General features: G+C 43.5%; 5 protein-coding genes across 5 annotated transcripts in view; 3 read left to right on the top strand and 2 right to left on the bottom strand.

The window, feature by feature from the left end:
* Positions 1–2,205, top strand: part of LOC311139711 (fibroblast growth factor 4B-like) — a gene marked incomplete at both ends in the record, with an annotated part of 4,000 nt that extends 1,795 nt beyond the window's left edge. Inside the window, one exon of the mRNA XM_084174633.1 lies at positions 2,026–2,205. Coding sequence (XP_084030759.1) covers positions 2,026–2,205 — 180 coding nt within the window. The remainder of the gene's footprint in view (positions 1–2,025) is intronic.
* A 6,241-nt stretch (positions 2,206–8,446) lies between these two features.
* LOC311139667 (fibroblast growth factor 23-like) lies at positions 8,447–9,612 on the top strand (the record flags this gene model as incomplete). Its single annotated transcript, XM_084174589.1, has 3 exons — positions 8,447–8,681; positions 8,788–8,891; positions 9,166–9,612. 3 exons carry the CDS (start codon positions 8,447–8,449, stop codon positions 9,610–9,612), a joined length of 786 nt encoding a protein of 261 aa, XP_084030715.1.
* Positions 9,613–18,143: 8,531 nt separating this feature from the next.
* On the top strand, positions 18,144–19,338 carry LOC311139669 (fibroblast growth factor 23-like; the record flags this gene model as incomplete). Its single annotated transcript, XM_084174590.1, has 3 exons — positions 18,144–18,378; positions 18,484–18,587; positions 18,892–19,338. The coding sequence occupies 3 exons, from the start codon at positions 18,144–18,146 to the stop codon at positions 19,336–19,338; spliced, it is 786 nt and encodes a 261-aa protein (XP_084030716.1).
* Positions 19,339–21,511: 2,173 nt separating this feature from the next.
* On the bottom strand, positions 21,512–26,993 carry LOC311139455 (fructose-2,6-bisphosphatase TIGAR B-like). The gene is made up of 6 exons (XM_084174332.1): positions 26,885–26,993; positions 26,386–26,423; positions 24,362–24,483; positions 23,699–23,776; positions 23,439–23,549; positions 21,512–23,211 (listed from the first exon to the last, which is right to left on the bottom strand). Exons 1-6 carry the CDS (start codon positions 26,914–26,916, stop codon positions 22,771–22,773), a joined length of 822 nt encoding a protein of 273 aa, XP_084030458.1. The 5' UTR covers positions 26,917–26,993; the 3' UTR covers positions 21,512–22,770.
* Positions 26,994–28,884: 1,891 nt separating this feature from the next.
* On the bottom strand, positions 28,885–51,130 carry LOC311139584 (G1/S-specific cyclin-D2-like). Its single transcript, XM_084174492.1, has 5 exons — positions 50,646–51,130; positions 49,445–49,660; positions 46,193–46,352; positions 44,248–44,396; positions 28,885–32,455 (listed from the first exon to the last, which is right to left on the bottom strand). The coding sequence occupies exons 1-5, from the start codon at positions 50,835–50,837 to the stop codon at positions 32,267–32,269; spliced, it is 906 nt and encodes a 301-aa protein (XP_084030618.1). The 5' UTR covers positions 50,838–51,130; the 3' UTR covers positions 28,885–32,266.
* Positions 51,131–72,089: the final 20,959 nt, after the last annotated feature.

Below are 72,089 nucleotides of genomic sequence, written 5' to 3'. Positions count from 1 at the left end.
TGCGTATGGTAAAGACTGCGCAATAGAAGATACAGGAGAGCAACATTATTGCCATGGATGAGACAGCAGTGTGGTTTGACATGGTCGCCTCAATTACAGTGGATACAGAGAGTGAGAGAATTATGCTGAAGCTGAAATCGCGGTGTGTGTGATAGGCAGCGTAGTCATTTCAAGTCTGATCTGCGATGGATGTGTTTTAATGTTTATGTCTGGTCACAATAAACAGTGTGGTAGTCTTTTCAACATTTCATTGAGCAATAGATGCCTGGCTCAAATAGAAGCATGTCTCTAGTAAGCGCCAGTTGTGTTCAGTGATTGAAGCAAATAAACTGCCCTGGCTATTAATTTAAGTTTTACAGTATGTAGAAACTGCATCTCCAATAGAAATCCCCTATCGCGCTTGTAGGTGATGTCATGGCAACGTTGGCTAGCTAAACCCATGCGCAGAAACACATAATCGGGTCTAAATGGTCGTTTGGTTCCGAACTGCGCATGTGCAGGCCATCAAATCAAAGGCATTCCTTTGATATAAAGTTGTTTTTGCCAAAAATGAAAACATGTAAGTGTCAATCTAGGTTGTGCCTTTAGATTTCGAGAAAATTAACAACATTGACTTCTCAAACCCCAAATCTCGATATGTTCTGCGGAGTCTGCTTCACAAGGGTTCCCGGAAGTCTCGCGATGTTGGGCCTCTAGGTTTAGAAACTGACTGAACTGAGTAGTATTTAGCTGCAGTAACATCCAAATCTATTGCTGTGGAGGAAATCTACAACTTGCTGAAATGTATTTAATGTGTTCAGCTTGACAAGACATTGTAAATCAGCAGGCAATGATTAATCATGACGTTGAGGAGGAAGGCATATCTGAACTCTTTTTAACCACATTTAGTCCAGTTGTATGTTTCCTCTGTATTTGGATTACTCTTGAAATAGGTTATTGTCTGTATGTTTCTGTTAGTTTGGCAGAAAACATAATACTTGAATCATGAAAAATGATATAAAATATTATTACTATAGAACTTGGCAATTATTGAATATGAATGACTGTTTTACAACAGAAATCTAGAGCATGTGGTGTTTGAAGTTTAAAGTGGTCATTTAAAGCCTGCATGCAGTCTTTTTAATTACACTTTTAAATCATCACTGTATGTCTAATAAATTACTGTGTGTGCTTAGTTCATGAAAATAACTCCACATGTATTTTTTATAATTTATTTCACTGAACCTCCTTTTGCCATTGAAATGTTGTCTGATCATGTAGGCGTGTTGATACAAATTTAAATATATTTACATACACCACCCTGATTGGCGGATAGGATCGTCTAGACTCTAGAGCAGGACTGCCCAACCCTGTTCCTGGAGAGCTACCGCCCTGTAGGTTTTTGCTCCAACCCTAATCTAGCACACCTGATTCTAATAATTAGCAGGTTGATAAGATGAATCAGGTTAGTAACACCTGGGGTTGGAGCGAAAACCTACAGGAGGGTAGCTCTCTAGGAACAGGGTTGGGCAACCCTGCTCTAGAGCCTACCCCACTTACCCCTTCCCAGTAGGAGGACACATATGCAAATAAAAGATGACCGGTCATTGGTCAGAACAACTAGATCAGATTATGATGTCATACTGTGGGCCAAAAACTCCATCTCACCTTAACAGGCTGACATTCCAGGCGTTTTATTCCAAAAGCTTTTACGCTAAAAGGGCATTATCATCATTTTCACAATTTCAGAGTGTTATTTCAAACTCATAGTTTGGAAACATCATAAAAAAACTGGAAATTAGGTTTTTGACTGCACTGCCCCTTTAATAATGAGCAAAATATCATCCATCTCAAATGTTCCCCAACAGCATTTGTCTACTGCACTGTGTCATGTGGTCTGGTGCAGCAAGAGGAAGTATGCCATCCATCTAAGCTTTTGCCAAAGGAAAGGTCATCTTAAAAGCACACTTGTAGTGTGATGTTCATCCTGTGGTCCTCCTCACGTGACCTTTTTGTTGACCCTGTCTCTCCATTTGCCATTTTTAGAAATTCTTCCGGGATGAGTGCAAGTTCAAGGAGACCTTGCTGCCAAACAACTACAATGCCTACGAGTCTTCGGTTTACAAGGGCTCCTACATTGCCCTCAGCAAACATGGCCGCGCAAAGAGAGGCAACAAGGCCACCACCGCCATGACTGTCACACACTTCCTCCCCCGATTATTATGATCAAAACTGGCAATAACTCACGAATTTGCACATGTGGATGTTCTCCCAGGTAATATAGAATTATACAATATACATATAAACCATTACAAAAGGACTGCAAAAACTACACAAGTATTTATTATCTTTATATATGTATATTTGGATAGCTACCTTTGTATTAGAACTGTATATGCCATTATTTGCTGCTTATCACTTTTATCATTATCGATTGAGGAGTGTAAGGCTTTGCCAGTCTTCACTTTACTTTGGTGCGTGCCGTAACTGAAGTATGCTTCACCCTGGCCCAGTATCTGTGCGTTAGAGATGTTGACGATGAGGATGACGTGTCTACCTTCTAATTCCCAGGAAGATCCAATTCAAACTCCCATTAGACAGATCTGCAAGCGTTATAATGTCAAAATACTTTAGTTACTCACCAAATATGGAGTTTTGCTGAGCAACTATCTTCATTTAATCCCATTACGGCCGGTATGTACTTCCAAAAAAGGTCTAAATAAACATTTATAAGCAACCGAAAAAATGCCTATTCAGCACCTCCAATGTATTGAGATGTTGTAGACTTCCGACGTGTGCGTGGCAGTAATGAGTGATGGATGAGTGATTGGAGGTGCTGAATAGCCATTTTTCCTGTTGCTTGTCAATTTTTATTTACACCTTTTTTGGAAGAACATACCGGCTGTAGCCGGAGTAAATTAAGATAGTTGCTCAGCCAAACTCCATATTTGGTGAGTAACGAACGTATTTTGACATTATAACACTTGCATAGCTGTCTAATGGGAGTTTGTATTGGAGCTTCCTGGGCCTTAAAGACATCTCTAACTCACATATACTGGGGCAGCTTCACCCAGTCTTTGGGGTGGATGACTAATATCCTTAGCTTTTAGGAGTGAAATGGATACTTTTTATTACCTCAAAGAACCACTTGACTGGATAAAGGGATGCATGGAGTTACTGTATGCTCAAAGTAATACCTATTTTGTTTATCCTTTCTCTGAGACCTTTGAGCACTTGCTGGTTCACTCCCCTGTGTTCAAGATTGCTATTTTCTAGCAAAAAGGGGATCGAGAACGAGACTACTTAAATGCACTTCCCTTGCTGCACGATGTGAAGGTGCCTTGGTGTTCCCACTTGTGGCCCCCTTAAACTTGCATGTAAGAGACACCCGCTGTAGTCAGAAATAGGGCTGACACTCAAAAGAGGGCCTCAGGGGGGCAGGACTATCTCTGGTTTATTTTCTTTTCCTGTAATTAGATCGATTAAGTAATATACACTCTAGTACACAGAGAGAAGGCTAGAGGAGAACTCAGCCATGAGTGTGGGGTGGTAGAGAAAGTGAGAAACTCAGATGCCCACCCACAGTAGAAGTTTAACCACCATGTGGGACTCTTGTCTCTCCACAAGGTCATTTAAACATGGTGGGGCAGTTATGTGTTACAGACTGGATTCAAACCTCCTTTGGCTCAGAGCTCATTTGCATCCTGTCTTGAAATGAACTGAAAAGGGGACTAGCATTAAAACATGTATCTGCTCACAAACTGGGACTGCTGATATACCTGAAAGCTTTAGCGTTTGGCTTTAGGTAAGTGTGTGAAATGTAAAATTGCAAGCTTTTGTGCATCGCCATGGATAAAGATGTGTATTAAGCCAATGAAAAATGATGTAAATATTGACAAATGTGAAACATAGAAAAAAGAACCAGGAGCTTTATGTAGCTTCAATCTCAATCGCCCGGAAGTGGCTTAGTTCAGGTTGCACAATGACCATCAATGATGGTGCCTGATGACTTTTTGTTGTTGTTGAGAATCGTTCCCATACATTATTATTTATTTAGTTGTTTGGTAATGTGTTTGGTGAATTCCCATAGAGAGAGACCCTGCTGTGGGAAATCCTCTGAGATCAGTGTACTCTGCAGCAGCACTGCAGTGGCAGAAAGTTATTGGAAGCTGTAGTTGGATGGTTTTAAATATAATTACGGGAGGCTCAGTTCCTAGAGTCAATGTGTGACACTGGACTGAAGGACAGTGCAGTGCCTCGTAGTTGATAGTGTTCTTTCCTCTGCTGCTGGTTACTTGAAAACTGAGGCTTCTCACTCTGCCCACCCCAAGTCACCCTCTGGGAATGTTCTCTTTGGTGGAGCCGAGGAGGAGCAGGACTATTTTAACCTAGGAAAGACTTATGGGATGCTGCCTGCCTGCTGTCTCTGTTTGTTGTATCCCCCGCAAGAATGTGTCTCGGCCAGAATGACTGGCTGCTCCCCACATACTCCCCTTTAACCAGTACCACCCCGGTCGTCAGATACCCCTGTGAAAACCCATGGAGCTGGAGGGACCTTGGGATTCCAGCAGTAACCCAGGAGTTTTTAGTTCACGGTCAGAGTCATGGACCAGTGTTGACCCTGACTCTGTGTCCAGGGTGGTCTGCTATTTGGGTCACCCAACCCCCCCCCCCCCCCCCACTCTCATCAAATCTATGTTTGTCTCTATTTGATTCATTTTCAATGAATTTCATGAAAAGCTAGTTGATCGGTGTTAAAGGGACATACAGGGCTGTACTGGGTTTATTATTTATTTATGGAATCCCTTATGCACTGTTTGAATGGTCTCCATAGAAAGACCATCATTGGCCTCCAAGACTTCCATCTTGTTCTTAATTGCTCTTATGCGTGGCTTTAAAGCTACAGTCTGTGATTGGTGCATCAATTGTTGGACTTTACATGTAATGATCGCCTATATAGCCATTCATTCTTAAAGAATATACTTTAAAATGCCTCATGACCTTAGTTAAGCTGTCTTACCCCATCAGAACCCAAGATATAAGCTTGGTTTACTCCACTGTTTTGTGAACAATGTAACTGTAAACAAACACTGTGGGTTTAAAATAGGTTAAAACTATATTAACTATTGGCTAGGCAGCGTTTTGTTTTTCAAATCATAGACTGTAGCTTTCAAAAATATATACTACTGTCGTTGTCACTTTTCATATCTGATTGCCTGGCTGAGAATGCATGTGTCTGAGATCTACAGTTGTTTGAGTTACGTCTTTAATTTATCTTGCCGAAGTTCAAACACTTGCTTTGATACGCCTGCCCTGCATTCATGTGAAATGCGGATTTCATTTTTGCTCCTCTCACACCCCTTCCCTCACACACTTGTGCGTAGCCTACATCCAAATACTTCCGGGGAGGGGACCTCTGCAGTCCTTGAGGCAAAGAGCAATGTCACTGCAAGCCTCTCTCCTCCCAGTTCTCTGTGTCTCTACAGCAGGCCTTTTGGGCCACTGTGACGTCAACCAACCAACTGCTCTTCAGGAATCACCTGGCTCTGCCTGAGAACCAAGGCTCTCATGTCAAAATACTGTGGACACGAGCTTCCAACCTTATCTAAAACAACCCTTCCCTTACACTTTTGCAACCTTAACAGAGAGGTCTAAAGATTTTAGTGGCACATTGGAGTACTGCAGGGGAGTTTCATATTGCAGTGTAACTGTTAAACAGATTTCCGAAGTTTACAAGCGTCAGTTGAGGTTATATTCAGGATTGATGGACGTTTTCTCTAAAGGGCAGCAGCTACCTACCTGTACACCTACTAGTGATGTGCAACAGGAATTTACTTTTTTAGGATGGATTATTATTGGCCATACAATGAATCTGTCACACGGTGTAGTGGCCTGGATCAAATCTCCCTTTCCTAACTTGTTGTAATGAGAATCTATGTAGTGGAAGTAAATGATATTGTTTGGCTATTGGTTAAATAGTGGTTTCAGAGATCAGACTAAAGCCTTGTTGCCGTTGTGACTGCATGTGGTATTACATGAAAACATTATGGGATAGTTATTGACATTGGTAAAAGTAAATACAAAAAAATAATCTGATACATTGTTCTGATAAAAGTGAGGCAAATATGTATTTAATAAGTTCAATGTGAGTTCATTTGAACAGCTAAATCCTCATGTCAACATACCAGGATGTGAAGTGGAACTGACCTGTGTGTGTGTGTGTGTGTGTGTGTGTGATTGCGTGTGTGTGTGTGTAAGAGTCTTGCACGCCCTCCCTCAAAGTCAACAAGATGTCAAAGGTGCACCTTATCAGAGATCTTGAAAATATTGAAAGTAGTGCTGCTTGTGGAAAGTTAAAGTTTGCTATCTTAAAGTAGCCTATAAAATGCTGTCTTTCCTATGTCTGAGCATGGTAACGGGTTAGTGAGGCAATTAAAAGCTGTAAGCCTAAAGGTTCATATTCTGTTCCCTATCAGACTTGACCAAAACATACGACCGCAATAAATTCTAGTTCTTTTTTTAATGATTTGGGAATTGTGTCAATTAACTTCAGCAGAGAACACATCCTGTTATCATGCTCTGATAACTCTTAAAGCTGTCTGAAGCCCACCAAGCTTGATTGGGAGTGTGTCTGCATGTGTTTCCCTTGTGTGTTTCGGCAAAATGTTCTCTCTCTTGGTTTTGTACCCCTGCACTAAGGGGAGTGAGCTTCCACCTATGCCCCTCCTCTCTGTTAACATATACCTCACCTTCTGCCTTAGTTTTAATTTGTTATGACGATTGTAAAATAGTAGACTTCTGCAATCATTTATTTCTGAAAAACTGATGAGGCTACATAAGAATACTGATATATTGAAAATGTTTTTCCTTTTATTTTTGTACGTATGTGCTGTGCACAGCATTCTACTGTATTCCTGAGATACCAATAAACGTTTGTTTTATACATGTTGTTTTCTTGGTTTCTTATTGAGCTCTGGGCTCTATGGGTTTGTTAAAGGTGACAGAGAAGAATGTACACGTCACCTAGGACGAGATCAACTTGATCTCATCCTAGCATCTCACTCACAAAGATGAGTGACTTACCAAACATATAGTGTGTGATGCACACTGACCAGTGCACCATGCCCTCTATAGCCTATTGCAATACTTCAAGTGATATACTATTTGAAGGATCTGGGGCACTGCTCCGCAAAAGGTGACCCCTGAACCCCCTTATAGAATGTTAACACTTATGTTGAAGGACCAACAACAAAGGCAAATCTGCAGTAGTTTACGCATGGAAAAGTGTCTAACATGAAATCATAAGGTCTGAAGATTAGATTAGATCAACTTTATTGTCCCACCAGTGGGAAATGCATTTAGTCAGGTGCATAAAAAGACAAAGTACTTACAACATATAAACAGAATAACACACAATAAAATTCATTTGAAAGTGCAATAGGCTACCTATTTGAAATAAGATAGTTATGACTTCTCATTTTATTTTTATTTGGTCCCACACTAGAAACCCCTGTGCCATCCATATTGTGGCATAAATTACCTTGTGGTTCCCTCTGCTGGTCAAACTCTGTAATGGTGGAACTGTTTGTGATGGACAGCTGGCACCAATGACCATACTTTATGTAAGGGGTCCATTCATCATCACATATGCACAGTGTAATGTTAATTTGCAGCTTAATTAGTATTATTCAGGCATGGATTTATGTTTTTATAATGAAATAGAAAATACTAGAGAGAAATACAACACTAAATAAGATCAGTGTTTTTAAATGGTCAAATATGTATCTAAGTCTAAGATGTTGTCTTATCATTAATTCGAACAGTTTGTAACATAATGTTCAATTACTATCATAAAATTACGTTTTCAAAACATTGGAAAGGTGTTGGGAATAGATTGTATCGATTAGGGACAGGAAACCATGGGAATTGGTTGTATAGATTTTCTATAACCTTAGAAAATGGGTAAAACTCGATTCAATAAAGGGCGTATCCTTGACTCAGTGTTTTCAACGTGAAATGATTAATATTTTTCTATATCTATTATAGGTAATAATAATATGCTTACTGGACAGAGGGGTATATTGCACACACTGAGATGACAGAGGGTATGTGAGTCCAAGGATCATGATTATGAACGTTTTGATGTGTGAAAAAAAATACGTCACTTTTGTACAGACATTGTTCAAAGAGACTACTACGTTATTTGGTGACCAATACCTTTAGACAAACAGTCAGGTGGAGATGCACCCGCTTCCTTCCGCGGAGAGAAAGACCCACATCTGCGTTGGAGGCGAGCGCTGCGTAGGCTAAAGGATGTGAGCAGGAGTGGCACTTCGGTCCCTTTAAATAGAGCCGTTCTCAAACTTTGGACCATCAGATCAGCTGAAGTTTGCAAACAGTTTGCTGCAGAACTCACAGCTACATCCGAAATCTCTGGGATACATTTTCGGTGTTCTTTGGGGAAAAGATGGAAATAACCAAGAAATCTAGGATGAGGGACGCCGTCCTTGTGCTCCTACTGGCTGTTCTTCAGGGATTTCGACTTGTGGATGCTCTTCCAAACCCATCACCTCTCCTGGGATCCAACTGGGGGAATCCAAGAAGATACGTACACCTGCAGACGTCTTCAGACGTGAACAATTTCTACCTTGAGATCCGTTTAAATGGCCACGTGCGCAAAACTACACTTCGAAGCTCATACAGTAAGTTCACATTACATTTTTGGCGTTTCGTTTTGAAATACATTTTGTTTTAAGTTTTTGTCTTTAATCTGCTTCTATAGGCTAACACAATTCATTTCCTCGACAGGTGTGATTTTATTAAAGGCGGAAACAAGAGAGCGCGTGGCAATACTTGGAATCAAAAGTAACCGCTATCTATGCATGGATGCCCTGGGAAACCCTTTCAGCTCTGTAAGTAAATGCTAATTTTCATGATTAATTTCATTGAAATACATGTTTTCTTAACATTTAGAATAAGACTCGTGAGATAATTGAATGGCACTTTTTACTAATTTGAACCATTTCTGACATAAACCAAAAATGCGCTTTTACGCACGGATTTCAGACCACTTTTTTGTTTTTGTTTTTTTGTTTAGCACTCAAGCAACACTTAAACAATTAAGTTAATGGATGTACGTTTCTATATTGCGTTTTTACGTAAACCTATGAATGTATCTGTTTACAGACCGTTTGCCACAAGGAAGACTGTATTTTTAACCACAAGCTATTGGAAAACCACCGCGACGTGTACTACTCTTGCAGAACTGGTATTCTGCTCAACTTGGAAGGGGCAAAGCAAGTGTACACTGTGGGTCAGAATCTACCACATACCTCCCTCTTCCTATCAGAGAAGAACACGGTGCCCCTGGAGCGCCTCTTGCACCGGGAGAAGAGAAACCGGGTGGTTGACCCTTCTGATCCGTACAACATGCTGGATCAGACGGAGGAGGATGAGGACTCCCGGGCTATGCCGGAGCTGGATGACACCTTGGAGACAAACCAGGAGGCTGAACTCCCCGAGGGCCGCAACATCTCCAGGGAGACCCCCCAGTCTCCCTCCGACGACCCGTGGAACGTGCATTCCCTAAACCCCCCTCCCAGCCCCCGTATCATGAATGCAATGGTGGGATAAGTGGACAGAACACTTGCCATTGTACAGCTGGGTTTAAGAATGTAAGTTGTGTGCGCGTTCACGTTGGGTCTTTTCCAGCTGGTCTGGAAAGAAACCCCAATTATTACAGTTGTGAAAGTCTAACCGTGACAGGGTTATTAGTGCATATTAGTCATTTGTATATAGTCATAAGATGGAAAATTGTATTTAGTTGATTCTTCATTATAGCACAGTAGCTAGTGAGTATGTAACTATTGGTTTCCGTGCTTTTTAATTCTATGATGCAAATTCTGCACTTGAGTGCGCTCTGTTTACGGGGAGGATTCTTATGAGAATCATGCTGAAACCCGAAATATTTGTGCATATTTTTTGAAGAAAAAAAGGGAGTTGAGCTGAAGTCACTTTATAAAATGTTCTACAATGGAAGAAGCCTACAAGAAAATACTCTGGTTATCAAATCAAATCAAGCTTTATTTATACAGCACATTTCAGACAAGGAATGCAACACAATATGCTTTACAGGAATAAATAAATAAAAAACAATGAAAATAAAAGCTGAAATATTTACTACACAACAAACATAATATAAAAACAAAAGAATGACACAAACGGAACAACTAAAAAGCACCCAAAGGAAAAGCAAAGCTAAAATATGTGTTTTAAGATCTCTTTTAAATATGTCCACAGTTTCGGCCCCCCTCAGGTTGTCTGGCAGGCTATTCCGGAGGCTGGGGGCATAATAACTAAAGGCTGCCTCTCCATGCTTCTTGGTCCTAGGCTTTGGGATAGTTAAAAGGCCAGTGCCAGAGAACCTGAGGGACATACTGGGTACATAACTTAAAAGCATGTCTGACATGTAGTGGGGTGCACAATCGTGGATGGATTTAAAAACCAATAGAATAATCTTAAAATGAATTCTAAAACTCAAAGGCAGCCAGTGCAGAGACCTTAAAACCGGTGTAATGTGTGCTCTCCGTCTGGTCTTGGTCAGTACCCGTGCTGTAGCATTCTGCATGTTTTGCAGTTGACCAATGGCTTTCTTGGGTAGACCAGACAGGAGAGCATTACAGTAGTCAAGCCTTCTTGTAATGAAAGCATGGATGAGTCTCTCTGTATCAGCCTGAGCGAGAAACAGCCACACCTTGGCAATATTCCTCAGGTGGTAAAAAGCTATTTTGGCCACATTCCTAATGTGTGATTCGAAATTTAGTTCAGAATCTAAAATAACACCTAGGTTTTTTACCTGGTGTTTTATCTTTATTGCCCGTGAATTAAAATGTGCGGCTAGATTCTCTCTCTGGGCTTTGGCTCCAACAATAAGTACCTCCGTTTTGTCTTGATTTAGCTGGAGGAAGTTGTGAGCCATTCAAGTATTTAAATCAATAATACAGTCTAATAATTTATCCGTGGAGCTAAAATCCTCTAGTGACACAGAAATGTAAAGTTGTGTATAATCTGCGTAGCAGTGAACATCAATTATTTGCTTTCTGATAATGCCTCCAAGGGGTAACATATTTAAACTGAACAGTACCAGACCCAAAATCGAATGTTGTGGAACGCCACATGTGATATGTATTTTCTTTGAGTTATATTCACCAGGGTTCGACCGGTTAAATAGGTCCTAAACCAATTTAGAACTGGACCGGAGAGGCCAACCCACCTCTCCAGTCTGTCCAGAAGGACATCATGGTCAACAGCGTCGAATGCAGAACTTAAATCTAAGAGTACAAGGACAGATTATGATAATGAAACTTAAACACATTCCATCTAAAATTAGGCCTACTACAATGTTGAATATGCCAGTAGGCCTATATGTTATAGGACACTTTATTGCAGTGAGACATTTCATTTAAAACAGGAATGAATGGTAGGCCTATACCCTACAGGGTATTAGAACAAATATAAATGACAGGTTGGTAATAGGTGCTGGCCAGCAAAAGCAAGCAACAAAGCCAATCCCAAGAAAGTTGAAAGAAAGTATTTATTTATTTAAATCTATCCATTTATTGTTATTTATAGTATTTATATGGATGCTTAACAGTTAAAGAGGAATTCTGAGTTAGCCTATGTTGGGATATAGCTTCCGTTCCCCCAGAAAAATGGATGTGGGGACTCAGCTCAGGCGTTTGTTTTATGCCTGCTACATTAGATTAATTGTGAGTAGGCTGTGTGTGAGTATTGGTGACATTTATCTAGAAAAAATAAATTATTATGAACAAAATATGACTTTTTCCAATGTATTTATATAATTTTATTATATTTTAGATAAATATTTTAGTACTTCAGGATGAAAAACTGTATACCTGAGATCCCCATGATGTCACAATAGCAAGCTAATGTAGTTCTGGGTGGAGAAAAAGGAGCACTCGGTTTTGTTTCGGAATCGTCTAAATCGACTTGATATTGACAGTAATCTACAAGGTAGGGACTTTGTAATTATATAAATTACAACAAATCCCATATTCAGAAATATAAGATGTTTCATGTGTTATTTTGCTTATGTTTAGAGCTTGCAAGAAAGGCATTTCACTGTACTTGTGCATTTTACATTAAACTTGAAACTTGCTGTGTGAGACTGTTTGAAAGGTTAGCAATCGCACCAGTTGACATAAAGTTGGCTACAGTCATGGCTAACAGGCAAACAAGCTGATGGCTATCGAGAAATCAAACAAATAAATTAGACGGCAATTCACCATATTCCCTATAATTGACTACTTCAATATCTAACTTGCTTGCTTATCACTGTGATTAACATAAGAATAATAACAGCCTCTACCCAATATCTGTGCAGATAACGAATGCATTGAGGAGCAAGATTCATTGTACAAAATAAGGGAGAGGGTTGGGGAGGGTTGTGTGTTTTTTGGGGGGGCACAGGGGAGGGCAGTGCATTTCTTCCCTGGTTTACATTTGCTCTTCTTCTCATATTTTCTCTATAAACAATGGATTTACTTACTTTTGATATTATCATAATACAGTTTAGAAACATTTGAGAAGGTTTGGTGTGGTATGGCTATTATTAAGCTTTAGGTACTGCAGGTCTATGATATGAAGGCAGTGTGCCCCGGCGCTCCAACTGACTCCGACAGTTGAACTTGAGGTGAGGAAGACTGTTTCAGGTTTACCAGAGTTACTCCTATAATCTAACAATATAATGCTTATCTTTATACAAAATATTTGGATCGAAAATGAATGAATTACCCTCTGTAAGTCCCATATTTGTATAGCAGACGCAGTAGCCATCTGACAAGAAATGCATGTCAGTGTCGTAGCATGCCACCGGCATATCTCTATCTCTCTGGGGTTAGGCCTAAGCTTCTCTTCCTTTATATAGAATATATATACACTACTGTTCAAAAGTTTGGGGTCACTTAGAAGTTTCCTTGTTTTCGAAAGAAAAGCAATTTTTTTGTCTATTAAAATAACATCAAATTGATCAGAAATACAGTGTAGACATTGTTAATGTTGTAAATGGCTATTGTAGCTGGAAACGGCTGATTTTTAATGGAATATCTACATAGGCGTACAGAGGCCCATTATCAGCAACCATCAGTCCTGTGTTCCAATGGCACATTGTGTTTGCTAATCCAAGTTTATCAGTTTAAAAGGCTAATTGATCATTAGAAAACCATTTTGCAATTATGTTAGCACAGCTGAAAACTTTTGTGCTGATTAAAGAAGCAATAAAACTGTCCCTCTTGAGACTAGTTGAGTATCTGGAGCATCTGCAATTGTGGGTTCAATTACAGGCTCAAAATGGCCAGAAACAAATAACTTTCTTCTGAAACTTGTCAGTCTATTCTTGTTCTGAGAAATGAAGGCTATTCTATGCGAGAAATTGCCAAGAAACTGAAGATCTTGTACAACGCTGTGTACTACTCCCTTCACAGAACAGCGCAAACTGGCTCTAACCAGAATAGAAAGAGGAGTGGGAGGCCCCATTGCACAACTGAGCAAGAGGACAAATACATTAGAGTGTCTAGTTTGAGAAACGGACGCCTCACAGGTCCTCAACTGGCAGCTTCATTAAATAGTACCTGCAAAACACCAGTCTCAACGTCAACAGTGAAGCTGCGACTCCGGGATGATGACCTTCTAGGCAGAGTTGCAATGAAAAAGCTATTTCTCAGACTGCCAATCTTAATCTTTTCTTTTTATTGGCCAGTCTGAGACATGGCTTTTTCTGTGACCAACAGATGCATATCTGTATTCCCAGTCATGTGAAATCCATAGATAAGGGTCTAATGAATTTATTTAAAGCCAGCTCTGATTTTAGTGTAATGAAACAGGCAGGAAGAGTGAGCTCGTCTGTGGTGGTTGGCGAACCCTCAACCTAGCCCTGCGTGGCATCGACTGTGCCACAAAAGCATGCTGAAGTGGCAAAGTTGATATCCACGTTTATAAACACAGGGTCGCTACAGTTATTGTTATTTGTGTCGTAAACATTATTTTGAGTGAATTCTATGAGGGGGACGGTGTTTAATTTATTTTAAAGTACAAGGGGAGGGTCATGTGGAAATATTTATAACTTTTTTTATGACACCTTGAGTTGGACCAGGCCCTCCCCCCTAATACATTTAGATCTGTCCCTTAAGGAGCCTAACATTACCATTACTCCTTGAGGGACAACAACCTTTTGTTGTTTTCAGAAGTAGACAGGCTCTGGCAGTCCAAAACAGCCAAATACTCCATCTAAACATGAATCAATTCTCAATTGCGTTACGTTTCCCCCCTTGTTCATTCAATATAATCTATAAAAGGTTAAGCTGACCCTAAATCAGCACTCCCACTCTGAGACACTTCTGCGCTATCCCAATGAAGAAAAAAACAAGCGCGCATAATTTAGCTGAAAATAATAGTAGACTACATAATATATCACAAAACAATAAGTGTAAACTGTTTTACAGTGCCAGAGAGGGTCCAAACATATGGGAGTGAGGCAAGAAAAGAGGTCAGAGAAGGCAGAGTCAGGCAGAGAGGAGAGAGGGAGTGAGAAGCAGAGAGGAGAGAGGGAGTGAGAAGCAGAGAGGAGAGAGGGATTGAAAAGCAGAGAAGAGAAAGAGTGAAGAGAGGTAGAGAATAGATCAGGAACACAATTATGGCTGAACTTACATTGGAGAACACTGACCACAAAAGATACCAACAAAAATTACAACTTTGCATTGAAGACCCATACAGTTTACAAGAAGGGTGGTATACAGACCCCAACAAATTACCTCCTGTTCAATATATGTCCATATATAATTACCTAATTAATACCTCTGGTCCCTGCACAGGTGAAGCGTTACATGCGTACAAATCACTTGATGAATACAATTACTATGTGTGTGGTCATCTAAAGAGCATCAGGCCATGACTTATCTGAAGAAAGCCCAGTTACATTTGCGGCAGCCACAGTGGACCCAGGCCAGAGAGTCAGTGAACTGCCATACAAACCTTGGGTGTGTCTAGACACGAAGAATGGCTATGTAGTGGCAACCCACTGCACTTGTGCTGCAGCTTCATAGTTCCTGTTTTGTTTGCTGTTGAGGGGTGCACACAAGCCACTGCCAATAGAGAGTTCTCATGCACTGACATTAGGTGTCTGTGGAAAGGCTATCAGAAGAGAAATGTAACAAGCTGTGCAGCAGAAAACCTAGACATGTCACACCCAAGGCATGGCAAGGAGGTCACCTGCAAATGTAGGAAACAGCTAAATCCACCAGGCCTCTCCAATTATTTAATAAGGAACAGCAGGAAGCTCTTGCTCAGCTACATCAGATTCTGCCCGTCAGCAGTGGTTTTAGTCAGGAGTGAGAGTGATACAGTCACGGCCTCTGAGTCAGAAGATGAACTATACCCAATGGCAATGTTCGTTAAAAAAAATTTGGGCACCAAGCAAATTTCAGGTCTGCTGAGCGCAAACTTTAAAGTTGTAAATATTCTGTGCAACTTCTGCCGCACATTTACTGTGAACACTGAGGCTGTATCCGCTTTAAGTTACAGTTATAACAGTGGCCAAGTAGGCCAATTGTGCCTATTTGATCATAATGTCTAGAAATGCATATGTTTTGTGCTCTTGTAGGAAGCAACCACTCCCCCATTGATGACTAGAAATTAGCAATAACTGGGCTAATAACTAAATTACTAGCAAAGAATATGAACAAATGTGCACACGTGGCTACATGTTTTGATCTCAAAACAAGCACTTCTACTCTCGACCACTCATGCTGTAAACACAGTACAGTTCAAAGTGAACGGAACAGATCCATATATGGCAATGGTCTATTTGCATATAGGGATACTGCAGCTCTGATTGGTTATGGCGCACCGGTCTGTGTAGAGTGTGGGCCTGAGTCGTGTCTGTCAATGCAATAGAATCCTACTCCAATTGCACTCTGCCTACTAGAAAATCTCTTGCATAGTTCATTTTGCGTAGTAAGTCTTGCATAGTTCATTTTGTTTCGGTATGTTGCATTGAAAGTTGCTAATATTGCGTTGATTCGATCACAATTCCCACAGTAGAGGGAAACATTGATAGTGTTAACTAAAGGGGAAAACTAGAAAACTAAGTGAAGTTCAATCTCGTGCTTCTCTGCGCAGGCTGATATTTCTTCTGTGTGGCAGCCCCGGGGATCTTAGAGGGAACATTGCCCACCAGTCCCATACAGGTTGGCCCAAGTTATTCCCAGAAGGAAAGTCCCTATTCCCCAACCTTCAACAGGGTGATTGCACAAGGTCATTCACTACAACAGTGAGTCAGCTGTGAAGACCATCATGTAGTATGACACTGTTAGCATTTCCCATGTGCCCGCAGTGAAATGGGACATTGAGCATAAGGAAACTACAAGAAAGGAATGCTGTCGGCAGATGACAGACCAGCACATCAACTTTCACCTGAAACCCTCAGGCCTAGTTGTTTACCATGCCCTACCCTTCCTATCTGATTCGCCTGATGGGATTTCCTGGACGACTGCCATGGGTATACGGTCCTCGAGATCAAGTGTCCCCACAAATACAAGGACTTGCCTCCAATGGACATAGTTCAACTGGAGGATCCTGCATTTTGCCTGGACACAAATGGGTTGAAGAGAACACACCAGTAATTCACTCAAGTTCAAACACAACTGCAACTAAAAGTAAAAGTATAAACCATTTCAAATTCCTTATATTAAGCAAACCAGACGGCACAATTTTCTTGTTTTTTATTTATCTATGGATAGCCAGGGGCACACTCCAACACTCAGACATAATCTACAAACGAAACATTTGTGTTTAGTGAGTCCACCAGATCAGAGGCAGTAGGGATGACCAGGGATGTTCTCTTGATAAGTGTGTGAATTGGACCATTTTCCTGTCAAAATGTAAGGAGTACTTTTGGGTGTCAGGGTAAATATATGGAGTAAAAAGTACATCATTTTCTTTAGGAATGTAGTGAAGTAAAAGTAAAAGTTGCCATAAATATAAATAGTAAAGTAAAGTACAGATACCCCAAAAAACGACTTAAGTAGTACTTTAAAGTATTTTTACTTAAGTACTTTACACCACTGTGTGTAGGAATCCAAAGTAAGACAGGACAATGGTTGTACAATGCGTGTAGGAGGTAACCTAAACAAGAAGTGGCAGTGTTAATTCTACACATGAGTCAAGAGTATACAAAGTTACCCCCTCAAGGGGTAAGATTGGACTGTAGACTAGAGTAAGTCTAGCTCCCCCAGTCATCATCACCTATACACACAGTGTAGTGTTAATTTGGAGCTTAATCAGTATTATTCAGGCATGGATTTGTGTTTTTATTATGAAATAGAAAATACTAGATATAAATACTACACTAAATTAGATCAGTGTTTTTAAATGGTCAAATATTGATCTAAGCTAAGATGTTATCTTTTCATTTAATTTGAACAGATTGTACCATAATGTTAAATTATTATCATAAAATTCAGTTTTCAAAACATTGGAAAGGTGTTGGGAATAGGTTGTATCGACTAAGGCTAGGAAACCTTGGGAATTGGTTGTATAGATTATCAATAGCTTTATAAAATGGGTAAAACTGGATTCAATAAAGTGCTTATCCTTGACATCAGTGTTTTCAATGTGACATTATTCATATGTTTCTATATCTCTAAAAAAGATCTAGGTCTATTATAATATGCTTACTGGACAGAGGGGTATATGCACACACTGTGACGACATGTGTGATTTAAAGATTAGTCCAAGGATCATGATTATGAAAGTGCTGATGTTTGAAGAAAAAAAAAAAAAACGTCACTTTTGTACAGACATTGCTCAATGAGACTACTACGTTATTTGGTGACCAATACCTTTAGACAAACAGTCAGGTGGAGATGCACCCGCTTCCTTCCGCCGAGAGAAAGACCCACATCTGCGTTGGGGGCGAGCGCTGCGTAGGCTAAAGGATGTGAGCAGGAGTGGCACTTCGGTCCCTTTAAATAGAGCCGTTCTCAAACTTTGGACCATCAGATCAGCTGAAGTTTGCAAACAGCTTGCTGCAGAACTCACAGCTACATCCGAAATCTCTGGATACATTTTCGGTGTTCTTTGGGGAAAAGATGGAAATAACCAAGAAATCTAGGATGAGGGACGCCGTCCTTGTGCTCTTACTGGCTGTTCTTCAGGGATTTCGACTAGTAGACGCTTTTCCAAACCCATCACCTCTCCTGGGATCCAACTGGGGGAATCCGAGAAGATACGTACACCTGCAGACGTCTTCAGACGTGAACAATTTCTACCTTGAGATCAGTTTAAATGGCCACTTGCGCAAAACCACACTTCGAAGCTCATACAGTAAGTTCTTATTACGTTATTGGCGTTTGTTTTAATTGAAATTTGGTTTTAATTATTTGGCTTTAATCTGCTTCTATAGGCTAACACAATTCATTTCGTCAACAGGTGTGATTTTATTGAATGCGGAAACAAGAGATCGCGTGGCGATACTTGGAGTCAAAAGTAACCGCTACCTGTGCATGGATGCCCTGGGAAACCCTTTCAGCTCTGTAAGTAAATGCCAATTTGTATTACCCATTGGATTAAAATACATGTTTTCACATTTTGAATAATACTCGTGAGAGAAGATTCCTCATTTGAGCTCTTTCTGTCACATGCCTAACAAAAATGCGCTTTTACGCACGGATTTCAGACCACTTTATCTAAACATACAGCCGATATAATATCCATTTTTTTACATTGGTCGAAGTGTTCTTGTGTTTAGTACTTCAGTAACACTTTGACAATTAAGTTAATTGATGTACGTTTCTAAATGGTCAGTTTGAGTAAATTAATACATGTATCTGTTTACAGACTGTTTGCCACAAGGAAGACTGTCTTTTTAACCACAAGCTTTTGGAAAACCACCGCAACGTGTACTACTCTTGCAGAACTGGTATTCTGCTCAACTTGGAAGGGATAAAGCAAGTGTACACGGTGGGTCAGAATCTACCACAAACCTCCCTCTTCCTGTCGGAGAAGAACACTGTGCCCCTGGAGCGCCTCTTGCACCGGGAGAAGAGACACCGGGTGGTTGACCCTTCTGATCCGTACAACATTCTGGGTAAAACGGAGGAGGATGAGGACTCCCGGGCTATGCAGGAGCTGGATGACATCTTGGAGATGGACCAGGAGACTGAACTCCCCGAGGGACGCAACATCTCCCGGGAGACCCCTCAGTCTCTCTCCGACGACCCGTGGAACGTGCATTCCCTAAACCCCCCTCCCAGCCCCCGTATCATGAATGGAATGATGGGATAAGAGGACAGGACACTCGCAGTTGTACACCTGGTTTTATCAATGTAAGCTATGTATATGTTCACGTTGGGTCTTTTCCAGCTGGTCTGGAAACAACCCTGAATGTTTTAACCAGAAGGTCGGACCGTGACACCCTTATTAGGGCATATTAGTAATGTATATGTAGTTATAAGATGAAATTGTAGCCAAAAAAGGACCACATTGGAACATTTTATTTAGGTCATTCTTCACTATAGTGCAGTAAGTAATTATTGGTTTCCGTGCTTTTTAATTGTAGGACATTCTGTATTTGATTGAGCTCTGTTTACGGGGAGGATTATTATGAGAATCATGCTGAAACCCGAAATAATGTTGCATATTTTTTGAAGAAAAAAGGGAGATGAGCTGAAGTCACTTTATTAAATGTTCTACAATGCAAGAAGCCTGCAGGACAATACTATTGATATGAAACTTAAACACATTCCATCTAAAATTAGGCCTACTACAATGTTGAATATGCCAGTAGGCCTGCATGTTATAATGCATTTTCTTCAAGTGAAACATTTAATTTCAAATGAATGGTCCACTATACAGGGTATCAGAACAAATAGAAACGACAGGTAATAGATGCTGGCCACCAAACGCATGAAATAAAGCCAATTCCAAGAAGCAAGTATTTATTTATTTAAATCCATTCATTTATTGTTATTTATAGTAGCCTATTTATATAGATGCTTAACTGTTAAAGAGGAATTCTGAAAACCTGTAAGTTATGAGTAGGCTATGTGTGTGAGGGCTGATGACATTTATCTTGAAAAAAGGTGTTATGTTGATGAAGAAAATATGACTTTTTCCAATTAATTTATTTCTATTTTATTCTATTTTAGATCAATATTTTAGAAATTCAGGATGAAGAACTGTATACTCACAGCCACTTCATCCTATAATTCTAAATATGATGCAAGCATATAAGTACAGACTAAATGTGTGAGGAAGCTCTATGTGTCACATTAAGTGAGTAAGCAGGTTGACCATTGACTCATTCACTTCGAGCTTCAGTCATTAAGGTTGCGTGTCTCACGTTTCCGCATCTCATTATGGAGAAAATGGGCATATCTGAGTTTCTGCCAAACCATCATTGTCTAAAAATAAACATTTCCACATTCTATTTTTGTTTCACTCTCACTAAGTAACATGTTGGAGGTATTTTAGTCAAAGGAACACATTACGGTGACCACTAACCTTTGTCCTGTTTCACTTTGAGGTGTCACGTCTGAGAGGAGCCTTAAAAATCTCAGCGGTGGTCATGGGTGAAGGCACATTTTTTAGATTGATATGATACTGTAGATATTTATCAATATTTTCAAGGCAGTTTATTCAAATATTGCAATATTCCTTCAAAGGAAGAGTTGAATAAAGATTTAAGCAAATCCACACATTCATGTTGAAGGATCAGATTTAGTACAGATGTTTATGCTGCCACTGGTGCCTTTGGAACATTACTCATGGTTGTCTCTGGAACAATCTAGACACAGGTCAGTAGCTGCAGCATAATTGTCAATTGCCCCAGTTCTTTGACCTGTCACTCTCGGCCTGAGCACTGAAACAAAGTGATTTCTATCATGTTTTAAACATGAGAAAGTCTAACTCTGAAGTGGCCCCTCAGGTGATTAAACCTGATATTTCCCAACCTGGAAACGTGCACGGGTTCAAATCCTGCTCTGCATAAAGAAACTACAAGACTTGCACACTCTATTGCCTCTTATGCAACCTTTAGTGACGATTAAATTCGTGCAAGATCAGAGGAAGCTTGTGACCATTTATGGACGCTTGAGATACATGGGCATTGAACATGTTAAACACCAATATTGAAGCCTTTTTTTGATTGTGATTAATCAATACAAAAATACCAAACAATACTGTAATACTGTATACTGCTTGCATATGAAAATGACAATGTGTAACAATACAGAAAAAAAACTGTAAATGTGTAACCTTTAGCTAGTTTGTAAACATTAGTATCCCCCGCTCTTAGCCATCTTGTAAAAATAGTATTCCAGTGGTACGGCCATGTCTGAGTATATGGTGAACTATGGTTCAACAGTTATGATACAAGTGTCTGATATAATTGTAACTATGTAGCAGCGACTGGTTGCTTGCACTCTTGCTGTTGAATTCATACAAAGCACACCATTCTCCCAGAAAAGACACCACCTTTTGATAGCGTATAATTTATTATCTTGTAATGGACATGGACAACAATAAGAGATAACTCCATATGTTGAATTGTAAACGCTTTAAAAGATACTGACATTCCTCACACTTTTCTGCCTTTGGTATAATATGACAAAAACAATACAACTAAATCTTCAACGTGATCGACTTAGTAGTGGAAACAAACCATTACATTATCCACACTAAAACATTCCAAACAAGTCCTAATTTCATTGGACTATGACACAGGAAGAGTTTAGTTTTTCTAGAACATTCCATGGATAATTATAGGAAGACTGGGAAATCCACTGACACAGGACATACATACATCCTGCAAATAGTTTTGCAGAATTTGTACTGAGCAATGATCTACTGTAAAAAGGGTCCATTGAGAGCTAAAGAGCAAATCATTTACCCTGTATTCCCATAATACGTTCTGTCCTCTACTACTCAGTGTAATTGTCTGTGGTCAGGTAACAGTAGTCATTCCTTTCTTGTGATCAATTTCTGATTACATTTTTCAATAGACCGGGAAAACAGACAAACCTCAATGACAACGGAGCAAGAAATTATGTAAAATAAATACATGATATTACAACAGGGACATGGATCCAACTTCAGACTGATTCAAGCTGCACCATCCGACCTCTCAAACAACCCACCCCGATCTCTAGCAAAATAAATACAGAATCAAACAATCAAAAGAACAACTGAGGTAGTACATTTTTTTGTGTAATTGCCATCGCAGTGCCAGCATCTTTTCTGCTGTTGTTAAACCTGTCAGCATTATACATCATTGTTGGAGTGACAGTGTGCGTGATGAGTCATCATTAAGGACAGGTATAGTGACTCCAACAAGAACATCAGATAGGGTAGAAGATACCGGTCTCCAAAATCTCTCCACTGTGGAGCACTTCCAATACATATGCATAAAAGAGCCTAGGTCACTATGGTTACATAGGTCATACAATGTGGAGGTTACTTAAAAAGCTTTAAAACAGGCGATGATATAAACTGTGCAAAAATGCTAAATGTATTTACCCTGTGTACAAAATGAACAATGAATCAATTGGTGATTAGGGTTCTTCGATGACCCTACTCAAATCTCCCCCAACTCATCATCAACAGTAGACAGGTCCCTGTCCCAGATATTCTTTACTTTTAGTGGTTTGTAAGCTACAGTAAATACTATTTAAACAGAACAGAGTAGTGACTAAACCTTTTGTGTTGCCTTGTCTATCTTTAATGTGTGATGTAACATATGTTACGCGAGGTCAGGTGGTCCTTCCTGTTGGTGAAAACACAGCGGACAGCAGAGAGCGCCAGGCCAGACTCACTGGGAGACACGGTGAGGACAAAGCGGCTGATGCCTGTGTTGGGGCAGGCTGACAACACCTTGGACATCTTCAGGCCCTGAGGCAGAGAGCACTGCAGGTCCTCCACAAAATGTCTCACGGCCACGCGGATGTAGGCCCCGTGGCTCACCACCAGGGCATGGACAGGGACACCCTCCATCCCATCGTCAGGCAGACCAGCCAGGGGCCCATCTGTGCCAGAATCGACTGCACCGGCCCCGGCTCCGCCCTCTGTCCCTATAGCAGCAGAACTCTGTCCTGAGCAGCCGTGGTCGTCAACCATGCGCTGGTAAAGGGCCTTTAGAAACTTCTTGCATCGCAGTCTTACCTGGAGGGAGACACAGACACACGTTTAAATTATTCAACGACTAAAATAATACTTATCTCCCTAGAAGAAAGAAATCTATTAACTGTGTGTTGAGCTTCTGCCCGGAAGTTCCGAGTTGAACCACTGCATGGCACTGTTGGCCATGGAATCCAGCTCTGAGCTGTCAGCAGCAGGCCAACAGCAGGACCAAAGGGAAAGCTGATAAAATGTTCAGATCACAGACTAACCTGTTCCAAGGTCTCCCCTCCAGGAGGAGTATAGTCTCGACACGACTGGCCGGCTGCGTTAGCCATGTTCTTCAGATCCTCCTTGGGCCGTCCTTCTGCGATCCCAAAACCCTGTATGATTGATGAACCACTTTGATGATAATTTTTTATGCATTATATTTGAATGTCAAACTCTAAGGTCCCTGTTGAGGTAGACTGGGTTAGATCAATTGTATACTACACACATGCAATAGGAAATAGGAGGCATATGAAAGACTTACCCTCTCTCTGAGTAAGGGGTCAAAGACCACTTCAACGCCCGAGGAGTGAACATTGTTTCTCATAATGATTTCTGCAGTCTGACAAAGGATAAGGATGTGTGAACAATAACAGCATTGTCTTAATCTCTGCACCCAAATCAGCTACTAGGCCATTACGAGATACTAACATTGCCTTCGTTACTGTACTTCTAGTTCTACCCACTGACATTTCTCATATCCTGTAGTCTATATCTGTGGTTGAATATATCCTCTGCTCTCTTCCCTCCTTCACAGTAACATATACAATTGAGAAGTTTTGTCCCAGGAATTATTGAAGTGATTTTAATGTCTTATCTGAGTGTTTCCCACTGAAAAGGTGTTGTTGTAGGGAATAATTTTACTTTTACATCAGTTCCCAACATCTTCTGCCATTTTGTGCAAAAATATAGGCAATGACAGTACAGCCGGTGCCCACAATTCTAAGTCACACACTGGGAATCTAAACTAAATAGAGGTTACATTCTACATCTGCTGTGCATTGTTAATCTTTCTGGTGGTCATCTAACCTTGTTCCTAGGCTCAATTGCTACATAGAGCCGGATGGGTGGATGAGATTAGTGGTCAGCTAACTGTGACCTAAATTGACATCACGTGGAGCACCATTGACATCTCAGGAGAACTCACCTGTCTGGCGCGCTGTAGGTTACTGACAAACACGTTGGAGAACCTGAGCTCTCTGAGGTACAGTCCTGCAGCCTCTGCCTGCTGGAGCCCCGGCTCTGACAGTGGAGTGTCCACCCCCTGACCTGACAGCACAAGACCAGCAGGTATACACACTTAGTAAACCAGTTGGATAAGGGATTAGAGTCAGTGTTTGTGTAAGTGACCTTTCTTTTAACATCACTCCCCTTCAAGTGAACATGGAAACAGATGAGTATCAATCAATCACTTTGACTCTACCAGCTGATACAGTGGGGAAAAAAAGTATTTAGTCAGCCACCAATTGTGCAAGTTCTCCCACTTAAAAAGATGAGAGAGGCCTGTAATTTTCATCATAGGTACACTTCAACTATGACAGACACATTGAGGGAAAAAAATCCAGAAAATCACATTGTAGGATTTTTAATGAATGTATTTGCAAATTATGGTGGAAAATAAGTATTTGGTCACCTACAAACAAGCAAGATTTCTGGCTCTCACAGACCTGTAACTTCTTCTTTAAGAGGCTCCTCTGTCCTCCACTCGTTACCTGTATTAATGGCACCTGTTTGAACTTGTTATCAGTATAAAAGACACCTGTCCACAACCTCAAACAGTCACACTCCAAACTCCACTATGGCCAAGACCAAAGAGCTGTCAAAGGACACCAGAAACAAAATTGTAGACCTGCACCAGGCTGGGAAGACTGAATCTGCAATAGGTAAGCAGCTTGGTTTGAAGAAATCAACTGTGGGAGCAATTATTAGGAAATGGAAGACATACAAGACCACTGATAATCTCCCTCGATCTGGGGCTCCACGCAAGATCTCACCCCGTGGGGTCAAAATGATCACAAGAACGGTGAGCAAAATTCCCAGAACCACACGGGGGGACCTAGTGAAGGACCTGCAGAGAGCTGGGACCAAAGTAACAAAGCCTACCATCAGTAACACACTACGCCGCCAGGGACTCAAATCCTGCAGTGCTAGACGTGTCCCCCTGTTTAAGCCAGTACATGTCCAGGCCCGTCTGAAGTTTGCTAGAGTGCATTTGGATGATCCAGAAGAGGATTGGGAGAATGTCATATGGTCAGATGAAACCAAAATAGAACTTTTTGGTAAAAACTCAACTCGTCGTGTTTGGAGGACAAAGAATGCTGAGTTGCATCCAAAGAACACCATACCTACTGTGAAGCATGAGGGTGGAAACATCATGCTTTGGGGCTGTTTTTCTGCAAAGGGACCAGGACGACTGATCCGTGTAAAGGAAAGAATGAATGGGGCCATGTATCGTGAGATTTTGAGTGAAAACCTCCTTCCATCAGCAAGGGCATTGAAGATGAAACGTGGCTGGGTCTTTCAGCATGACAATGATCCCAAACACACCGCCCGGGCAACGAAGGAGTGGCTTCGTAAGAAGCATTTCAAGGTCCTGGAGTGGCCTAGCCAGTCTCCAGATCTCAACCCCATAGAAAATCTTTGGAGGGAGTTGAAAGTCCGTGTTGCCCAGCGACAGCCCCAAAACATCACTGCTCTAGAGGAGATCTGCATGGAGGAATGGGCCAAAATACCAGCAACAGTGTGTGAAAACCTTGTGAAGACTTACAGAAAATGTTTGACCTGTGTCATTGCCAACAAAGGGTATATAACAAAGTATTGAGAAACTTTTGTTATTGACCAAATACTTATTTTCCACCATAATTTGCAAATAAATTCATTAAAAATCCTACAATGTGATTTTCTGGAAAAAAAATTCTCATTTTTGTCTGTCATAGTTGACGTGTACCTATGATGAAAATTACAGGCCTCTCTCGTCTTTTTAAGTGGGGGAACTTGCACAATTGGTGGCTGACTAAATACTTTTTTTCCCCCACTGTACATGAGCAACAAGGAAAGGTTTATAGCTAGTTCTTACAGCCTTTGGTTTTAAATCACACAGGATGTCCGAGTGAAGGTCATTACTGGTCAAGGTTGGAATGTTTACAAAATGACAGAGGCTTTTCAACATACCTTGTAGCAACTTGTCCTTGTTGTATTGTGTCTCCCCACTGTGAAAGTGAGAAGAGAATCATTTTGAAAGGTACATGCGCAGCATTTTTCTGAGGAAACACATCAGAGAAATTCTAGAGGTGCACAAATAGCTTAAACGTTAACTTAGTAGCCTAGCTTTGATCACTTGCATGTCTTTCAACGAGGCTGCACGGGAGAGAGGCTTTATATGCGGTCTATGTAGAGGACACTCAGGGTGAGACTCGTTCGAAATAGTGACAGAATAAGAAACCTATGGACTTAGACAGGCAACCGCTTTGGCACAGAATAATAATGTTGGATGATACATTTGAATAGGCAACACGCTTGCTAGCCAATATTGTCGGCAATGGATAGCTTTGCTTGAAGTGGTTCAATCGAGTTGTCACGTATGCAGCAGCCTACGCACATTTTATGAAATATATTATACATACAGCATCTAAACAGCATACAAAACAGAAACGTGGTGGTATTTACTTACTGTCTAACAACTGTCAAGCTAAATATAAGCATTTTAGGCTAAGACAAAGATGTTCTGGCTAAGCAGACAATGTTTACAGGTTCTTCCTAGTTCTGTGACACGTGGACATGACGTTATGACGAGGTCTACTCTAACTGACCAATGGCATTGCAGAAGGTGAGAAATGAATAATACAATTTCTAGTTAACTACAAATACAAATGTTACTCTTATTAAGATTGTTCCCCGATCAAACACAATTCTTTGAACAATGTAACAATTCTTAGAACATTGTCTAGAATAATAATTTCATGAACTCAAAATGCCTTTTGTCTGTAATGCCAGAGATTATAGGCAAAGCATTAACAAAGCAATCAGTTTAGCCTAAATGTCTCTAGTAGAGGGGGGTGCTATATAGTAGTTACTCATTACTAGTATGTCACCCCTGATGATTCAGTACTGTAATTGTTAGTGAGAAGATATAATACCCAAACAACTTGTGCTTTAGTCTACATTTCCTAAACTCTCTCTGTCAAATATATAGCTCTCTATGTCAAATATACAAAGAGAATTGTAAGAAGTGTAAAGAGGTCTGTGGCTCTGCGGTTTAAACCACAGTTGTAGGTTCAAATATCATCTTGTGTGTGCATTTCTGCAACTCTCCTTGTCAAAATTACAAAGAGTATAGAAAGCATGCCGGAGTCTGTGGTTCTGAGGTTAAAACCATACCTTGCACCTGAGAGGTGTAGGTTCAATCCTCAACTCTTACACTTTAGTGTGGATTTCTGCAACTCTTAATGTCAAACATACAACAGAGGAAGAAGAATCATTAACCTTTTACTGCAGTGGACTAAATCAGGGTCACAGAGTGATTCTTGGTACTCTTAAACAAGTCTACTTTGAAACATGAGTGGCGCAGTGGTCTAAGGCACTGCATCGCAGTGCTAGCTGTGCCACTAGAGATCCTGGTTCGAATCCAGTCTCTGCTGTAGCCGGCTGCAACCGGGAGACCAATGGGGCGGCGCACAATTGGCCCAGCGTCATCCAGGGTAGGGGAGGGAATGGCCGGCAGGGAGGTAGCTCAGTTGGTAGAGCATGGCGTTTGCAACGCCAGGGTTGTGGGTTCGATTCCCACGGGGGGCCAGTATGAAAAAAAGAAAAAAGAATAATGTATGCACTAACTGTAAGTCGCTCTGGATAAGAGCGTCTGCTAAAAAATGTAAATGTAAACAAAAGTATACACCTCACACACATGGTTATGGACTTAAAAAAAGAAGACACCTGTACCATGTCAGTTGAGTTGAAATGTATATATTTTTTGTTTTCCTCCCAATATGACCCTTTATATACATCACAGAAGACTGAAGTATCACAAAACTGTTTGACATAGAAACACCAGATTATTATATTTTTAATAATATTCATTCATTATGAAATTATGTAAAATATTAATAAGATTCCACCCATGAGGCCACTAGGTCATTTGTCTGCAGGAAAGGGGTACAGACTTGGTGGTTTAATAGTCAAAGCACTGACTTACAGCCAAGAGGTTGTGGGTTCAATTATCATCTATTTGTGCTTTTGTATACGTTTCTGCAACTCTCGATGTCAAAATTACAAAGAGAAGAGTAGCAAGTGTGAAGGAGTCTGTGGCTCTGGCGTAAGGATCTCCCCCCATAAAAAGTTTGAACCCACAGCCACTAGGTGTCAGATAAGCCTATAGCTGCAGACTAACACAATAGCCTTTTGGTACAGTATATCTTCAATCAAATGAGAAGCCATTTAGCACCCTCAAGCTTTAACGTACCTTCATATGGGTCTGCATAGTTACTTGACTGCACAGTACACCACCACCAACCCAATCATTCTACACGTCACCTTCCCTTAATCTCATCCACCAGCCAGCTCTCTATGCACCATCAATTTGAGCCTGGCGATGAGGTTAACCTTCCCTTAACCAGCACAGAAAAGAAGACCGCTACATTACTAGCCAATAAAGATGCTTCACTCTTTTTTTGGGGGTCAAATTTATTGAACAGAAGTTGTAGATCAGACACTTCTGAGGTACATGTGGTTGACAGTTGTGGGGGTCAAAACAAACTGGAAACCCACAGATTTCCACACTGAAGGATTACACACAAACATTATTTTTTGATGATTAAAAAAAACTGACTAAATGGGTACCTCACAAAATTAATTCCACTTAATCCAATACACTGATCCTAATGTGCCAATTAAGTTGTAACTCATAAGTAGGAAAAATAATATACAAATATATCGTTTTTTAATCTTCCAAATACATTTTATATAGCCGTCTTTTATTTAGCACCAGGTATGATATGAAATAACTGGTATATGGTACTCTACTTGGCCAACGACAGATGTAATCTGACGGATGAGAAATAATTTCTGTTGTATAAAGAGAGGAGGTGCCACGTGGATCTCCTGCCTCTCATCCAGGAAAAAATTCTATAACCTATCAAAATGCATCAGAGTCAGATTTGATTCCTCTAACTCCCTGAAAAAACTGCTGAGTTGTGAGGTATTGTCCAATGAACCTGAGTTACAACAACATTTCAATGGGAGAATGTAGCAAGGAAACGACAGAACACCAGATAAATGGAAAGAAGAGAGTAAAACATGCTATTTGAGAAAACTGCAGATGGTACTTCCAGTCCACGACATGTCCCACTTTCTTACTTTACCACTCTCTACAGTTTACATACAACAAGGAAAAAGCAAGGAAACAATAGGATACTTTAAAATTCATAATTTAGCAGCACACTCAAGTGAATATCACAATTATAAGATTGAAAAACAAAACGCTTAATAGCAGCAAGAAAAAGATATCAAACATAAACAGATCTATTTTGGCTTTCATCACTTAGAAATGAATTTAAGTAATTAATGTAAGTAATTAACATAAACAAAACTTGAAAGGCTTACTCATATCTTTTCTCTGTTTTTAGAAAATTGCGTTTCATGAGAAAAACAAGCAAATAGGTTCTAAGTTCTTTCCGCATTGTTGAACATGCATGCCAAAAGTAAAGAGCAAAGTTTTCTGCCTATAGGTTTAAAGATGTATGCAGTATGAAAATGTATGCACTAACTGTAAGTCACTCTGGATAAGAGCGTCTGCTAAATGACTAAAATGTAAATGTAAGACCGTATGTTTTTTTTGTTATTTTTGACATAGTATCACCCCATAAGGAAAATATATTTTTTCTGACAAACAAGCTGAAATGTGGAGCAAAACGAAATGCAAAAAAACAATGAACCAGAAAAAAACATTATGATGTGTAATCCTTTCTTAGGACCATCATATTGATTTGGATATGAAGCAGGCAAAAATAAAATTCAAGTTAAATGGATGTAATCAAAGAATCAAGTCTAGATGTGATTTGTTTTAAAGCATTCCTAGGTTTGCATTGCAATTGATTTGGTTCCACGTTGGTAAACCCTTCTCCTACTAATTGGTCAGGAAATGCTTTCTAGTCATTGTGCATCACCCTAAGTGGGAATCCAGCCCAGCGAATATCAAATAACTTAAAGAAAAAAAATCATAATAAAAAAATAAAACATTAGAAAACCCATCTACCCCGTTTGATCACCATCCCCTTCAGCTTTTATGGAACATGTTTTTAAAAGTGCATTTAGGTTGATCCAAGTCTTTGATCATGACTTAAATATCTAGTTGGATTTAACAACAGGATGGCCCTTACAGGAAACATTCCAGCACACCAAACTGCTCCCTCGTGATCAACTCTTGACCTATCAGAATGATAACCGTCTGCAGCCCTTCCAATCAAGAACAGGCTTGTTCCGGTGTGCCACTCGAGAGCTTCCTACCATGTCTTCATCCATTTCCCCCTCATTTCAACTGTCTGCAGTCCTTCATTTCATGGCACCAATCGTGCCGTCTCTAGTTCCACTCTCAAAACCTCCCTTTTTTGCCATCTCCTCTCACTCTCCAATAGGCTACTCCACCTTTGCCTAACTTTCTCTGGTCTAAATGTTCCATACACTCCAACTCTACAAAACATTTTTAACAATCCATCTGACACTAACAAACAACTGTTGTTTCATTCTCATCTCCAAACTAAGACCATCCCTTCAACATGCTGTCTTCCTTCCCTTAGTATTGGCTTTGGCTGATACAGAACAAAAACATGCTTTCACGCCAACTTTACTGACAGACTTAAACAGTGCTCCCTGGTATAAAAGGTGTATATGATCCTCAATAAAAAAAAATTATAACGTGCAGGAGTTTCTCAGAGCACACAATCCAATAACATATAACAACAAAAATAGCCTTGTTCATTTCAAAAAGTAAATATTGGCTTGGTATTAACTTGGCAATGAAATCAAGACCTTAACAGCTGATAGTTGTTCTGTCCTCACTCTCACCCTTAGGGGGCAGTATATACACACCCTCAGGTCTCCTCATGTGTGTCTCTCTACCCCCTCTCTCACTCTCTCTCTCTGTGTTCTGTGTGAGTGGGCCCAGCCCTCTCCTGGCCAGCATATAAGACCATAAATAGGAAGCAGTGCTACAGATGCACAGTTTAGCAGGCAGGAGATGCAGCTCTCCTCCTCCTGTACATTAGCTTCTCCTAAGTAAAGGTGTATGAACACTGTGCAGAACCAAACCAGCACTTACTGTAATGTAAAGCACACAGTACTACAGGGGCTTCCTGTATTTGAAACTGAGGGAAACGCCCACTCACTGTGAAATTGATAAATGCTTAATAATGATTAACAATTATTATTATAATAATCATAAAACTAAATTATATTGAAATAATGGTAACAATATTTATAATAACAATAATTATAATACAATAATATGAATAATAACTAAATGTTTTTGCTAGCTTTTTTCAAGTGAAAAACAATATTCTTAATTTTTATCAAGTAAAAAACTAATATTTCTATATTTCATAATTCAAGTATGCAAATCTATTCAGGTTTCCTTTCTGCAAACCTAAGGCACTATCAAGTTTTCAAATACATTTTGTGTCTAAATAGCTTGTTTAATTTAATATGGTACATATGTTAATATGTGACCAGCTAAATATAGATGGGAGCCACCCAATTTTCTTTTAACCTATTCTCTATCTTGTTTATAAAAGTTCTTATCAGTTGATAATTCCAGCATGATGCTGTTGGCAGCTCATAGACTGTCATCCCAAACTTTGTGGGACCTCACAGGTTGACTTAACACACAAGGGTGGGAACTCAAAGATTGGTGTGGCATTTAGTGGTGGGAGTTCATTGGTTGACTTGGCATATGTGCTGGCAGCTCATTGCTTGACGTTGTTGGATCCCATAGATTGACAGAGTGACGTGATTGCTGGGAGCTCGCTGGTGGACGTCACTCTTGTAGATGGTGGTGGTGGGAAGCTCATAGGTTGACGTCGCGTACGTCTGTTGGGGTGCTGGATACGTCTGTTGGGGTTCTGGACTGGTCTTGCTGCTCCATGGTCTTGCTGCCCGGCCTGCCTCGGGCCTCCTGCCTCTGCTGCTGTTGCTCCTGCTGCAGGCTACTGGCCAACACCCGCTCTATCTGCTCCTGACACCCCTTCAGACAGTCCTGCAACACACACAGAGAATAGACATCAATACACTAACACCTCTCCTTTAGGGGCTGTACATACACGCACACACACTCTTGATTGACCCCAGACACCTGTGGACAAACAGTTAACGCTGTCACACAGTTACACGTTTGACATCTGACTGTTATTGGAATACCTTTGGTCACATGCATGGCAGGCCAGGCCGGGAGGGAATTATGGGTCTTGTGATAGGTGGTCGTGCCTGTTTCATGACCAGTCAGTCACTAGAACAATGGGTACCAGCGCACACAGACAGCAGGCGACTCAATGGGCCCTTGAATCCTCTCAAACACACCTGAAGTGTGGGGAGAACATTCCTAATAGTCCTAAAGTCGATAACGGGCTGGACTCCCAAATGGTACCATATTCCCTTTATAGTGCAACATTTTTGACCAAGGCCCATAGGGTTGTTGAGAGGAACACAGCAGCCCTGAGACCAAAGAAACCTTTCTCACCACTCAGGAGACAGCGGGTGAATCTCCAAAGTCATTTCCCTGATTCTGTGCGTCCTCTCGTGGGAGGTCTGACTCTACGGAGCCGAAAGCGCAGACCCTAAAGAGTGCATACAGCTCGCAAAGAGGCCAACATTCCTTTGAAATGTACAGATAATTAAAACCTAATGGGCAGCAGTCTGAGCGCCAGCGTTGCCATGGCCACATAATAACCACAGGTCTATCAAGAGCTGCTGGGTTGTTCCTAGTCTTAGACTGACTGTGGCCCCTGAGTCCCTGTGTGCTGCTGAAATTGCCTCAGGTTCCTTTGTGTAAGCCAAGGGCGCAGATTTACAGTGATAAAGATATATCTTAGACTACAATCAGCGATTTAATCTGTGACGTAAAATTATAGATTTTCGCATCTACAGTACATATACATATACAGTGCCTTCGTAAAGTATTCATTTTGTTACGTTACAGCCTTATTCTAAAATTGATTATATGAATTGTTTTCCTCATCAATCTACACACAATACCCCATAATGACAAAGCAAAAACAGGTTTTTAGAAATTTCTGCAAATGTATTAAAAATAAAAAACATAAGTATTCAGACCCTTTGCTATGAGACTCGAAATTGAGCTCAGGTGCATCCTGTTTCCATTGATCATCCTTGAGATGTTTCTACAACTTGATTGGAGACCACCTGTGGTAAATTCAATTGATTGGACATGATTTGGAAAGGCACACACCTGTCTATATAAGGTCCCACAGTTGACAGTGCATGTCAGAGCAAAAACCAAGCCATGAGGTCAAAGGAATTTCCGTAGAACTCCGAGACAGGATTGTGTCGAGGGACAGATCTGGGGTAGGTTACCCAAAAAAATTCTGCAGCATTGAAGGTCCCCAAGAACACAGTGGCCTCCATCATTCTTAAATGGAAGAAGTTTGGAACCACCAAGACACTTTCTAGAGCTGGCCGCCCGTCCAAACTGAGCAATCGGGGGAGAAGGGTCTTGGTCAGGGAGGTGACCAAGAACCCAACGGTCACTCTGACAGAGCTCTAGAGCTCTTCTGTGGAGATGGGAGAACCTTCCAGAAGGATAACCATCTCTGCAGCACTCCACCAATCAGGACTTTATGGTAAAGTGGCCAGACGGAAGCCACTCCTCAGTAAAAGGCACATGACAGCCCACTAGGAATTAGCCAAAAGGCACCTAAAGACTCTCAGTCCATGAGAAACCAAGCGTCAACTCTTTGGCCTGAATGCCAAGCGTCACGTCTGGAGGAAACCTGGCACAATCCCTACGGTGAAGCATTGTGGTGGCAGCATCATGCTGTGGGGATGTTTTTCAGTGGCAGGGACTGGGAGACTAGTCAGGATCGAGACAAAGATGAATGGAGCAATGTACAAAGAGATCCTTGATGAAAACCTGCTCCAAAGTGCTCAGGACCTCAGACTGGGGCGAAAGTTCACCTTCGAACAGGACAATGACCCTAAGCACACAGCCAAGACAAGCAGGAGTGGCTTCGGGACAAGTCTCTGAATGTCCTTGAGTGGCCCAGCCAGAGCCCGGACTTGAACCCGATCGAACATCTCTGGAGAGACCTGAAAAAAGCTGTGCAGCAACGCTCCCCATCCAACCTGACAGAGCTTGAGAGGATCTGCAGAGAAGAATGGGAGAAACTCCCCAAATACAGGTGTGCCAAGCTTGTAGCGTCATACCCAAGAAGACTCAAGGCTGTAATCGCTGACAAAGGTGCTTCAACAAAGTACTGAGTAAAGGGTCTGAATACTTACACTACCAGTCAAAAGTTTGGACACACCTACTCACTACAGGGTTTTTCTTTATTTTTACAATTTTCTACATTGTAGAATAATAGTGAAGACATCAAAACTATGAAATAAAACATATGGAATCATGTAGTAACCAAAAAAGTGTTAAACAAATCAAAATATATTTTATATTTCATATTCTTCAAATAGCCACTCTTTGCCTTGATGACAGCTTTGCACACTCATATTCAACCAGCTTCATGAGATAGTCACCTGGAATGCATTTCAATTAACAGGTGTGCCTTCTTAAAGGTTAATTTGTGGAATTTCTTTCCTTCTTAATGCGTTTGAGCCAATCAGTTGTGTTGTGACAACCCTATTTGGTAAAAGACCAAGTCCATATTATGGCAAGAAAATCTCAAATAAGCAAAGAGAAACGACAGTCCATCATTACTTTAAGACATGAAGGTCAGTCAATATGGAACATTTCAAGAACTTTGAAAGTTTCTTCAAGTGCAGTCGCAAAAAACATCAAGCGCTATGATGAAACTGGCTCTCGTGAGGACTGCCACAGGAATGGAAGACCCAGAGTTACCTCTGCTGCAGAGGATAAGTTCATTAGAGTTACCAGCCTCAGATTGCAGCCCAAATAAATGCTTCACAGAGTTCAAGTAACAGACACATCTCAACATCAACTGTTCAGAGGAGACTGTGAATCAGGCCTTCATGGTCAAATTGCTGCAAAGAAACCACTACTAAAGGACACCAATAAGAAGAAGAGACTTGCTTGGGCCAAGAAACATGAGAAATGGACATTAGACCGGTGGAAATGTGTCCTTTGGGCTGGAGTCCAAATGTTTGGTTCCAACCGGCGTGTCTTTGTGAGACGCGGTGTGGGTGAACGGATGATCTCTGCATGTGTAGTTCCCACCGTAAAGCATGGAGGAGGAGGTGTTATGGTGTGGGGGTGATTTGCTGGTGACACTGTCTGTGATTTATTTAGAATTCAAGGCACACTTAACCAGCATGGCTACCACAGCATTCTGCAGCGATACGCCATCCCATCAGGTTTGCGCTTAGTGGGACTATCATTTGTTTTTCAACAGGACAATGACCCAACACACCTCCAGGCTGTGTAAGGGCTATTTTACCAAGAAGGAGAGTGATGGAGTGCTGCATCAGATGACCTGGCCTCCACAATCCCCCAACCTCAACCCAATTGAGATGGTTTGGGATGAGTTGGACCGCAGAGTGAAGGAAAAGCAGCCAACAAGTGCTCAGCATTTATGGGAACTCCTTCAAGGCCATTGGAAAAGCATTCCAGGTGAAGCTGGTTGAGAGAATGCCAAGAGTGTGCAAAGCTGTCATCAAGGCAAAGGGTGGCTATTTGAAGAATCTCAATTATAAAATATATAACACTTTTTTGGTTACTACATGATTCCATATGTGTTATTTCATAGGTTTGATGTCTTAACTATTATTCCACAATGTAGAAAATAGTAAAAATAAAGAAAAACACTTGATTGAGTAGGTGTGTCCAAACCTTTGACTGGTATACTGTATGTAAATGTGATATTTCAGTTTTTTTTATTTTTGTTATTAGCAAAAAAATCTAAAAACCTGTTTCTGCTTTGTCATTATGGGGTATTGTGTGTAGATTGATGAGGGGGGGGGGGGGATGTAATCAATTTTAGAATAAGGCTGTAACCTAACAAAATGTGGAAGAAGTCAAGGGGTCTGAATACTTTCCGAAGGCACTGTATATATATACAGCTGTGGAAAAAATTAAGAGATCACTGCACATTTTTCTTAAATCAGCATCTCTACATGTATGACAGCCATTCCATTCCAGTGTCTGTTGAATTCCAACACAGGCACACCTCATTCAACTGAATTAGGTACTGATTAGGTGATCACCTGAACCAAATCTTATTTAACGAGGAAAAGTATAAAAACTACTGCTGCGGTCATCACTATCCTCTTGCAATAGGACCAGCTGGATGGCAAAAACAGTGCTAGTAGTACCTCAAAAGTATTATTAATCAAAAAATAACTACTGACCATGCCAAAAGAGTTTAAAAGGAACGTTTTGAGTGAGGAAAGGAAGGGTTCAATTCTGGCTTTACTAGCAGAGGGATACAGTGAATTTATACAGTAAAATTTCAAAGACGGCGGTTCATAAGAACAAGGTCAAGCAGCAGACATTGGGGACAACAAAGCTACAGACCGGCAGAGGGCGAAAACGACTCTCTACTGACCGGGATGATCGCCAACTCATTCGAATGTCACTCAACAACCGTAGGATGACATCAAGTGACATACAAAAATAATGGCAAACGGCAGCTGGGGTGAAGTGCACGGCGAGGACGGTTCGAAACAGGCTCCTAGGGGCAGGGCTGAAGTCGTGCAAAGCTAGAAAAAAGCCCTTCATCAATGAGAAGCAAAGAAGAGCCAGGCTGAGGTTTGCAAAAGACCGTAAGGATTGGACCGTAGAGGACTGGATTAAGGTCATCTTCTCTGATGAGTCCAATTTTCAGCTTTGCCCAACACCTGGTCGTCTAATGGTTAGACGGAGACCTGGAGAGGCCTACAAGCCACAGTGTCTCGCACCCACTGTGAAATTTGGTGGAGGATCGGTGATGATCTGGGGGTGCTTCAGCAAGGCTGGAATCGGGCAGATTTGTCTTTGTGAAGGACGCATGAATCAAGCCACGTACAAGGTTGTGCTGGAAGAAAACGTGCTTCCTTTTGCTCTGACATTGTTCCCCAACTCTGAGGATTGGTTTTTCCAGTAGGACAATGCGCCATGCCACACAGCCAGGTCAATCAAGGTGTGGATAGAGGACCACCAGATCAAGACCCTGTCATGGCCAGCCCAATCTCCAGACCTGAACCCCATTGAAAACTTCTGGAATGTGATCAAGGGGAAGATGGATGGTCACAAGCCATCAAACAAAGCCGAGATGCTTGAATTTTTGCGCCAGGAGTGGCATAAAGTCACCCAACATCAATGTGAAAGACTGGTGGAGAGCATGCCAAGACGCATGAAAGCTGTGATTGAAAATCAGGGTTATTCCACTAAATATTGATTTCTGAACTCTTCCTAAGTTAAAACATTTGTATTGTGTTGTTTAAAAATGAACATGAACTTATTTTCTTTGCATTATTCGATGTCTGACAACACTGCATCTTTTTTGTTATTTTGACCAGTTGTCATTTTCTGCAAATAAATTCTCTAAATGACAATATTTATATTTGGAATTTGGGAGAAATGTTGTCAGTAGTTTATAGAATAAAACAAAAATGTTATTTTTACCCAAACACATACCTATAAATAGTAAAACCAGAGAAACTGATAATTTTGCAGTGGTCTCTTACTTTTTTCCAGAGCTGTATATATATATATATATATATATATATATATATATATATACTGCTCAAAAAAATAAAGGGAACACTAAAATAACACATCCTAGATCTGAATGAATGAAAGAATCTTATTAAATACTTTTTTCTTTACATAGTTGAATGTGCTGACAACAAAATCACACAAAAATTATCAATGGAAATCAAATGTATCAACCCATGGAGGTCTGGATTTGGAGTCACCCTCAAAATTAAAGTGTAAAACCACACTACAGGCTGATCCAACTTTGATGTAATGTCCTTAAAACAAGTCAAAATGAGGCTCAGTAGTGTGTGTGGCCGCCACGTGCCTGTATGACCTCCTTACAATGCCTGGGCATGCTCCTGATGAGGTGGCGGATGGTCTCCTGAGGGATCTCCTCCCAGACCTGGACTAAAGCATCCGCCAACTCCTGGACAGTCTGTGGTGCAACGTGGCGTTGGTGGATGGAGCGTGACATGATGTCCCAGTGTGCTCAATTGGATTCAGGTCTGGGGAACGGGCGGGCCAGTCCATAGCATCAATGCCTTCCTCTTGCAGGAACTGCTGACACACTCCAGCCACATGAGGTCTAGCATTGTCTTGCATTAGGAGGAACCCAGGGCCAACCGCACCAGCATATGGTCTCACAAGGGGTCTGAGGATCTCATCTCGGTACCTAATGGCAGTCAGGCTACCTCTGGCGAGCACTGTGCGGCCCCCCAAAGAAATGCCACCCCACACCATGACTGACCCACCGCCAAACCGGGGATGTTGCAGGCAGCAGAACGTTCTCCGCGGCGTCTCCAGACTCTGTCACGTCTGTCACATGTGCTCAGTGTGAACCTGCTTTCATCTGTGAAGAGCACAGGGCGCCAGTGGCGAATTTGCCAATCTTGGTGTTCTCTGGCAAATGCCAAACGTCCTGCACGGTGTTGGGCTGTAAGCGCAACCCCCACCTGTGGACGTCGGGCCCTCATACCACCCTCATGGAGTCTGTTTCTGACTGTTTGAGCAGACACATGCACATTTGTGGCCTGCTGGAGGTCATTTTGCAGGGCTCTGGCAGTGCTCCTCCTGCTCCTCCTTGCACAAAGGCGGAGGTAGCAGTCCTGCTGCTGGGTTGTTGCCCTCCTACGGCCTCCTCCACGTCTCCTGATGTACAGGCCTGTCTCCTGGTAGCGCCTCCATGCTCTGGACACTACGCTGACAGACACAGCAAACCTTCTTGCCACAGCTCGCATTGATGTGCCATCCTGGATGAGCTGCACTACCTGAGCCACTTGTGTGGGTTGTAGACTCCGTCTCATGCTACCACTAGAGTGAAAGCACCGCCAGCATTCAAAAGTGACCAAAACATCAGCCAGGAAGCATAGGAACTGAGAAGTGGTCTGTGGTCACCACCTGCAAAACTAGTCCTTTATTGGGGGTGTCTTGCTAATTGCCTATAATTTCCACCTGTTATCTATTCCATTTGCACAACAGCATGTGACATTTATTGTCAAATCAGTGTTGCTTCCTAAGTGGACAGTTTGATTTCACAGAAGTGTGATTGACTTGGAGTTACATTGTGTTGTTTAAGTGTTCCCTTTATTTTTTTGAGCAGTGTATATATATATATATATATATACAGTGGGGAGAACAAGTATTTGATACACTGCCGATTTTGCAGGTTTTCCTACTTACAAAGCATGTAGAGGTCTGTAATTTTTATCATAGGTACACTTCAACTGAGAGAGACAGAATCTAAAACAAAAATCCAGAAAATCACATTGTATGATTTTTAAGTAATTAATTAGCATTTTATTGCATGACATAAGTATTTGATACATCAGAAAAGCAGAACTTAATATTTGGTACAGAAACCTTTGTTTGCAATTACAGAGATCATACGTTTCCTGTAGGTCTTGACCAGGTTTGCACACACTGCAGCAGGGATTTTGGCCCACTCCTCCATACAGAACTTCTCCAGATCCTTCAGGTTTCGGGGCTGTCGCTGGGCAAAACGGACTTTCAGCTCCCTCCAAAGATGTTCTATTGGGTTCAGGTCTGGAGACTGGCTAGGCCACTCCAGGACCTTGAGATGCTTCTTACGGAGCCACTCCATAGTTGCCCTGGCTGTGTGTTTCGGGTCGTTGTCATGCTGGAAGACCCAGCCACGACCCATCTTCAATGCTCTTACTGAGGGAAGGAGGTTGTTGGCCAAAATCTCGCAATACATGGCCCCATCCATCCTCCCCTCAATACGGTGCAGTTGTCCTGTCCCCTTTGCAGAAAAGCATCCCCAAAGAATGATGTTTCCACCTCCATGCTTCTCGGTTGGGATGGTGTTCTTGGGGTTGTACTCATCCTTCTTCTTTCTCCAAACACGGCGAGTGGAGTTTAGACCAAAAAGCTCTGTTTTTGTCTCATCAGACCACATGACCTTCTCCCATTCCTCCTCTGGATCATCCAGATGGTCATTGGCAAACTTCAGATGGGCCTGGACATGCGCTGGCTTGAGCAGGGGGACCTTGCGTGCGCTGCAGGATTTTAATCCATGATGGCGTAGTGTGTTACTAATGGTTTTCTTTGAGACTGTGGTCCCAGCTCTCTTCAGGTCATTGACCAGATCCTGCCGTGTAGTTCTGGGCTGATCCCTCACCTTCCTCATGATCATTGATGCCCCACGAGGTGAGATCTTGCATGGAGCCCCAGACCGAGTTTGATTGACCGTCATCTTGAACTTCTTCCATTTTCTAATAATTGCGCCAAAAGTTGTTGCCTTCTCACCAAGCTGCTTGCCTATTGTACTGTAGCCCATCCCAGCCTTATGCAGGTCTACAATTTTATCCCTGATGTCCTTACACAGCTCTCTGGTCTTGGCCATTGTGGAGAGGTTGGAGTCTGTTTGATTGAGTGTGTGGACAGGTGTCTTTTATACAGGTAACGAGCTCAAACAGGTGCAGTTAATACAGGTAATGAGTGGAGAACAGGAGGGCTTCTTAAAGAAAAACTAACAGGTCTGTGAGAGCCGGAATTCTTACTGGTTGGTAGGTGATCAAATACTTATGTCATGCAATAAAATGCAAATTAATTACTTAAAAATCATACAATGTGATTTTCTGGATTTTTGTTTTAGATTCCGTCTCTCTCAGTTGAAGTGTACCTATGATAAAAATTACAGACCTCTACATGCTTTGTAAGTAGGAAAACCTGCAAAATCGGCAGTGTATAAAATACTTGTTCTCCCCACTGTACATACAGTGAGGGAAAAAAGTATTTGATCCCCTGCTGATTTTGTACGTTTGCCCACTGACAAAGACATGATCAGTCTATAAAGCTTTATTTGAACAGTGAGAGACAGAATAACAACAAAAAAATCCAGAAAAACGCATGTCAAAAATGTTATATAATTTGATTTTAATGAGGGAAATAAGTATTTGACCCCCTCTCAATCATAAAGATTTCTGGCTCCCAGGTGTCTTTTATACAGGTAACTGTGATTAGGAGCCCTCGGCCTGGGGCTCCATGGAAGATCTCACCTCGTGGAGTTGCAATGATCATGAGAACGGTGAGGAATCAGCCCAGAACTACACGGGAGGATCTTGTCAATGATCTCAAGGCAGCTGGGACCATAGTCACCAAGAAAACAATTGGTAACAGACTACGCCGTGAAGGACTGAAATCCTGCAGCGCCCGCAAGGTCCCTCTGCTCAAGAAAGCACATATATAGGCCCGTCTGAAGTTTGCCAATGAACATCTGAATGATTCAGAGGAGAACTGGGTGAAACTGTTGTGGTCAGATGAGACCAAAATCGAGCTCTTTGCCATCAACTCAACTCGCCGTGTTTGGAGGAGGAGGAATGCTGCCTATGACCCCAAGAACACCACCCCAACCGTCAAACATGGAGGTGGAAACATTACGCTTTGGGGGGGGGGGGGGGGGGGGGGGTTCTACTAAGGGGACAGGACAACCTCACCGCATCAAAGGGACGATGGACAGGGCCATGTACCGTCAAATCTTGGGTGAGAACCTCCTTCCCTCAGCCAGGGCATTGAAAATGGGTCTTGGATGGGTATTCCAGCATGACAATGACCCAAAACACACGGCCAAGGCAACAAAGGAGTGGCTCAAGAAGAAGCACATTAAGTCCTGGAGTGGCCTAGCCAGTCTCCAGACCTTAATCCCATAGAAAATCTGTGGAGGGAGCTGAAGGTTCGAGTTGCCAAACGTCAGCCTCGAAACCTTAATGACTTGGAGAAGATCTGCAAAGAGGAGTGGGACAAAATCCCTCCTGAGATGTGTGCAAACCTGGTGGCCAACTACAAGAAACGTCTGACCTCTGTGATTGCCAACAAGGGTTTTGCCACCAAGGTTTGCCACCAAGTACTAAGTCAAATACTTATTTCCCTCATTAAAATGCAAATCAATTTATAACATTTTTGACATGCATTTTTCTGGATTTTGTTGTTGTTATTCTGTCTCTCACTGTTCAAATAAACCTACCACTAAAATTATAGACTGATCATGTCTTTGTCAGTGGGCAAACGTACAAAATCAGCAGGCGATCAAATATTTTTCCCCTCACTGTGTGTATATATATATATATATATATATATATAGCAGTGGAGAGTGGTGGGAGGAGCTATAAGAGGACGGGCTCAATGTAATGGCTGGGACAGAGTCAAACATGTGGTGTCCATATGTTTGATACCATTCCATTTATTTCATTCCAGCCATTACAATGAGCCCGTCCTCCTATAGCTCCTCCCACCAGCATCCACTATTTTTTTTTGTTTTGTCCTTTAGCAGACGCTCTTATCCAGAGCGACTTACAGGAGCAATTAGGGTTAAGTGCCTTGCTCAAGGGCACATCGACATATTTTTCACCTAGTCGGCTCGGGGATTAGAACCAGCGACCTTTCGGTTACTGGCACAACGCTCTTACCCACTAAGCTACCTGCCGCCCTCCACTAATATATATAATGGTAGCTAACTCCGTTCCGTACATATGTGGGCAACCACAGCATTCAAACGAGGCTGCATTGAAAACTAATGGGACTGTAGCGACTGTGTTGGCATCAAACAACGTAACGTACGCCACGCATTATTCAACTCACTCTGTGCCATACAGCCTCTTTCCACCAGGTGTAGCGCTTCTCTCGCAGATTAAGGAAATGATCAATGGTGAGTGTAAAATTAATTACTCGTGAGTTCATCAATAGTTAATTTAATCAATTTTATTTTTTGCGCATAATCACTGCGAGCCATCATGACTCTCAAAAACCGTGACACCCACAGTTTAATTGTGAAGATAAATTTAGCACCGCCATAAAAACCCGTCGACACAAACCTTCAAATAGGTATGTAATGAGACATTATATAAACACTTTATAGTGTTTTATTTACATTTTAGAGATGATAAGTTGGACAAATTGGGTGAAAAAAGCCGGAGAAATGGTGCTTTACAATGGTATTCATATTACAGTTATCTGGAAGTATTATGTTTTTGGGGTGCTAAAATAAGGTCAAATGTACGGAACAGCGCGATGGGCGTTAGCTACCGTTAGTGTGAGCGGGCTCTCAATGCATGTCATCTTAAAGAGTTAGGAATCTGTGCTTGTTTCTTTGCTGCCATTTCCCCTGGAAAGATGGAGCCTCTGTTAGGGATTAGCAACATGCTCTTTCAGGAGGGAGAAGAGCTAAAGTGGGAGCCATGCAAAGGAACTGCCTGCCTGTGTCCTACCACAAGAATGTGGGCCCTGGGTTCTAAGAAGACATTCCCTCGCCTCTGCTCTTTATAGCTGCAGTCTGGGTCCCGAGCCAAGACCCACAGGCTCTGACTCCATGAAAAGTAAATAGCTTCAATGTGCAACTACTGCAGGCATACTGTAGCATCGCTCTTGTTTATCAGGACGATCTCCGTGCTCCAAGCCCAGAAACGTTGGTGAATAGCTAAGTCTAACAGGTAGACGAAGAGGGTGTCGGTGCCCAATGTTGGAACACATTAAGTATTTTGCGCTATACACTCGCCAACACTGATATTTCCACCTCTTCAAAAGTTCCCTGCCATGCTCCTAAAATGTCTGCCGTGTAGCACTTACCTAGCCTGATCACAGATCTGTTTGTGCTGTATGAATTGGCAAAACAGCACAAACAGACCTGGGATCAGGCTATAGACACTACTTACCACCTCTGTGTTGGTGATCTTAGCCAGCAGGTCAATCAGATGGTCTCGACTCAGGGCCTGGTCTGATTGGTCCAGCTGTAGGCCGCAGACGGCCGCCCCCACGCTGCCCGAAGCGATCATGGAGGGGGGGTTCATGGCGAAGCTGAAATCTGAGGACAGGAGACAACGTGATCCGTCAGTCACCTGTCGGACATCAGTGAGTTCACAACAGTCAAGTCAAGGGGTGACAAACCAGAATCGTAGTTACACATTCAAGTCAAGTAGTCCAAAGGAAGTGAGGAAGCATTTAAAGAGGGACAAATCTATAATATAAGTTAAGAACTGAGTTGAACTCTACTTTCCCATAGATTAACACATTCACACAAGATGCACTATCAAGTCAAGGAGTAGTCCAAATGAAGTAAGGGAGCTGAGCATTTAAAAGACGTTCAAACATCTTTATAATCTCTTAATATGAGTTCTTAAAGAGCTTAACCCAACTTTCCCACAGTCTAACACATGTCCAAAATGGCCGTGGTGGAGTCTGTGTGTTTTCCCTCACTCTGCCTCAGCTGTGATTAGGAAAACAGAGGAGGAATCCTCCTACTCAGTGAGCAATAAGTTCCAGGAACTACTCCCACTTGTCTACCATCAACCAGGCCCAGAGCCCTGAGCGACAACAGCCCTGCTGGCTGGCGGGGGAGGGAGGAAGGAAGCAGGCCTAGAGGAAAGGAAACGGCCCTAACGTGGACTGGGGTTAGCTCCAGCTCTAGCCCCAGCACAGCACAGTCCAGCTAAGCACAGACCCTGGTCTCTGTGCTGTGGCCTTCTCTCTCTTTATAGAAAGAGGATGTGACTGATATCTTTGGATCAACCCCAGGGAGTAGTCCAACCACTCTCGTCTCCTCCTCAAGAGTCCAGCTGTGCAAAGGCCAGAGAGCTCCCCTGTCATGAGAACAACATTCAGAGCAGCACATAAAACCCCAAACATTTACATTACTGCTAAACCACAGCGGATTCTTTTTTTATTGTGGCTGTTTTGCGCTTGTGATATAAACGGGCAGCTTATGAATAGTGGGGAGACCGCTGAAACACGCCCAAATAAAAAATGCAACACTAAAATGGCACTAAACAGCCACAGGGCATGAACCTCATTGAAGGAGCCTATGGCTTGAATACCATATTGTAGTAAACAAGAACTTATGGGCCAGATCGGATCAAAGAGACACATAAGCTAGTTGGGACTGTCTTATTACTGCAGTCCATTCAATCATAACAAGGACATAGGAGGTAGGACATACAGTAGGATATAGGAAAGGAAACAAACCCATTGGGATTCACCCTTAGAGTTTAGGAAGGGCCTGAAGCAGCATCTGCTCCACAGCAGAGGTACAGAGGCTAGGGGAGGAAGGAAGGAAGACTGCCGGCTGCCAGTTCTGACTTGTCAAACCTGGAAGGGCCTCTGTCAACAAACAATACTCAGAAAGAGAGAGCGAGAGAGCAACCCAGCTGCTGCACCCGAGTCTTCCTAGTCCACAGAGGTGGTGGTGGAAGGGGAGCCAAACAGCAGGCGAGGAGACTCATCCACCCACTGTCATCACAGGGGGAGGCTAACCTAAACACTACACGCACTGAGAGGATTCTCCCAGCCTCCTTCAACTATACTATTAATGCCTTATATGCTCAAAGTGCTCTGATACAGCTTGCATCTGCTTTTAGCAGCCGTTCTAATGTAAAGATGACCCCATTAGGCTACGAGCAGTGTTCCAGTGATGGAAAGAGAAACGTGGAGAGCAGTCATTGGATGGATGTGTGTTTGTGGTCCCTGCCCTTAGACTGCAGAGTAGAGGGTCAGATGAGTGCAATCAACGATGAGTCACAATGTCAGACAGATTGTGAACGAGAAAGAGGAGAGACTATCCTATCAGGAAGCAGAAGGTCTCCTGAGGTCATTTCCTGTTATTACCTGTGGCACACAGGGCGATGAATGTCTGTGTGTGCTTGCGGACCACAGATAGCTTCTCTTTGGGCAGGGGCAGTCTGCCTATGATGTGATCCACAAAGTCGTTTGGGATGACTGCCGCCATGTTCCACTTCAACTTCCCTAGGACCACCAACTCCCACTCCTAGAGGACAGAGACGGAAGGAAGAAAACTAAGCATGAGAAGAATTGCAATGTCTTGTGGATCATTATTATGCATTCACCACTTTACTCAGCCTTACTGTCAAAAAATGCATGAGCTGGGTTTATAAGCTGCTGACACTTTATAGGGTTTTATTGCTGAACGATTAACCAAAATGTTGGTTTTTAAACTACTAATTGACTGACGTCGTTTTTTCCCCCTTCTTCTGTGACCTTTCCTTCTTCTGTGAGCTCAATGCGCACATCTTACAGTTTCTCTAGAGATAAATCAGATCGAGCCTGAACTGTGCGATGTAGTAGGGAGTTGTCCTTTCCAACAGGCCAATATACTACATAGTTTAGCGCATTAAACGTGGTAATTAACTACAATGACCAAAATCCATTGCGCATCTACTTGTCTGGTCTGAGTTTAATTTATGCCTGCTACAGAATAGAGATAAATGCACTATCATGAGGTGATATAGAGAGCAGCTGTTGCTTCACGAGGTATCTCTACCTGAAAATACACAATCTAATGAATTGATAGTTGGTATTCAGCAGTCATAAAAGTATGCCTTATTTACTTTGAAGAACTACTAAAATAGTGATTTAGTCAGACAGCATAGGCAGCAGCTCTATAGAGATGAGATGATGACTTGGAATGAAATAATAGTCATCAAATAAAACAAATGTAATATACACAACTGAAATACTTTATTAAAGTAAAATTATGTGAAATTATGGTTAATAAGTGATAAGCAGTAATGGGCAGTCACTGCCATCATGGGACTTTTATAAATTGTTTTATTCTGTTGTAGGGTATTGAGGGGATGTTTGAGGATTGTTGATCCTGTTACTCATCTGTTTGCCATGAAATACCATGCATACCATCAAGTCTGTCTCAATTCAGAGGAGATATCATTCAACACCAGTACAACATTTTCCTCGACTCTCTATTTGCTCTCTCTCTCGCTCCCTCTCTCTGTCTGAATATTTGTCTGCATGGTTCTCTCATTGTTCTTCAACTACCCGCCCTCCAGGACACCTACAGCACCTGATGTCACAGGAAGGCCAAAAAGATCATCAAGGACATCAACCACCCGAGCCACTGCCTGTTCACCCCGCTATCATCCAGAAGGCGAGGTCAGTACAGGTGCATCAAAGCTGGGACCGAGAGAATGAAAAAGCTTCTATCTCAAGGCCATCAGACTGTTAAATAGCCATCACTAGCACATTAGAGGCTTCTGCTGCCTATTGAAATCACTGGCCACTTTAAGAAATGGAACACTAGTCACTTTAATAATGTTTACATATCATGCATTACTCATCTCATATGTATATACTGTATTCTATAATATTCTACTGTATCTTAGTCCATGCCACTATGCCATTGCTTGTCCATATATGTATATATTCTTAATTCCATTCCTTACTTAGATTTGTGTGTATTGGGTATATGTTGTGAAATTGTTAGATAATACTTGTTAGACATTACTGCACCGTCGGAGCTAGAACCACAAGCATTTCGCTACACCCGCAATAACATCTGCTAAACACGTGTATGTGACAAATACAATTTGATTTGATTTGATGTGACGTGTCGAACCTCGCCACTGGTTCCAGTCCCAGCCAAAGAGACAGCAGCATCGCAGCCACAGTTGCTTCCTTCCTGTCACAAGCCTTAGCTAGTCTTTGGTCTGCACCGCCCGCGTTGGTAAGCACGCTGCGGGGAGCTTTTATGTTAAAAGCAGCCTCACCCCAAGGGGAAAAGGAATGGAACAAAACAGCCAATGTGATAAATTCAGCTGATCCCCCAACTGGTTTCCTCTTTTGAGATGATGTGTCAACCCGAGACGGAGGCTGTGGCAGTGAACGCCCATGTTTACTGAAACCCCTCTGTTAGCGTGGACAGGGACAGCCCCCTCTCTGAGCGGCTCTCTCAGATGATATGGGCAGCCCAGGACAAGCGTCAGCCATACAGCGAGACTTCATTCATCCATATAGGTTTCCTACCAGCGCAGCGCCACACATGCAAACGATTAACCTATGCTAAGCCCGTGGAGAATGTAGACTGAAGATGTGCAGGGAGGAGGTCTGTTCTGTTGTCGCTGCTGCGCTCACTTCCTGGTCAGCTGCCCTTGCTAGAAACCCCCTGAATTCCCCTCTCTCTCCCAGCTGATGCACCAGCTGTGGCTCATTGACAAAGAATCTCAATTTCACCATGTCTCTTCTTAGCCTGGTCCCAGGTCTGTTTGTGCCGTCTAGGATGAGTTGGCATTACTGTGACCTTAGGAATTGGCAAGACAGCACAAACACATCTGGGACCAGGCTAGTCTCTAACTATAAGTTTCCATTGACTTTTTCCAAGGAAACTTCTAGCACAAGGGTTGTGTGCTGATGCAACCCCAGCAGCTGGACAGCAGAGGAGAAGAGGAGACAGTCCTATAGCTCTCCTATGGTGATTCATATTTGGCCTCTTGAGCAACATGGGTGGGACATGCCATTTACTGTAGAAATATTGATGTAATGGTAGGGAGGAATGTCTTATCTGATACTAGGGAGTGACAGGCTTTAAATAGTTTCTAGGAGGGTGGGCTGGTTAACTGGAGGTCCCCTGTGGGATAACCTGTGAATTACTGGCCCCTGCGAGAGACCAATCATTCAATTAACAACAGAGAGAGTGGTCAAGAAAACACAGTTGGATATTATGAAACTAATGCATATAAACTTCCTCAACCAGTGGATCTTAATAGAACCCTTTCTGGATTTATGCACTACTGTTCCTTTCTACAAATTATTGATTCACAATGTTGGAAATGTTTAAATCCTTCTACCACAAGACAAATAACTGCCACTAGATGGCAACACAGGCCACTTCAGTTCAGATCTGATCAGGCACTCTCCTCATGCATGCATAGGCCTACTGTATGGCCAAGGAAGGAATCAGTCTCCAGAACTGTACACTGACATATCTAACTAAATATGTCTGAAGAAAAAAGTATAATCTTGTACAATTATTGGGCTATACATGAATGTATGATGTTTTAAGTAATTGCATACTTTTCCATGCATTAAGAGAAAACAATAGTTTCTTACCAGCAGCTCCCTTGGTGTGATGGAGTTGTCTGTGTACATGCACAGCTTTTCTGCAGTTAATGGACGACTCTCCTTTAACTTTGTTGCAAGGAACATGCATACAGCTGCTAGAAGTTGCAAATAACACTTTCTAGTGGGCACCACCGCTAAAAATCTGTCCAAATAATTAATAGCCAAGGGGAAAACGTCTTCCTCAGTCTTCTCCTCTTCACAAACCTGGTGGGAGAGAAAATTATTATTATATTAGGCCTACTATTTATATTCTATCAATATTTACATTAATGTCTGCAGAAACAAGAAAATATCGAATTTCAAAATGTGCATGATGGGAAAACCAAATGTGATCTATGTTGTCGATATTCAGTCAGTGGATCCGCATTAAAAGCTTAAATATCAAAGTATATCAAAAGGCTCTCATTCATTATAGCCTGTAGCGGAAGTCATGAGCAAACACCCACGCTGCTCATTTCGCCATGTCCGACATATTTTCAAAAAATAATTACTAATATAAATAAATTAGCTACAGCAGGGAAATTGTATGCGTAATGTTCATAAGCCATTCCTAAACCATTCCCGAAAATTGTGAGAATAATTTGTCTTCGATAAAGGTTTATAATTGCAAAAACGAAAGTAGCCTGTGCGTGCTTGCTGTTTTGAGGCAGCAAGAACTGGAAATAATATTTTCCAAAAATGGTCATAATTATTCAGAACGTTCGAATTGGATAGATTCAACATGAAAATGAAGCTTAGAATGTCTTCTTTCATTTGACTGATTCCATAACCAATACAATCCAAGATGTTGACATTCCGCGAACTTAAATGCATGGTGATGACTTTAGCTAGCCTGGTGGAACTTCCGAAGCACCACAACGCATTGCATGGGTCATTTCTCAGTGAATTAAATTGTAAAAATTCGGCTACACGACATGCATGTCAGCTCTCAAAACAACCATGCTATGAAACTTTAATAAACCATCTGAATAAATACACAACCTTATTACAGAGTTATTAGAACATGCGCCTATGAGCAACTTGCAACATGCTTACACAAAAACGCACACACACCCCTGTGTGTTAATTTGGATTAGAGAAATCAAATCGTATTATACAAGGCACACTTATTAGAGTGAGAGAAGTAAATTACATGCCTTCAAACAATATACCTGACCAATGCACATGTAGGCTAAAAACGCTCACAAACCTCGTGCATCCATCCTGCAACCATTCGCCTCATTTGTGGCTGAATGTCCTTCTGGACACATTTAAAATACGAACATTGCGGTAGAAACCTGTCTTCAATGGTTAGCAGACTTTGCAATACTCTGTCGTCATAGAGAATGTTGGGGTCAATTTGGGCTCTCACGACTTTGTCCTCGAAGCAAAGAAGTTCCATGGTTCGGTTCTTTCCTTTGCAGAAAAAATTTATAACGTCAAAACAGTAGTTGGGACAGTGTAAAACTGCTGGAGAAGTAGGCTATTCGGGAGGAAGCATGGGTGAGACTGCAGGGTTTATTCCAGCGTAGTCCTGCCTCTCGATAGCCTCTGTTTCCTCTCAGCCCTGGGCTTTAGGCTACTTTCTTCTTATTGAAGTCTGAATAAACGCAGGGTAGGCTATAGGCTATGACGCAAGCATATCTCATTCTGCACAACAATTGGCTAGGCTATAGTGATAGATTGTACAACAAGCTTTTGCTGTGTTGCTAGAAGCAGGAACCGGATGAATGCCACCTCACTCGTATAACTTGTCCCTCTCCCCACCCCAACTCCGGCCTCACACATGCGCTGATGCAGTGAAATCGAAAATATAGAAATGTCAGACATGAACCTAATCGATCACACTAGCATTGTGAGGTTTCTGTATCTCTTACATCTTTGTTTGTCATCTTTAACCAGGCTACTGCTTCTACTACGGCTAACGAATTTAAAATAACCGTGTTATTATAAGATTATAACTAGGCTATTCTTAATTGGCACTTAATTGGTTAATTATCAAGCGCTTGGAATCTAGCAAACTAAACCGCAAGCTTTTCTTTAGTTCAACTATGTTAGTTCAACTATCTCAATGTTTACAGAACAATCACCTATACTGTTGAAAGAGGAACTACAAATCATTGAGCTGAAAAAGCAACATCTTGCTTGGATGATAACACAAATTTCCTCTTTCACAATCATTACCAAAAATAACTCAATGAAATATGGAGTTTCATTGAGAGAAACAAACTGCTGCAGCATCTGCTGAGTTGTTATGAGAACGGAATGCGCAGAAAGAGAGGGGGAATTGTCTCCATGGAATGTCAAGGTTAGTGAGATTAGTTTTACTTCAAAGGGGACAGGCTGAAAGCATTCAGTTTGCATTCCACTTTCAGGTCAGACAGATATGCAATTAATATAGGCCTATGGGGGAACAAGTCGACGACCTCAGTTATAGTGTGCAGGGCAGGAGTCTCATACCAGGCAGCCATAATCCAAACCTTGGGGGAAATTGAGGTGTCAGACAGATAAAGCTCCCTTTGCTCAATGCTGCTGTGTGTGCATGTGTCTAATGATAACACGTGTCAGCCACTATCACACACTCCAAGTCGCACAGAGGTAACAGAGACTGGGCCGAGCCCTGGGAAAACGTGGAGGAGCGTGAAATCACCTTGATCCAAATATTCCTGCTGCATACCAGCCCACTGAACCCATTAGAGCAGGGGCTCCGAGACATACAGGCCCCCAGATCAGAGCAGATCACAGGATGACACCAGGGTCAGAGAAAGAGAGACACACACACACACCCCCCCCCCCACACACACACACTGGGGGAGAGAAAGATAGTGGGGAAAATAAAGATATTCACTAATCCCTGAAATTGGCCTGAAGGTCAACGTCATTATATTATGAACGTTGTGTGATCGAGCGAATAATGCAAGCGAGACCATCAGGTAAATAAATACCGCAATGACGTGCCAGTTAACTGCCAAACCTGATTATAGCGTGCCCACATAGCCAGGGCCCAGAGTTTTTCCTGACCGTCTGACCCATCAGGGAAAACTCAGGGCCCCACAATGGCACATGAAGAGGCACAAAGTCTATTTTGGTTTATTTGCAGCAGAGACGAGCATTCCAGGTTGGAATGCCTGTGTGTCAACAGTCAGTGGTGAGAACCTCTCTCAGAGCTGCAGAGTGGTACTGGGAGCTAATGCGGTGAGAACCTCTGTCAGAGCTGCAGAGTGGTACTGGGAGCTAATGAGGTGAGAACCTCTGTCAGAGCTGCAGGGTGGTACTGGGAGCTAATGCGGTGAGAACCAATCTCAGAGCTGCAGGGTGGTACTGGGAGCTTTCATATGTTCCACTAATATCATGTCAGTGCTCTAATAATTGCATTACAGATATCTGTAATGGACATGACAAGCACAGCTTCAAGGTTTGTGTGTGGTAATGGGGTTAACACATTCAGTAGAGTTATGTATGTGCAGGGTAGAAGGCATTTTACATAAGAGACTCCCATCACTCCTATGGTTCTTCTCCAGAGCAAAGTGAACCTATGAAGAAGCCAGTGAATGCGAGAGTCAAGGGGAAGGAAAAGCTGACCTGGCACAGAATAAAAACCATAGAGAGCAAAAGGCATGTGGGTTGGCCCGACTGCAGCCCAAGTAATTCCTTTCAATTTGAGTCCTGTTGAAGTCTGAGGGAAGATAATAAAATATTTACATAGAAAACATAGACAGACACACAGACGTAGTCTATGCAGACATGCATAAACAGTTAATTTTACGTCAGACGAGCTAGAGAGAAAGCAATGGAAAAAACTATACATTCAGAACAGGAAAAAGAGGGGTGTTTCCCACATTGTGCATTTAGAGATTCTCAGTAAAACTGAAAGCCCTTATTCAAAACCCAATGCCAACATTTGAGAAGACAATGTTGAGACAGTAAGCACTTCCGGGTCTAGTCTTTGGTCTTGAACACAGACCTGAGTCAGTGCCTCTATCCCCTCTTCTCTCAGCCCTTCCTATATACAACTCTCCCTCTATCTCTCTCTCTGATGTCCATCAGCTTGTGTCTCTCACCCGTAACCAGCATCTCTCCGAGAACATTGGCCTACTCTGTTCCTTCCATACACTCAGGAGTGAGGGAAAGAGAGAGCGAGCAAGAGAAGGAGGGGAGGGGAGGAATGGAGGGAGGGAAGGGGGGAGCGCCTAGCTCAAAGGGGGAGCTTGGATGAAGTCACGAGCGGCTAGCGAAATAGGTTGGATTTTTACTGGGTGAGATCACATCCTCTCCTCTGAACAGAGAACAAAACTCATCCTCTGACGTCTGGAGGAGCGCACTCTGATGAGCCTGAGACGGTGTCTGTGTCTCTGTATGTCAACCTGTATGTACAGCGTGCAGTATGTGTACATGAGTGTGATGTGTGTGTAGGCTATGAGAGAGTGATGTAGTTCCTGTGAACGCATACTCGGTAGAGGGAGTCTGCGTTATGTAACTAACCAGGCCGAGGCTGAGGGGGCCCCCCGTGCTGCTCCGTCTGTCAGCTCTACAGTCAGTTCACAGGAGGTTGGTGGCACTCTAATTGGGGAGGACGGGCTTGTGGTAATGGCTGGAGCAGAATTAGTGGAACGGTATCAACTACATCAAACATATAGTTTCCATGTGTTTGATGCCATTCCATTCGCTCCATTCCAACCATTATTATGAGCTGTCCTCCCCTCAGCAGCCTCCACTGAGTCAGTTCCCCTTCCTCTCCCTCCGGTTGCCTCTCCTCTCCTCACATCACAGACATCTCAAGGCGTTGAAGAAGGGAAGTGGTTTGAATGGGAGCCAATAGGCAGTGGGCTGCCTGTCACAAGTGGACCGGGTCTGTGCGGTCAAAGATCAGGGGAAGGAAGAACACACAAAAAAAAGATTCTGGTGAGGGAGCTCCTGTCAGCAGCGTCGGCTGGTGCTTTCTGAATGGGGAGGATGCTGTATTTGGTTGTACTGGGCTGAGGGGGTGTGTCCTTGCGTCCACCAGCTTCCTCTTTAGGCCAATTCATCAGAAACAGGATGTCCAACAGGAAGAAAGGCCCAGGGGGCAGATAGACCAACAGAGCAGCTGGCCATAAATACAGTATACTTGTCCCAAACAAAAGTTCTGTCCAGACTGATAATTGCAGTTGTTTTGTAGCCTGTTGAAAACATGGTGTGTTAATCAGTGGCGAGCCGTTTCCAGTAAAACATTTTGGAGACGTTTATTTTAAGGCGCTGGCCCCACTGGTCTACAAATAACATTGCTTTCTTCGTCTCTGTGACTTCCCTCTGTCTTTGCAACATTTCCTCCCCAGCACACTTACATTTCCCTCCAGAGAGAAAGGAGGAAATGGGGCCCTAGCTCGCACAGCTGAAGAAAGTGCTTTGAAAACTGCTATAGCAAGGTGATCCGACTCCCTATAAATCGCTAGCAGGGGAGGGTAGATTCCTGAGTCTGGTCTGGGGGCTGCCCCGGCCATGTTCCTTTCCTGTGTGTGATGCATGCTAACCATGGGCCTCTTATTCCTATACCAGGCACAAAGAGACCTCTGTGAGAGGATAGCCATCTCAACTCACGTCTTAATTCACCTTATTGGTCTCATTGCTTGATTAGATTGAGAGAGAACGCAGGATGAGAGAGCTCCCCTGTCGCCAGACTCAGCCATTCAACAGAACGATGAAAGTCATCCTGCAGCCCAAAGTGAGGATAATTTGAATAATTTCAAATACTTTATCTGTGCTTGATTGAGCTTGCCTAGCTTACTGGACCACTAGAAAAGTCCCAGAAAGTGCAAACCCCGCCCACCTGGCACTCCAGCCAAGCTAAAGCAAACGCTCAACAAATTTGAAAGATATCATATAGTATTTGAACACAGGTCTGGAGCAAGCACAGAGCGTTATCCTCAAACACAGCGATGGCTGGGGACACTGCTGGGCTTCAAGCAATTCAAGGTGAAAAAGCCATCCATGTCTGTGAGGTACAGTAAGTCTTTCTGACTGATTTCCCAACAGATTTCTCTCAAAGTGAAAAGCTATTCTAGGAATCAAGGCTGGGTCAAGTACAATCTTGCAGCACAGGCTTGGTCAGCCCACTCAGGGACCATAGGGTGGGGGCGGTAGGGCCTATCGCCGAGAGATGGCAGTGGCCACAACGGTCCCAACCGCTCACCACAAACCGGTCCAGCTGCACAGACCGCCGATTAACAAAGCAAACAAACAAACACTCTCACATTACGATGGTAATAAAAAAAAAATCCCAACAAGATTGCATAATCTTATATTCCAAATAGCCTACAGAAGATCCAAGACAAGCACCAGGCATACCAGCCTTATCACCTTATCTGCAGGAAATGCCATTGTATGAATTAGAGTGGTGAGGTTGGTGTGACCGGGAGTGACCATTCCCCCTGCTCTCCCCCGTCCCCCGGGACACGGCCTGGCTTTGATGCTGTGATTTCTCTCCTGGCCTGGAGGACCAGGGAGGCAGAGGAGGCTGACCTGACCAGGGTGGGCCCAGTATTGCGGTGGTCTCCCTGGGATCAGAGCGTGGTACCATCAGTTTGGTATGTCAGTGCTCTGTACCCACCAGGGCGTTACTTCGGACCAAGCCAAGGAATTTCAAATACTGCCAACTGCACACTGAAATCATCTAATCTCAAAACTTAATTGGAGAAATATGAGACTCAAACATGAATGGTATGTGTGTTGATTGCTCCATAATGTGGTGTTAGTCAGTCTATGTCTTTTTTATTCTTCTTCCCTGTTCCTCCTCCTCCAAATTACACTGAAAATATGTTTCATTGTTCTCCCATAATTCTGTGCCTGTCCCTTCTGAATTATGGTCACTGTTTTCCCATGTATTTTTTCCCATGACACCTTACTTTGGGCACAGCCCTTTTTTAGTTGGGAGCCTAAATTCAGTTCGACAGGCTGGATCTTTATTTAGCAAGAGGGCAATAAGCACTTTCTTTCTCCACAGTGAAAACCAGTTGAAATACAAACCTTGAGATGAAGAACCTAATAGGACCTGAAACTGGTGTTGTCATATACAAGGCTAGAGGCACCCAAGAAATGGGAGGTGTATCAGAGCAGGCTGATGATGATGATGGCATTATGAAGGGACCAATCAGAGAGCAGGGTTATGACGACGTCATAATAAAGGGACCAATCAAAGAGCAGGGTAATGATGATGTCATAATAAAGGGACCAATCAATAAGCAGGGTTATGATGATGTCATAATGAACGACCAATCAGAGAGCAGGGTTATGTAAGGGATAATCAACGAGAGGCTATGCATTTTATGGAAAATAATGAACAACGTGGATGGTGTGTACTGACCCTCCACAGAGTTGCATTGTTTTCCAGAGTACGCATAGAGCTCGAGTTGATTATTGCTTTTATACCATGGCTATAATTTAACACATTTGCCGCTAGAAATATGTCCATTTGAAGGTAGAAATGAGTTCAACATCCACTGAAGTAGCTAGCAAGTTTACTAGATAGCTACACTAGTTTCCTTGGTAACCAAACAAACAGACTTGCTAGTTTAGCTAACCAAACCATCAGTCATAGATTGCTATTATGAAAATCGAATTCAACAATGCCAATAATGTTTTCAATTCGACTTTTGCTTTCAAAAGCAGCACAAACATAAAACATATAAGAATGAACTATAGCCATGGAATTCTACCGTGCTGATACTGTCACGGTTCAGACAGACGACCAGAGGACCACAATTGCGTCACACCAGAAAGTTTATTAAACTTAAGGGAAAAGGGAAGTAGGGAGTGAATGAAGGCTCCAGGGGTAACAGGGATCCCGTCCAATGCGCTGGGTCTGTGCCCCCCCCAGTGGCAGCGATGCGTCCTATGAAGCCGGTGGTGGGTGGTCCAGAAGTCCTGGGGGGGGGAGACACAGACACAACAGGGCGGAATGAAACCAGGCAGCAGTACAGTTCAAGGGAAATCCAAAATACGTAGTAGCAAGGCAGAAGGCTGGTCAGAGTTACCGGGATTGAAGAGTAGTCAGGAGTCGTAATGGCAGAAGCAGGTCTGGATCTCCTGAGGCAGAAGGGTATCCAAAAAACAGGCAGGTCCGGGGTCACAAAACCAGGGTGAGCCAGAAGCGCGAGCAAACAGGTTCCGGGTGTGAGCTTTGCAGACGATCTGACACCGGAGAGCTGAAAGACAGGGCCTTAAATACTGGGAGAGGTAGTGGGTAATGCAGCGCAGCTGGCAGAGTAATTAGAGCAGAGCAGAGCAGGGACAGGTGGAGCTAGTTAGGCTGAGTAGAGAGAGTGGTGAGCAGAGTGGAAGAAAATTAAGGTGGTAACCCGGTGGAGTGAGAGGCCCATGACAGAACCCCCCCCCCCAAGGGACGGCCCCAGAAGTCCCAAGAGCAACACCACGCCGGGCGGGAGGAGGGGAGCCGGAGGAGGGCTAGAACTCCTCCGAACGGTCCGAGTGAACGTCCTCATCCTCGGAGGAAGCCGGAGGGCCGTGGTCGGGAGATGGGACAGGTCCCGAGACAGGATCAGGCACAGGACAGGAAGCCGAGCGGGCCGGACGGTTAGGGACCCCTCTGGGGCGGCCCCTACGGATTGCAGGTTGATCAGGATGCCGTTGGTGGAAAGCGGTGATGAGAGTCCTATCCACAATCCGACTAGCTGGCACCCAGGTCCTCTCCTCAGGTCCATAGCCCTCCCAGTCAATGAGGTACTGGAGACCCCTACCCCTCCGTCTGGACCGAAGCAGGCGGCGGACGGTGTAAACCAGACCACCATCGACGAGCCGTGGAGGAGGAGGACCAGGCGCAGCAGGGACCAGCGGACTCTCATGGATGGGCTTAATCTTAGACACATGGAAAGTGGGGTGCACCCTCAGGGAATTAGGCAGTTGGAGCCGGACAGCAGTTGGGCTAATCACTCTTATGATAGGGAATGGGCCAATGAACCGAGGTGCCAGCTTCTGCGACTCCACCCTGAGTGGCAGGTTCTTCGATGACAACCACACCCTTTGACCAACATGGTAGGTGGGAGCAGGAATTCTCCGACGGTTGGCCCCGGTAGTGTAGCTGGCAACGGATCTGAGGAGTGTGGCTCGGGCTTGTGACCAGGTGCGGCGACATCGACGGGCAAAAGCAAGTGCAGATGGGCAAGTAACCTCCTCTTCCTGGCTGGCAAATAGAGGAGGCTGGTATCCATAAACACATTGGAAAGGGGACATACCGATGGCAGAGCAGGTCAGAGAATTGTGTGCGTACTCCACCCATGTCAATTGCTGCGACCAGGAGTGGGGGTTGCGTGAAGTCATGCATCGCAGTGCCTTCTCGAGCTCCTGATTAGCCCGCTCTGACTGCCCATTGGATTGGGGATGGAATCCGGAAGTCAGACTGACTGTGGCTCCCAGCAGGTGACAGAACTCCTTCCAAAAAGCGGAGGAGAATTGTGGACCACGGTCAGAAACTACATCCTTTGGCAGTCCGTGGATCCGGAAGACGTGTTCCAGGACCACCTGGGCGGTCTCCTTGGCGGTTGGGAGCTTGGGGAGGGGAATGAAGTGTGCCATCTTGCTGAAACGGTCAACGATGGTGAGAATGACGGTCATGCCACTTGAAGGGGGCAGCCCCGTGACAAAGTCAAGGGCGATGTGAGACCAGGGACGTCTGGGCACAGGCAGGGGCTGCAGCAATCCGGCTGGGGGCTGGCAGGACGACTTGTGTTGGTTGCAGATGGGGCAGGCTTGGACGAATTCCCGTACATCCTTCCTCAGAGAGGGCCACCAGAACCTCTGGGCGAGCAGGTTGTAAGTGCGGGTGGAGCCAGGGTGACAAGCTAGGCGGGAGTCATGTCCCCACTGAACGACCTGGGACCTCAGGTCTTCGGGGACAAAAAGGCGGTCAGCTGGGCAAGTGCTGGGACCTGGCTGGTTACGGAGAGCCTCCAGCACCTGTTCCTCAACAGCCCAGGTCAGAGCTGCAACGATGCAGGGACTTGGCAGAATCGACACAGGGTCCTTGGAGGGGGTGTCATCCTTCTGGAATTGACGGGAGAGGGCGTCTGGCTTGGTGTTGCGTGATCCAGGCCGGTATGACAGAGTGAAATTAAACCTGGTGAAGAACAGGGCCCAGCGGGACTGCCTGGAGTTCAACCGTTTGGCCGTGCGGATGTACTCCAAGTTCTTATGATCGGTCCAAACGAGAAATGGAATGGTGGACCCCTCCAGCCAGTGACGCCACTCCTCCAAGGCAAGCTTCACAGCCAGCAGCTCACGGTTCCCTATGTCGTAATTGCACTCAGAGGGGGACAACCGACGTGAGAAAAAGGCACAGGGATGGAGCTTCCTATCCTCCGCAGCCCACTGAGAAATCACCGCACCAACTCCCACATCCGAGGCGTCCACCTCCACAATGAATTGCCGGTCCACATCAGGCATCTGGAGGATGGGAGCGGAGGTGAACCTCACCTTGAGGGTACTGAAGGCTTTGTCGGCTGCTGGGGTCCAGGTGAAGGGTTGCTTGGTGCTGGTTAGAGCAGTGAGAGGGGCAGCAACGGTACTGTAGTTCCGGATAAACTTCCTATAGAAGTTAGCAAACCCCAGAAACTGTTGCAGCTTCTTTCTGTTCTCCGGAACTGGCCATGAAGTGACTGCTGATACTTTGGCAGGATCCATTTGGATACTTCCCTCTGCCACTATGTACCCCAGGAAGGCCACTGTCTTGACGTGAAACTCACATTTGTCTGCCTTGGCGTAGAGGGAATTCTCCAGAAGACGATGAAGGACTTGCTGGACATGGCGGGTGTGTTCAGACAGGTTTCTGGAGTAGATTAAGATGTCATCCAGGTAAACGAAGACAAACTTGTTTAACATGTCCCGCAGTACATCATTCACTAGAGCCTGGAACACAGCAGGAGCATTGGTGAGGCCAAAAGGCATAACCAGATACTCGTAGTGGCCTGTTGGTGTATTGAATGCGGTTTTCCATTCATCTCCCTCCCGGATCCGCACTAGGTGGTAAGCGTTTCTGAGATCCAACTTGGTAAAAACAGTGGCTCCCTGGAGCAACTCAAAAGCAGAGGTGAGCAGAGGCAGAGGGTAACGGTTTTTCACTGTGATGTCGTTGAGTCCCCTGTAGTCGATGCAGGGGCGAAGAGATCCGTCCTTCTTCCCCACAAAGAAGAAGCCAGCACCAGCAGGAGATGAAGATGAACGGATTAATCCTGCGGACAGAGAGCCATTGATGTAGTCCTCCATGGACTTTCTTTCAGGAGCAGACAACGAATAAAGACGACCCTTTGGAGGAGCTGTTCCAGGGAGGAGGTCGATGGCACAGTCGTACGGTCGGTGAGGGGGCAGAGATGTGGCTCTTGCTTTGTTAAACACCTCTCTGAGACCATGGTAGCATTCTGGGACATTGGAGAGGTCAGGAGCGGAGTTAGTAGGTACTGGCCGAGGGGGTAGTGCGGCAGCAAGCAGGCAGGTTCGGTGGCAGTCCTCTCCCCACTCCCTGATCACCCCGGTCACCCAGTCGAGCTGAGGGTTGTGCCGGCGGAGCCATGGGTAACCCAGGATGAGGGGTTGGCCTGGAGAGGGGAGCAGGTGAAACTGGATAGTTTCTTGATGGTTTCCGGACAGACCCATCGAGACCGGGGCCGTGACATGAGTGACCGATCCGAGTAAGTGTCCGTCCAGTGCCCGGGCAGGAATAGGAGGTGTCAAACGGAGGTTCTCCAGTCCCAGTTGGCGTGCCAGCTTGATGTCCATTATGTTGGCTTCGGCGCCAGAATCCACCAGAGCAGCCAGGGTGTGAGTTGAGTCAGAGAGGCGGAGGTGAACTTGCAGCAGGGGTTTGCGGTCGGAGGACTGGATGGTCATTGAACTCAACCGGACTCCCCCTATGCCCGGTGAGCTTCGGCCCTTTAAAGGGCAGGTTACCACACGATGTCCATCACCTCCACAATAGAGGCAGAGGTTTGAGGTGAAGCGGCGCTGGCGCTCTGCAGGAGTGAGGGAGGCTCGCCCAATCTCCATAGGCTCAGACTGATCAAGCTGACCTGGGTGAGTGGCAGTAGATGACAGGAGCCCAGTCGGATCTCTCCGAATGCCGGTAGTAGGTGGACCTTGGCGCCCCCTCTCACGACGTCGGGTCTGTATCCTTCTGTCGATCCTGACAGTCAGTGCGATGGCTTCATCAAGAGTGGAAGGCAGTTCATGGGAGACCAACTCGTCCTTGATATAGTCAGCCAAACTATGGAAGAACGCGTCCACCAACGATGGTGTGTTCCAAGAACTTCGTCTAGCCAGGGTTCGGAAGTCGATGGAATGGTCTGCGACTGTACGTCTGCCTTGTCGAATACTGAACAGTTCACGAGACGCCTCTGCGGTGGGTGAATCCAGGTCAAACACCTTCAGCATCTCCTCAGCAAACAGGTCGAAGGTTGCACATGCGGGGGTTTGACGTTCGAACTCTGCTGTTCCCCAGAGTCGAGCTCGGCCCGTCAGGTGAGTGATGGCATACCCAACTTTAGCCCCCTCCGTGGCGAAGGTCCTTGGCTGCAAGGAGAACTGAAGTCGGCAGCTAGTCAGGAATGGCCGGACCTGGGTTGAATCGCCGTTGAACCGCTCGGGGTTTCCAATCTTGGGTTCCGGAGCAGCGGCTGCAATGACCGGGGCAGGTAACTCGGGGGCTGGGCTGGTGGGCAGACTGGCTGGGGTAAGGTTGGTGAGGAGTTGAATGATCATGGCGAGTTGTTGTTGCTGCTGCTGGAACTGCTGCTCATGCTCATCGGTTTCCATGTCGGGGAAAGTGTGCGCTGAGTCCATAATGGTCAGATCGTACTGTCACGGTTCAGACAGACGACCAGAGGACCACAATTGCGTCACACCAGAAAGTTTATTAAACTTAAGGGAAAAGGGAAGTAGGGAGTGAATGAAGGCTCCAGGGGTAACAGGGATCCCGTCCAATGCGCTGGGTCTGTGCCCCCCCCAGTGGCAGCGATGCGTCCTATGAAGCCGGTGGTGGGTGGTCCAGAAGTCCTGGGGGGGGGAGACACAGACACAACAGGGCGGAATGAAACCAGGCAGCAGTACAGTTCAAGGGAAATCCAAAATACGTAGTAGCAAGGCAGAAGGCTGGTCAGAGTTACCGGGATTGAAGAGTAGTCAGGAGTCGTAATGGCAGAAGCAGGTCTGGATCTCCTGAGGCAGAAGGGTATCCAAAAAACAGGCAGGTCCGGGGTCACAAAACCAGGGTGAGCCAGAAGCGCGAGCAAACAGGTTCCGGGTGTGAGCTTTGCAGACGATCTGACACCGGAGAGCTGAAAGACAGGGCCTTAAATACTGGGAGAGGTAGTGGGTAATGCAGCGCAGCTGGCAGAGTAATTAGAGCAGAGCAGAGCAGGGACAGGTGGAGCTAGTTAGGCTGAGTAGAGAGAGTGGTGAGCAGAGTGGAAGAAAATTAAGGTGGTAACCCGGTGGAGTGAGAGGCCCATGACAGATACCTTGCGTTCTAGGAAAATAATGCACGCTGTAGAATGCCCTTCAAGCAAATCAGAAATGAGTATTCAACAATGCCTTGGTATAAGACAACGTGTATAATGTTAAATTGGTCCCTCATTATTACATCATCATAACTCTACTCTCTGATTAGTCCATCATAAGGACATTGTCATAACCCTGCTCTCTGATTGGTCCTTTCGTAATGACAATGTTCTTATGATAGGCACTGTCAGAGTGACCATCGGGTTCTTCGTCACCTCCCTGACCTAGGCCCTTCTCCCCGATTGCTCAGTTTGGCCGGGCGGCCAGCTCTAGGAAGAGTCTTGGTGGTTCCAAACTTCTTCCATTTAAGAATGATGGCCACTGTGTTCTTGGGGACCTTCAATAATGCAGAACTTTTTTGGTACCCTTCCCCAGATATGTGCCTCGGAGCTCTACGGACAATTCCTTCGACCTCATGGCTTGGTTTTTGCTCTGAGATGCACTGTCAACTGTGGGACCTTTTATAGAGAGTCGTGTGCCTTTCCAAATCATGTCCAATCAATTGAATTCACCACAGGTGGACTCAGGTCAAGTTGTAGAAACATCTCAAGGATGATCAATGGAAACAGGATGCACCTGAGCTCAATTTCGAGTCTCATAGCAAAGGGTCTGAATACTTATTTAAATAAGGTATTTCTGTTAAATTTGTAATAAATTAGCAAACATTTCTAAAAACCTGTTTTCGCTTTGTCATTATGGGGTATTGTGTGTAGATTGCTGAGGACATTTTTTTATTTAATCCATTTTAGAATAAGGCTGTAGCGTAACAAAATGTGGAAAAAGTCAAGGGGTCTGAATACTTTCCGAAGGCACTGTACAATCAGACTAAAACATTCCCACAAGGACTGTTCAGTTTGCTCCATTGGACATTTTAATACCAGATACCCCTCTGAAGGGACATATCCCTCCCTCCTCCCTGAGGTCAAACAAGAAGTCATCGATTCTTCCCACCGAAACTCTGGGAAGAAGAATAGAGGCCCAGAGTCTTTTCCCCCTTAAACATTATTATTCCAATGTCAAGCCCCACACTGGCCAGTCCACTTGTGTGAGAGGAGAGAGCGAGGTTCACAGTGCTGCCGAGGCTTCGCTGAGATGCTCCAGGCTGATCCTGGGCCATCATTTCCCAGGACCAAGGCCACATCCCTGGGGATCTCTCGTCCAGTTTTGGCCCCCATCACTCTGGATCTTCCGTGGTCTTCCAGACTGGGAAAACGGCCCATCAGGCCATCACACTGACCTACATAGTGCACTGTTGGATGGTCCCCATCTATCAAATCCATCAGACATACAGTGCTCTCAGATCATTGTAGCCTTTTGATTTCTAGGAATGAATGTGACATATCCAATGTTTAAAAAACAAACTTTCTGCTGGAAGCTGAATTTTTCCATTATTCTATGTCAGACTAAAGCCATGTAAACAAATCATAATAAAACATCTTGCTTTATCCACCTGCCGTCATCAACTTACACACAGTGATGCACATACTGTAATTATATAATCTGGAGAATGTCTTGATAATAAAAAGCAAGGTTGTGGTTACAGAACAATAACCCTTTTGGAACTCTCAGTGATGCCAAATACAGAGAACGTGTCCTGGCTGTTTTTGGAATTGGACGACCTTGGATGTCTGTGTTTCCGATCCTTATGTAAGCATCCATAACAGGAAGTAGTGAGGCATATGTTATGGTTGGAGCGATGTCTGTGCTGGGGCTCAGGCCCTTGGTCAGGATTCCCACTGTCACTGAGGAAATGAAGGCAAAGGGAGGCTCTCTTTATGGTTAGCCCTGGTAGACATAAATACTCCTAGGGAGAAGGAGGAGGACTTTCAATGGGGAAAAATAACAGAGGACTTATTCTATCTTGCACAATGCACAAAACTGAGCAACTGGATAAAACATTGAGCAATGAAACTGACCACAATGCAACGGAACATTTTAATTTCAAACTAATTGAATTGATGTCTTGGTAAAGAGACCAAAGATTCTTCAGGAATCTCTGCAATGCACAGTGTGGGAGGAGTGATTATCCAGACCGAAATGTTTCTAGACATGACATGGCATTGAAGGTGCGGCCTTGTCCTTTGCTGTCATGGTAGTCATTCATTCTGAGATCACTACTCCTGGGTGTGTGCAACTGAGTGTGTGTTTGCAGGCCCAGGGCATTCCCACTGGGCAAAAACTGGTTGAATTAACGTTGTTTCCATATCATTAAAAAAACTACTGCAATGTGATGACGTTGAATCAACATGGAAAATTGATTGGATTTAAAAAAAGTTATTTTCTTCAACCAAAAGTTAACCTAAATCCATTGACATGGTGACATTTGTTGTTGATTTCACGTTGAGTACACGTTAGTTGACAACTCAATCAAATGTAAATCAAAACTAGACATTGAAATGACGTCTGTGCCCAGTGGGTACACACTAGTGTAACTATGGGGTCCTGTGGAGATTCCCAGTTCCCCAAAACAAACAGGCTATTAGTCTACACTGTGACCTGCTTGCAATCTGACTGTTAAAAAGGGTAGAGGAACAATAGTGGTAAGACTACCCAGCTGTGTCTGCTTCCTCAAGAGAGTGGTACATGCAAGGGGAACATGATACAGGCACTTTCCACTGTGTTCCGGCTAACCACAAGAACCAACATGACATTTGGCAAACGCATTTCAATATACATTACCTTAGAATAGACACTGGCTGACATTACAAGTCAGGATCTATTCAAATCAAGAGGGGGGACAGAAAGAAAACATGTCATTCGTCAGAGCTGTAAAATGTGTTTCTTCGCATCTAACTGAAAGGTTCTACCAAGTGTGGTGTACAGTATGGAGTATGAGGGATATACTGGAAGAAAGAAGAGTGATAACACATTCCCTTATGCTACAATCATTTCCTCCCTCAGGCACTGTTGCTGCCTCGACAGCTAGCTCACCAGTTGGGAGAGGATGTGCTGGAAAATATGCCAATGACATGGTGACATTCTTTGTTGATTTCACGTTGAATTCACGTTAGTTGACAACCCAACCAAATGTAAATCAAAACTAGACGTTGAAATGACGTCTGTGCCCAGTGGATACACACTAGGGTGACTATGAAGGTCCTGTGGAGATTCCCAGTTCCCACAAACACAGAGTTGGGGGGCTGCTGCAGCTTTAGGTAGGAAGTTGCCTTCAACAACATGACCCATTCTCCCATGCAGCACTATAGTGCCTTTAAGAGGTCAAGTCCACATGACACAAGCAAAGGAAGTCAGGTGACAATGCACCTACTGGTAAGCAGAAAGACATACAGGCAGACATATAAGTGGACAAAGAGGCTATGACAGTCTACACTGTGACCTGCTTGCAATCTGACTGTTAAAAAGGGAAGAAAAACAATAGTGGTAAGACTACCCAGCTGTGTCTGCTTCCTCAAGAGAGTGGTACATGCAAGGGGAACATGATACAGGCACTTTCCACTGTGTTCCGGCTAACCACAAGAACCAACATGACATTTGGCAAACGCATTTCAATATACATGACCTTAGAATAGACATTGGCTGACATTACACGTCAGGAACATGTCATTCGTCAGAGCCGCAAAATGTGTTTCTTCGCATCTAACTGATAAGGTTCTACCAAGTGTGGTGTACAGTATGGAGTATGAGGGATATACTGGGGGAAAGAAGAGTGATAACACATTCCCTTATGCTACAATCCTTTCCTCCCTCAGGCACTGTTGCTGCCTCGACAGCTAGCTAACCAGTTGGGAGAGGATGTGCTGGAAAATATGCCTCGGCAGTGAGTTACTGTAGAAGAAAAGGAAAAATGCTTCAGCAGTATTGGAAACTTATTTTCTCACAGTCAAGCCAATAGCCAGTGTCATGAGATAGAGATAGGCTTTGACTGGAGCTAGCTGGGTCACCATTCACAAGCTGCACTTCCTGTCCCAAGATGACAGGAAGTCAGGAGGCTAGGTCATCACAGTAACGGTGTAGACCAGCCAAACTAAAATTAGCAAGCATTTCCCAACACAGTCCACAGAGAATCAATTATAATCAGGAATAGTTTATATAAAAAAAGCCATTTTATCTTATATTAAGTGTGATTAAAAGATTTCTTCACTTTAATGGAAATAAATTAAATAGGTGGTGACTGCAAAGACAAAAAACGTGTGATAAATTACTGCAATATCTTGCCTAAGATACCCACTCATATGATGCATTAACAAATTCAAGGCCTGGCTATTGCAACAACCACTCTACAGTACACTATCTCCTTTTGATAGTCAGTGAGGCATCTGCCCAATGCTGGTAAGTCTGCACGGGCTCTTCCTCTGATAGTTCTGCATACTCTGCTCATTACCCACATACGCCGAGTTGTACTTTGTTCTTGACAGGAACTTTGATGATCTCTTCTCACCATTCACCACACAGACTGCCTCGTATAAATATATGGGGCACCAGCGCTCTCAAACAGATGGGTGAGACAGCGGGAGATGGGCACGTGCCAACACGCTCAGCTCTGCCCTCACTTGTTTGTAATACTCTAGGTGTTTTCCCATACATGCCAAGTGCAGCGAACATGTTCTCAAAACTCCTACAGAAAACAACAAAGACGAGGAAGAGGTTTATTCAACATTTCTACAAACAACAATATCACAGAATCAACATGCCTCGCCTCTGGTGTTGCCTTCAACAACCACATAGCAGGAAACATGGTGGCATGATTGCACAGCTCTCTGTACAAACAAATAGGTTTCTTTGCAAGACAGAGGTGGATGGCTGGCCAAAGGGAGGGCAGAAGCATGCTTTTATTTACATATTCACTGTAGCCAATTTGCCTCAGCTCACGTTGCCACAACTAATGGCTGGTTACAAAGCTAATGGGACTATCTGTTTTTGCATGTTATTGTCCCACTGATGTAATTTGCGTCCCCAAGACACCTATCTAAACTCTGAACAAATGCCTAATCTTATTTCCAGATGTGTAATCTTCCTACCATTACCAAACATGCGCTAAGGGTTTCAGAATAAGCGGTGAATGAATGCCTCGTGGACCTTTGTATCATAAAGAGCAAAGATACAAAAACATGCGCCCTGCACGTCGTTAAGACGTTTGCAGCCGCTTTGAAAATGGGGATACAGAGGGTTGATTTTAATATCCCACACCATTATAGGCCTATTGACCAGAGAGATCTACAGCACCCCAGAGGTACAGAGCTCCAATGCAACTTTAATGGAAAACCGTGTGGGTAGCTGCGCACTCATTGATGTAGGCCTAGCTCTGATTCTACAAAAGCATCCAAGAACACATGAAAATGCTTTCTGCCATGTCATAACATCCAGAATAGGAACAGCTCTATCCCCTACAGTGTCAACGACAGTGCTGCATTGTGAATCAGATCAAACATCAGGGCTAGCCTGGGGCGCATTATATCAGATTTCATTTTGGGTTGAGGCCCCTTCATTCATTTCTGACATTTACAGTTGGAGCAGCCCCCTCTCGGAGGCCTCTTGTATCTGGCTCTCTCTGTGGCCCGTCAAGTCAGCCACTCTGGAAAAACCCAGCAGTGCATCTGACTTGCATTGCCTGGCTCCGCCGTGTGTGTTCCGTTTGGCCCGCATCACTGGTGGAGGAGAGCGCGCCAATTACCAGCAACTGCTCTCTCCGAGACCAGCATGATGTCATCCCCCAGTCCGCCATAACAGATTGCAGATGAGCAGGGTATGGACTAGAGAGGGCTGGGTCTCAAGCTGAATGAATGTGCCTCCCACAGTCACAGCAAAGGAGCTGAAGACTTAAAACAAGGAGGATTTCACTGTAGAAACTGCAGAAATACAGACTTCTATTACACAATTAATTTTTCCTCAATATTAATAGGTGTTTGCATCACTTTCCGGTGCAAAATCAAAGGTTGTGTAAGAACTGAATTAGAAACACGCCGACAGTAGATATTAGTTCACCAGCTGTCTCAGATAACAACCCAGGCTACAGATGGGTGTGGCCCACCACATGGGTGTTAATGACTGATGTCATAGCTGTGAGACAGCACAAAACGCTCCAAGGCAGGACCTCTGTAGAGTCCTTCAGGTCTAATGGACCACACCCCTGAAGACACAACACTGTCTAAAGGAGAGAAAACAACTGACTGATAGAGTGTGCTCTCCTGGTCTCTTCTAGGGCTCTGGAGGACATTCTTTTTTGTGTGTGGAAAGCCACAGATAGCCAACTGTGTCCTCAGATATCAAAGGAAGAATGAACAATACAGCACAGCGAGGCACACACACACATACACACACACGCACACCACTCCAGTGATGACTGGTTTTGGTATCATCCCAGAGGGCTTTGCGCTTTTTAGGAAATGTTATAAAGCCACATCAGAGGCTGTCCCCCCTCCCAGAATGGACCTGTGGGTTACAGCAGGCCTCCTCTCATCTCCCCATATAATTCATCTAGAACTCTCCAACCACACACTCCACACACACTCCCCACCTCTTTCTGTAACCCCTCTCTAAGAAATAAATATTTGTATTGCACTATTTAGGCGTGTAATGGAAATAGTAAAAGAAAACTGCTAGTGCAGTGACTTCCAATGACTGTTATGTAGTCTTATATGACAGGGAAACCCGTGGCATCATCAGATGCCACACCTTAAAAGGACAATTCCACCCAAAAACTATATTTTGGTATTTGTTTCATTAGTCTATTCTTGACATAGTCCCAAAATGTTTTGCTTTTCAGCAATCAAGTTTTCAAGATATGAAACTTTCAAAATACAGAAATCATCCCCGTATGATGCATTTAGCATCATATGATGCAAAACGCATCATCATATGATGCAAAATGCAAGTGTATTTTGAAAGTTATATATCTTGAAAACCTGATTGCTGAAAAGCAAAACATTTTGGGACTATGTCAAGAATAGACTAATGAAACAAATACCAAAATATAGTTTTTGGGTGGAATTGTCCTTTAAATCTAGCAGTGGCCTGAAGGTCTCAGAAACTGCAAGACAAGCATGCACTTCATTATATATGTGTGTAAGAAGAACCAACCAACACATACATAAAACAAGATGACAAGATGGCAGGTTAAGACAAGAGGAAGTGCTAAACAAGATCACATTTGAAAATGACTGTGGTGTTTATCAAGAGATTGAATTCAGGATGTTTATCAATCTTCCTGGGTGACATCAGGTTAAGCCCAATGTTTCTCATCCTCAGAACTAGGAGGCTGCCCATGGTAGACACAGAACTTTCACTAAGGGAATGTTTTTTTGGGGCCGAAACATTCAAAGGTACGTGGCTTTATGGTCTGTGGAGGATATGACAATAAAGAAAAAATAAATTCAATAAAATTTGGCCACTGTCCAGCTCATTTCACTTCCCCTTAAGTTGAAAATGCTTTTTCAAGAGCATCTGGGCTCCTCTCATGCACTTTGACGGAAATTCCTCTCTTAATCTTCACAGACCACAGCTCAGATACGGCTCAGAGGAGGGTCATAGTAGTTGGAGTAAGGTGAGGTTAGAACCTTAATAAACCCATGTCCTTTGAGGCAAAAAAGATGCACAACCTTGAACTCCCTTTGTCTCAATCCTCAAAAAGTGTGATTGTGTGTGGTAGAACTAGCCTGGCTACCATAGAACGATGTAGGGTTTCAGACAATGTGACTTAGCTCAACAGAAGACTGATCATTCGTATGCTACGCTATGTTCAAAATGCCTCCTCATCTTTAAGAGGAGAACACCACTGAGAAGAGCCATAGGACAGTCTAGTCTGGGGTTAAGAGGAAATGACCTCATAATCAGAAGTCCCCTCGGCCAATCTCTGTCAATCATGGCTCATGATAGATTGATGGTTTGTTGAATGTCTACAAACACAACTACAAAGGAAGATCTAAAACGACAGTCTAGGCCTAAATGTTAAAAAAATAACTCTGCTCTGTCCTCTTGACTAAAATCACGCCCTGTTATATAGCTGCCCTTCTCTCTCTCTATGGACCTCCACCCTATCAGTCTGCAGGGCTGTGTGTGTCACTGTCATAGTAACTGGTGAGCTATGCCATGGTTCACATTCCACTGCCATCCACCTCCTGTCCTGCCCACATTTTCCCACAGAACTTTAAACCCTGTGAATGAGAGTCTGCCTTTGTTTTCGTGCATTTTTCCTCCAGATCCCAGCAACTTCCCCATGGTAGGAATGTGGCCGGAATGCCAACACCAGCTACCTGCATTAGAGGGCCTTTGTCCGGAAATAGGAGCGGCTGAAGAAGAGAACAGGTCAAAGAGGTTTGACAGTTGATACCTCAGCTCGAAGGAGCCTAGCCCACAATCCTTAGCAAATGAACAGTACATACGGTCTGGATCTATGTTTAAACATGGCAAAGGGGCACAAGCAGAGAGGCAAAAACTTATTTTTGCGCAGGCCAGTTTCAGTTTGAGTCACAAGAGTTTGAGTCACGGGTCACAAGAGCCTCCCCTCACATGTCCCCCTGCACAAATCATTAACTTTTCTGCTGATGAGAGAACTGATTGCATGCATAGCACACTCTCACACGATCACTATCCAAGGTCGCGTCCCAAATTGCACCCTATTCTCAATATGGTGCACTACTTTTGACCAGAGCCCTATGGGCCCTGGTCAAAAGTAGTGCACTACATATAGAATAGGGTGCTTTAGGACACAAATGTGTCAGGAGCAGATACAACACTGTGCTGTGGACTTATCACTTCAGCCCAGAGCTTGGAATGATGAGGCAACCATTTAGCCTGGGGTTCTAATTCCATACGTTCCTACATGCTGTCAGTACAGTGAGAGAGACCAGAGGATGCTAGATTAAATAACCATAGTCTGGGCTTTCAGCACTGCTAAGAGAAGGGTTACTTTCGGTGCATACATTCATTCCAAGTCGTTATGTCATAGCCTACATAAAGTGGACTCTCCCTGAACATATACAGTCATTTCTCAGCAGAACAGTAATTTGTGATGTATTTCCTAAACTGATGCACCTATTTCCTGACATGATATGGCAGCATACTGCTCTTCTGATAGCATATGAATGTTTTTAAATTAGATAGGCTACATGAGACATGAGTAACTCGGACAAGAAACCCACATTCTCAAAGTATACAT

This window comes from Coregonus lavaretus (assembly GCF_964263955.1).
Source record: "Coregonus lavaretus genome assembly, chromosome: 13".
In the NCBI taxonomy this organism is placed as follows: Eukaryota; Metazoa; Chordata; class Actinopteri; order Salmoniformes; family Salmonidae; genus Coregonus; species Coregonus lavaretus.
This window is presented reverse-complemented; position numbering and strand designations above follow the sequence as displayed.

Excerpts from the sequence above, each read along its gene's own strand:
- LOC311139455 (XM_084174332.1), bottom strand. The coding sequence starts at position 26,916 with ATGCTTATATTTAGCTTGACAGTTGTTAGACA. Across the intron at positions 24,484-26,385 it reads CAAGGACAAGTTGCTACAAG|GTCAGGGGGTGGACACTCCA; the intron begins GTATGTTGAAAA and ends TTGTGCTGTCAG. Across the intron at positions 23,212-23,438 it reads GAGGGGAGACCTTGGAACAG|GTAAGACTGCGATGCAAGAA; the intron begins GTTAGTCTGTGA and ends GTCTCCCTCCAG.
- LOC311139584 (XM_084174492.1), bottom strand. The coding sequence starts at position 50,837 with ATGGAACTTCTTTGCTTCGAGGACAAAGTCGTGAGAGCCCAAATTGAC. Across the intron at positions 49,661-50,645 it reads TTGCAGGATGGATGCACGAG|GTTTGTGAAGAGGAGAAGAC; the intron begins GTTTGTGAGCGT and ends CTCTCCCACCAG. Across the intron at positions 46,353-49,444 it reads TCACACCAAGGGAGCTGCTG|GAGTGGGAGTTGGTGGTCCT; the intron begins GTAAGAAACTAT and ends TCTGTCCTCTAG.